General features: G+C 32.8%; 4 protein-coding genes and 3 long non-coding RNA genes across 7 annotated transcripts in view; 2 read left to right on the top strand and 5 right to left on the bottom strand.

Moving 5' to 3' along the window:
• LOC105323511 (uncharacterized) overlaps positions 1-2,334 on the top strand; it is a 6,939-nt gene extending 4,605 nt beyond the window's left edge. The window contains exons 2-3 of the mRNA XM_034474310.2: positions 189-503; positions 1,606-2,334. Of these exons, the coding sequence (XP_034330201.1) occupies positions 189-503; positions 1,606-1,617 (327 nt within the window). The 3' untranslated portion in view covers positions 1,618-2,334. The remainder of the gene's footprint in view (positions 1-188; positions 504-1,605) is intronic.
• Positions 2,335-15,278: 12,944 nt separating this feature from the next.
• On the bottom strand, positions 15,279-18,579 carry LOC117690336 (uncharacterized). The gene is made up of 3 exons (XM_034474311.2): positions 18,332-18,579; positions 16,903-17,199; positions 15,279-15,452 (listed from the first exon to the last, which is right to left on the bottom strand). Exons 1-3 carry the CDS (start codon positions 18,443-18,445, stop codon positions 15,441-15,443), a joined length of 423 nt encoding a protein of 140 aa, XP_034330202.1. The 5' UTR covers positions 18,446-18,579; the 3' UTR covers positions 15,279-15,440.
• Positions 18,580-25,069: 6,490 nt separating this feature from the next.
• On the bottom strand, positions 25,070-32,557 carry LOC105320969 (uncharacterized). Its single transcript, XM_034474313.2, has 4 exons — positions 32,486-32,557; positions 30,404-30,459; positions 28,475-28,617; positions 25,070-25,825 (listed from the first exon to the last, which is right to left on the bottom strand). Coding segments are annotated over exons 1-4 (864 nt in total). The 5' UTR covers positions 32,488-32,557; the 3' UTR covers positions 25,070-25,162.
• A 4,971-nt stretch (positions 32,558-37,528) lies between these two features.
• LOC105320951 (small integral membrane protein 8) lies at positions 37,529-43,519 on the bottom strand. The gene is made up of 2 exons (XM_020064387.3): positions 43,269-43,519; positions 37,529-37,925 (listed from the first exon to the last, which is right to left on the bottom strand). The coding sequence occupies exons 1-2, from the start codon at positions 43,416-43,418 to the stop codon at positions 37,773-37,775; spliced, it is 303 nt and encodes a 100-aa protein (XP_019919946.2). The 5' UTR covers positions 43,419-43,519; the 3' UTR covers positions 37,529-37,772.
• A 15,702-nt stretch (positions 43,520-59,221) lies between these two features.
• Positions 59,222-60,265, top strand: LOC136270638 (uncharacterized). Its single transcript, XR_010708492.1, has 3 exons — positions 59,222-59,450; positions 59,625-59,750; positions 60,167-60,265. It is a non-coding gene; the product is annotated as an uncharacterized lncRNA (long non-coding RNA).
• A 3,358-nt stretch (positions 60,266-63,623) lies between these two features.
• Positions 63,624-65,740, bottom strand: LOC109617773 (uncharacterized). Its single transcript, XR_002198793.3, has 2 exons — positions 64,855-65,740; positions 63,624-64,187 (listed from the first exon to the last, which is right to left on the bottom strand). It is a non-coding gene; the product is annotated as an uncharacterized lncRNA (long non-coding RNA).
• A 938-nt stretch (positions 65,741-66,678) lies between these two features.
• LOC136270699 (uncharacterized) lies at positions 66,679-69,605 on the bottom strand. The gene is made up of 3 exons (XR_010708526.1): positions 69,360-69,605; positions 67,629-67,917; positions 66,679-66,852 (listed from the first exon to the last, which is right to left on the bottom strand). It is a non-coding gene; the product is annotated as an uncharacterized lncRNA (long non-coding RNA).
• Positions 69,606-72,089: the final 2,484 nt, after the last annotated feature.

Here is a 72,089-nt window from a genome sequence, read left to right as displayed (position 1 = left end):
AGACGTTGTTGCATAATAAACAAAAAGTAATTCTGGCCGACAAAAGGCATATATTTCCAGCAGAGAGAGAGAGAGAGAGAGAGAGAGAGAGAGAGAGAGAGAGAGAGAGAGAGAGAGAGAGAGAGAGAGAGATTTTGTACTTGTTTGGGGAATTAATTGACAATTTATGTTTATAATTTATTTTACAGAATGAAAATTCCAAATTAGGCGTGAAAAAACTGGCTGCTTTACTCGCAAATGAGCTGCTATCGGAAGAAAAAGACATAACACAGAAAGACAAACGAGTATTCTGCAATGGTTTCTTTGGTTGTTCTAACGGTAAAAAGAGATCCAACTCCATGAACCTCAATCCTTTAGATTATCCAGTTGATGCTCCAGAACCGGAAACTAAGACTGACTTCCGGAAACGACTCTTCTGTAACACAGGAGGCTGTTTTGGAAGAAGAAAGCGATCAACATCCCAAACTCTTGAACGACGTCTCAACAACCGAGGATCTAAGGATGTATGAACATTTTCTTGCGTTTGTTATCTCTGAAACAAAATTCAAAATAAAGAGACTGTAGATTTCTAAATTATAATCACTAAGTCATATTCTTACTTTCTTTTATCCCAGCTTTTTTTATTAAATGCATATATTTGTTTGCAGTTTTACATTTACGCGCGACATGCTTGAACATTCTCCAGATTTGTTTGTATCAGTGTTTAGTTTGTCCAAAGTCATGGCTGCCTTATTACACTGTCATGTCAGGTTTTGGAAGCATTAGTTAAGGATAAATAGCGAACAAAGGCAACAGATGAAGTATAATGTTCATGATACATAATATTATTTTTTATTGATTATGAACAGACCAAAAACGAAGAGAAATTCCCCATGTAACTTGTCTAAGACGTTACACGCAGACAGCACGTAACGTATATCAATGCCCCCGCTGTTCGTAAAGGTTAAAATCGTGATCAAAACAAGTTGTTTTGGAGGTTTTTTTTAGGTAAAAAAAACAACATGATTTATCATGTGATCTTGAGTCAACATATTAACATCGAAAAAAACATGGTCTCGATATCAGTAAACACCGATATTCCATATTTATTAAAAAGGTATCATTTATCCTTACGGAAATGACTAGTTTGTTTCCATCATGATGACTTACACGTATTATGCGGATATAATGAGAAATATATAAGTATTCCAGCATTTGTTTAAGCTAGTTTTGGCCATGAAAACAGTACACAATTTCGAAAGAAAAATGATGCTGACTGAGATACATTGTACTAATGACGATTTAGATAAGATACCAGGATAACCATTCACACATTTGCTTTTTCAGTTTTTTTCTTACTTCTCTACACTTGCTCATATTTATCATAATTATTTTTTTATTATTAATTATCATAAATCGGAAGAGTTTGTGTGAAGGGGGTTGTTTACTCAAACATGTTAACAAGCAAAAAATGGGGAGAGGGAGCTTATGTGTGGATATTTTATGTGATTAAAAGAAAAAAATAGAGGAAACTGAGGTTCCCTTCTTCGTTGCTACGTGCCATGAAATGACAAGTTCTCGAAAGGACATCACAACAAAATTTAATGGTATTTTTTTTATTAACAGGGAAATCAATAGACGCCTGAATCCTCGTAGAAATGACGTCATCTTCGTCCGTCATCGTATGTTTCAATATTTTCAGGACACAAGCGTCATCAATAACAAAAAAACTAGACTGAACTTGAAGAAAGAGACAATGTGTTTCTATTTGATTCCTTTTTAGATTTGCGTGTGTGCTCCGTTTTTCATACAAAGTTGCTTTTAATTTTTAATGAATTAAGCATAAGACACTAAACAGTTAATGAAAAAATTTCCTCTGTGTAACGGGTGCGTCTTATTTATTTCATTTTCTTAATTGTGCAATTTAAAATATGTACACCCGAATCTTATTCTTGAAATAATAGTTTTGAGATAGAAATAGAATATGAAACTCAGCAGTCAAACGTATCTGCGTAAATTCGATGCATCAGTTAAAGTACAATCATGTTGCAAATACGTAAATATACCCGAACATAGCTTCTGTTTTTTTTCAATCTATTTGGAGTGTACGACTTGTACGAAATTTTATGAAAACGCGCTCGACTCGACTAGTTTTTTTCTGCAATATTAGAGACTTAGTGCTATTTGTTATCTGACTTTGATATTTGTTATCTAATGTTGACCTATTTTATGGCATGAATGTGGATTTTTTCTCATATTAACATATTATCTGTTAAATATCTTTATTTTTCATACGTCTATCTATGAATTAGCTCATATCTGCTTAGAACAATAAAATAAAAGTATTTTATCTTACCTCTGCCTCTTCTTTTTTTTTCCAACAAAACCTAACCCATGGTCATTGGATCATGAAATATCTTAAATTATTATTCCATCGTGTATTTCTTTTTTCTATATGAAATTACGGCGAAAAAAATGCAAATTTTGATCTGGAAAACGTTAACCGTAAAATAGTTATCCTGTTTAATTTGCCCGTAGTAAATAATCACCGACAACAGCAATTTCTCGGGTTTTTCCAATAAGCGGAGTGGAGAAACACCTATTTCTGCTGGAAAGGCACGATAAGTTACGATTGTATTCACGACAGCAATATCATACGCTTTAAGGTGGTATGGGACACCCCCATATTGTGACGTAATTCCTGTTGTAATAAACAATAAGCAAGTATAATTTATAAATGCTTTCTTTCCTATGTAAGTCATATGTAAGTTGGAATCTCGCTGGGGTTTTAATGATTTTTACTTTTTGAAAAATGTTTTAAAACAATTTCATGTTTTTGGTCAAATTATTATGAATTTTTAAAATTCCAAAAAGGTGAAAGTATTTTGGTGATAGTTAACTTTTATCACCATTATTATCGTCAGGTGTCCCATACCACCTTCATCTCGAAACTCCTCTTGTATTATTCAACTAGCAATTAAATGCAAAGTTCGATAACTCTTAACTCGTATATTATCAACTTTGCATCGCTGACAAATACAGTTTTTCTTTAGTATTAAAAAAATACTAATTTACTGACTACTGGGGCAATAGCAGTTATTGATGTCCTCCTCAACAGCAATTATCTCCCTTGGCTACGACTCAGGAAATTAGTTGCTGTCTCGGGTGGGCATGGAAGTATAAACATGCTCTTTTCTCATAGTACCTTATATCTCATAGTAAATAAATGGGTATGTATACTTGAGTTATACTTCGTAAGTTCAATCTTTTGAGAAGGATCATAAATGATCTTCTATACAGTAACAATTAAACAAATTAAAGACTTGTAGATAATCAAATTTCATAAAGTGAGACATATCGAAACTATCTAAAATATTTTTTTTTATTTTATGGTGTGTATCGTTTTCTTGAAAGGCAAAACTCGGAGATAAATAAAATCATGCCTCCTTACTTACAATATCGGGAAAAACATGCAAATATTTATTCAAAGTATCTTTCCTCTTGTGCTAACGTGGGAAATAGGTGGTGTTCAATGTTCAAAAACAGACGTTAAACCATATCAGGGCATATGAGCACTAACAAACGTCATCACACGGAATTAAAGATATATTTTTGTTAGATATAATAAAACGTTTAAAATAGCTTAAGCAATTCGAGATGTGCAATTGAAAAGTAGTCGTTGAATCAAATTTATTCTACAGGTGTGTCTCAAAAAGGAGCTTTCCCGGCAAAGTTTCTGGCACCATGCGTGGGTCTAAAACATTTTTCCAGGGGCAAAGGGGGGGGGGGCATCAGAGGGATATTTCCGTTTTCCGATGGGAGGGGTCGAGGTCTGAGACTTATTTTCGATAATCTAAGAAATTCAAGTTTTCAAGACCCCTGCCTCTCACACTTACACCCTCTAGATCCGCGCATGGCCATTGTAAATTTGATATGCGCGGATCTAGAGGATAATGGATTTAGAGGACGATACGAACATTGTACAGATAACATCAATTTAAAATAGATATAAACATTGCGGTGTTGAATATCCAAAATTAAGCATATTCAATTCATTCTTACATAGTGATCAGCATAGTTATATAATAACACCATACATGTATATTAATGTCATTAAACTGTAGGGAGCTACTTTTTAACTATTAATACATTTAATGAAAGAAATTAATATCAACTTTATGTAAGAATCAATGATTTATAAAAGGGTCTCGCTACGCATAGTCACCAAATTTCTTTATATTTCAAACATGTTTCAAATTGTTCCATGGTTATCTGCACACATCAATATGTATAAAATCGGGAAGACTACTGATTCAAAGTCTTCTACTAGTTATGTGATCCAGGCCCCGGGGCCATAAAAGTTAGACAAGCTCACTTTTGATCTCAGTCTCACTTTTACAAAAGGAATATATAGTGGAAAAGTGAGACTGCGATCAAAAGTGAGCTCGTCTAAGTTTTATGGCCCCGGGGCCAGAATTAAGGATTTGCGATAATAGCTACAAGAGATGCAAAAAGCCGATGTACTTAAATTATTAATCACATGAGAAAGAATTAGAAAGAAGTGTCTGCTATAAGCTGATCTCTATTAGTCTCAGGTCAAACTGCCTAAGTTGGTATCACTCTATGTTTGTTACATTATATCCCTTTTATCTAATTTATGGATTCCATCTCCTGAACGTATATCATGAAAGTAAAAAAACACCGATCTGCTACATAAGTTGGAGTGTTTGTAATCGTTAAATAAACTTATAAACCAAAAAAAAAAAAATGTTGATACATTAAGAACAAAACTATGAAAAAATGCATGTATTTGACAGTTTCGCATATTTTTGGAGAAATGGGTGATTTTATTACCACTATTTTACCACTATACCACTCATTCACCCATTAGCAACAATTTCGTTTTTAATCTGAAATGATCTTATATTTTCCAACATAATGTTTTAAAAATTTGTTTTTACAACTTTGAAATGACATGATACCCTGATTACCCCGTTAAGTATCTGATCTGAAAAAAAAACCCCGTATGCTGTAGGGATTTCAGATAATTAATTTATTGCTGTTGTAGGTAATTCGCTCATAATGCTAATATAGCTAATTAAATTTACTTCAACATCCTATATAAATGCATTTCCCATCTTGTTTTTCTAATATGGTTAAGAAAGTACAAATACGTTTAAAAGGATAAGACATTTGAAAATGCAGATCTTTTTTACAATTGCCATTTTGAAATAGTTGCAAAGTCAGTGACATTATTCTACAAAATGATCATCAACTTTAATCCTCTAAAGCTAAAAAAGTATGTGATGATCATGTATCTTTTACAGTACCGTTGTTTAACATCATGAATCCTCCATTTTTCCATACCGAAAAGATTATATAGTCCTTCAAACAAGTCTTTTAAATGATAAGACATAAATATACAGTGAAATACCTTTTAAAGTAGTGGTATCAGCCACAGACCTAATCTACAGGACTACGTTTTTAAAATCATTTCATTTTTGTATTGCGTTTGTTGAAGAAACATTCACCCCAAAAATACATGCTTGTTCTACAAAATCTACATACGAAATACAACAACATTGATATTCAATTGCCTTCTTATATGGAGATATAATTGTTTGTAATCGATGTCGTACTTTCAGCTTATTTAAACTGTCCATTGTGGAGGCAAGGAATCTTCTCTAAAGTTTTGAGAGCGTGAAGAGCGTGTCACACTCCATTTATGATTAAAGACTCTATGCTATTTTTTTCGGACCTTGATAGCCTGAAACTAAACGCTATTGGACGCATTTTATTACACAGTATATGTCAATTTATATGTCAGCCAATTTTACATTTTCTTTAAACTTATTTGATACTATTTCCTATCATTGTATTGTAACATTGGACAAAACTTAACTGCGAAATCGTTAAAGGTACATTGTTCAATGGTTATCTGCACACATCAATATTTATAAACTTAGAGAGGCTTTAGATTCAAACTCGTCCACTAATTATGTATTCCAGCATTAAGGTTACAGGAAGAGCAAAAAGCCGATGTACCTTAATTATTAATCACAGGAGAAAGAATTGGAAGTGACTGCTCAAATCTGATCTTTTTAGGCTAAGGTCAGTTTATCTAAGTCGGCGTCATTCATTGTTTCTTACATCATAGACCTTTCCACTATTTCATGCAATTCATTCCTGAACGATTGTTTATACCATTACAGCCCAAAACAACGGACTGCTACGTAAAATATATTAATTATTATTAATTACGTGTAAACCATAGTTTATAATGAATACAACGTACAACATATACACAACAATACATAATCAAACAAGAATTCGAACAGAAGTAAAAACTTAAATTAATATGTTTGTTTCGATACGATTTACAGATTTTAAGTTATTAATGTACTCAGGTTGGAATGTCTTTGTAAGCACGTTTATGAAATATTAAAGGCTGACAGTGTGTACAAGAAATGCATAATGGACGAAAATGAGATACACGGTGAGTAAAGTAACAGAGAGGATCTAGGGATGTGTGGTAAATTGCTATGTTTGAAAACTTTTGATGTCATTATTAAATTCGAGAAAAGTGAAAGGTCCCGATATAGATCATTGGGGTACATTAGAATTTTTGAAACCCCAGTCTGGCTTTTCTTGGTTAGAAACTACTATACTCTGTCCCGCGTTTTTGCTTCCACCACTTTTTGCTTGATATTTCGATAATCATAAATACCTTTGTGCTCAAGCTACGTTTATCCACTTATGTGAAAAATGTCCAGATTATCTGTTTTGAAACGCCCCTTCTACCGCTTCAGGTTTCAATACAGATCCGAAAATAAAAAAAAGTATATGTGAATTTTGCATTACATTAGCCATTAATAAGCCCGGATGATAACGTTGAACAATTGCGCGAAGTATCCCGAGTACTTCCGAATGGAGAAAAGATGTAAACAATTCCCATTATAAATCTACGTTAGAAATTTGTTTCGTTCCTGTGAACTTTTATGAGTGAAAACTAATAATTGTTCAATGAAGATATCTTGAATATATTCCCTTTCATCGATTTCAACTGTGTTTCTTTCACAGGTATGTGTATTTTTATTAAAAGTCATCAAAAATTGATGGAAGCAATAACTTGGGACAGACTATAGCTGTTTTTCTGCTTTCGTATAACTTTTCTGATATCGTTTAACCGATTAACTGTTAAAAGTCTAATTAATTTTCAGAAATGATATTGTATTTCTGAAAGTATTCATAAATGAAATTGTAGGCACACCGTTTAAAAAAATTGCCAGTAATAGAGAAAACCGAGACTAGACGATAGGTGGTCAAGTCCTTTGTGTTACTTTTTTCTATGGATAGGAATGAAGTTGGCCATTTTCTATGGGTCTGGAAAACAAGACGTACTATGAGATATGTTAAAGACCTTACATGAAGGATAGCATAAAATAGATGCAGATTATTTGAGAAGCCTTGGGTTTTTGTGATCAGGACCGCAAGCTTTACTTGCGTAAAGTTGAAGCAGTATCTTGCTTATTTCTTCATCGATATCGGTTAGGATAAAAGAAGAGAGGTAACACCGCCGAAGTCAGGTAGAGAATTTTCAAAAGAAAGAGTTGAATAGTTGTCCTTGTCAGTGTCATATACATATACTTGCTCATTGTCGTTGATAGGAGGTATTCTAGTTCTAGTTTGTTACTTAGTTAATCTTCTTCGATTATTGATGTCTGCTGATAATTTTTTTTTCAATAATCGTTCCCTGTGACATTAATAGAATACTTTCTTATTGCTTTAAATCTGGCCAAATTTAAGTGTTTGCGATCTTGGAATATTTTTTAAATACTGAACAAAATTGTTTACGCATAAAAAACAATAAAAGAGAAAATACATGTATTTGACAATTTCGCATATTTTTTCTTTGCTTGATCTTATTACCAATAATTTATAAAAAGGTGTAGTCTGTATGTTTTTTTAATTGAAGTTTTAGGTAATTTTATTTTACATACGTGTGTGAAAAGCTATATTGTTGTTTAATTTTACAACTTGTTGAGTCTTTAAGTAAATTTATTAAACATGTTGTGAACATATGCATCATTTTTCTAATAACTATCTTGTTCCAAGTGTACTCAAATATTTTTTTTTTTAACATTGTTCCAAGTTAATATGAATCGATGTATTGTATCAATACATATAATATGTGACGTTCATGTTAGTCTTTGTTATTTACATTACGTGTTCAACCGCTAGTTATATTTACTGTCATCATAACCAAAAAATTAGTTATCAAGCACGTCAAATCGTTCCTTTTTTTCATGAACTTAATGCTTGTTTTTACGATATACAATGAGCACGTCTTACATGTTAGTGTGTAATACATTCATAGCAATGGTCTACTATCCCCTATACTTATGTTTAACTTTCACCTACATAAATGTTCAACTAGTACCCATATAATTGTTCAACTTTCACCCATCTCAAAGTTGAACTATATCCCAAATAAATGTTGAACCATCACCCATTACAATGATGAACTATTATCCATGTCAATCTGTTATCAGTGGTTTTAAGAAATCAAACCAGCTGTCATCTAAAGGAAATCCCCTTTATTTGTATTACTCTAACCTAACTTGAGAGTGCACTTGATCTAGTTTATTTAATTTAGTCAATTGATCTGATGAATAGTCCCGGTTGTATTTATATACATACATGTATAGAACTCACGCATGTTTTATACCCAACCTTCATAAAAAAGTTAACGTTTTATAGTTCGCATTTTCATTCTCAGATATTACGATATAAATGAGTTAGTTAAGTATTACTTAAAATTTTCTATCTATAAAGAGATATCCCAACATTTTGAATTTTATTTTGCATTTTATAAATTATATATTTTATATAAAAGAATCTTTTTTTATTTTTTAATACGATATCTTTAGTTGTTCCCATATGTTCCTGTATGACATAATTCTTTTATAGGGAAGTTCATCAGTAAAGTGAATTTCCCTGTGCTTTTATACAATCTAAGTCTATCTTTAAAACGTATTCGATGGTACTTTTTTACGGATGTTTTTAGAGTTATCCATCTTTGGTTCTTCTCTTTATTTAAAACATACTTCGTACATCAACTGCCAAGTCAAGTTTTTAACAGCTACACAATTTTTATTAATATTTTTAAGTTTTGTTAAGTAATTGATTCAATAGAACATAGTTTGTTCGTGTAAAAGCACAGAAAAGATAAAATCCATCTTATAATTGTTTTTTGTCAACACACAATACTGGAAGGTACTCCTCAAAAATATCTCTTGTTTCAATGTGTCTGGCTAAAGAATTGTTTAAATAGAGAGTCAAGTTAGCTGTGATATTTTGTACCGCATTTGGAATTGCTGTCAATAGGATGTTGTTGCATGTATAGTTGTCATTAAAAGTCATGATAAAAGTATTCTTTTTAACTTCCGTCTTTTGATTTTTTTCCATTTTTTTTCTTTTATCAATACATATATAAAATATTATGATAGTACATGTATTGCATGGCATTTTTTTCCATCTTACAAAAAACCGCAAAACAAACATGTGAATGTCTAGGTAATTTTGCATGAAAAATAATGTAAAACTACAGAAAAGCTACAGCAGATAATTATTTACACATCAAATCATTATTTTTTAAAACATATTGTATCATAACTGCAGCAGTGTGTGCATGCAAATCAATAACGAGCGTTATCGCCTTATATAGATTTGATTGCTTATATCATTGCAATTATGATACTATGTCTTTTAAAAAATTATGATGCAATGCTTATACATGTAAATACATCTTTTAAAAAGATTTTGGCTTGTTTCAAATGTAATTAATGCGTAAAAAATACTGAAGTATCCTAAAGGTAAGTTCAAATTATTCGAAAGGCCACTGTAACAGTCTCAAGCGTGAATTTTGATTTGTCGTTCACGTTGCACAGTAACAGCTTCCAACGTTTGTGTCGTCAAAATAAAGTCATAATTTAACAATTCAGTACCCTGTATATGCTATGGTGATACATCTACAGTAGCTGACCACACATTTTACATGCAAAAAATTTTTAGAAAGTAAAAAAAATTGGAATACGTCTACTTATTTTTCACTACGTACGAGTAATTCGATGTATCTCGCTTATTCCCTGAAAGTCACCGTTAATATACTGATTTCCTCCAAAACAGACAGATTCCCTTTAAAATGTTTCTAAAAGTTGCGAGATTTTGCTTACATGGTCAACTTTCAATGCCTGTAATCTTTTTTATGATAACGGTAAACCCGCAAGTTATCACCTTAAGTTACCTGGACAATTCCCACTTCGTTGTTGAGTGTAACAGACACATCTACATTGCATGTAAAATATTGATGTTATAATTATTATCTGTCTCTAACTCCCGCGTAACTGTTCCATTGGGACATCATTGTTTAATTTTCTGTACCTCTACTCATTTTTCACAACTGTGAAATCATCATTGTTCGTGGGATACCAATGTTCGTGGCTTTCGTGGGTAGCCATTGCCTACGAATATTCCCAAAAAAGTATAAAAAGCATTTGTTTAATATTTATTTATCTTATCCCGAACTTGCTTCCAACGAAATTACGTACCTGCAACCAGGCAAAGTTTGGCTTCCCACGAACATTGACCCCTGCCAATAAAAATGATTCAACAGTATTTATTAGGTGTAATTCGATACATTTTGTAGATTCCCTGAAAAAAGTCGATCGCTTTAAACAAGCTAATTCTCTGCAAAATGGTGCGTTATAAACACTTATTCAGAACACTTAATAATTTCTTTTAAGCAAAGGAAAAGTTCCCAATCTTCCCGAAATATTTCAAATAAAATCATGAATATTTATCATCATATTATTTGATTTTAGTTGAAGCGTCCTTTTTAATTAGCTATTCTTATTCATCTTAATCGTATAATATGACTTGCCTACGTCACAATACGACGTTCGTGCAATAACTCTTCCTGATTAATTGTTTGTATCGGTATAATAAAACAGTTTAAGTATACTATTGAGGGACTCGGAAAGATTCCTGTTCCCGGTGAGCAACTCTATTTCTCAAGGTAAAGCCGGGGAAAATAGACTTGTCGGAGAGGAGCAGGAATCTTGCTGAATCCCCAAATGGTATATTTTAACTATATATTAGTAAGCCTCCATTTATTTTTCATTATAAAAGAATGATTCGATATATTTTGCTGATTTCCCGGAAATTATCGTTGAAAGGTTGAATCACTGCCAAACAGACTGATTCCCTGCCAAACAGACCGATTCCATGCAAAACGGTTTGTCAGTTTGAGTAACTGATACCAACTTAGTCAAACTACTTAGTAATTTCTATTAACCAAAGGGAAATATTCGTAATAAAATCATAGATATTCATAATCAAATAATTTAAGTTACAACGACTCATCTACGTATCGTATAACATAACTTAACTGCGTCACAATAAGACGCGTGTGCAATTTATTATTTTTTTTATTCGTTGGGTACATAAAGAATTAAAATTACATTAATTAACACTTTTTTTAATTAATTAAATGGTTTATATTTGCATAAAAAAAGTTAGCACTGAGATAGTCAGCAAGATTCTTTCATTGTATAATCATTATGACAGGGTACTCAAACGGTTTAGTGTTGAATTTTATTATGACGTCATAAACGTTAAACAGCGTTAACGTGCTATGTCACAAATCGTGTGTGTGGCTTTTTACAGCGGTTCATCCATTTGAACTTACCGTTTGGATAATACAGTAATTGTGAGACATAAATCATATTTGCTGACAAGTCAAGAAGCTCAAAATATGTAAATGTGAACATTTATTCATTCTTTTTTGAAAGATATAGTGTCATAGCTGCAACAGTGTGCGCATACAAATTGTGCGTGAGTGCATTTTAAAATTTTGTTTGCTCATACCATTTCAAAAATTAGGCTCTATCTTTCAAAAAAATGATCCAATGCTTATATAGATCCATATCTCTGTTAAACAAATAAAACCACAATTTTTATTTACATCATTATGCTAAAACATAAATGTTTTAACAACAAAAAAACCCATAAATAATAAAAAAGCGGATACCGGAGCCGACCAATTTCATAGATGCATTTACTTATTCAATTATATGTATGTTAATGTCAAAATAACTCCGCTTAAAAAGCAATTTTCATCATTACTCGATGATTCCAAAAATACGCCACTTTATGAAAGGAAATACAATACAGATGCACTGGTAATGTTATACAGAGTGCTAAGGACGTAACAAATCCTCAATGTTTCAAAATGGTTCATATTATGACTCTTAGTTTTATTGAGAAAATCCTTTTACTTTACTGGTTTATTTCAAAAATGAAATTCTGAATACAGATTTATAATTGATTTCTGTGTTTACGGAACACATATCAAACAAGATATAATTTTGTTTACAAGATGCAAACATGTTTCAGTTTTGTTCCAGTTTTCTTTTTCTCAAAAAAGGAGAAGTTGGTTTAGTGACCAAATAAATAGTTACTTTTGAAATAATTTTAAATTTTATTAGTTATTAGAGACTATAAGCCAAAATAAAACCCAACAGGTCGGATCAAGTAATATCATACAATGTATTTGTTACAGTACATGTACCTATCTTGACGGTCGGATCAAGTAATATCATACAATGTATTTGTTACAGTACATGTACCTGTCTTGACGGTCGGATCAAGTAATATCATACAATGTATTTGTTACAGTACATGTACCTGTCTTGACGGTCGGATCAAGTAATATCATACAATGTATTTGTTACAGTTCATGTACCTGTCTTGACGGTCGGATCAAGTAATATCATACAATGTATTTGTTACAGTACATGTACCTGTCTTGACGGTAATATTTTCTGTTGGTATGCTCTAATGACCCACATAATAAAACACATAAACAGGTGAAAACCTTGTACATGTTCCCATGTACAAGTACTTAAAGTCATGGAGAAAAGAGTATTGATTTGAGTCGTAAGGCTTGTATGTTCATGCAATCAGTCTTTTCCCTTTATTTTCAACAATCAGATTCATTCATTAATAACACTTGGATGTAACAAGGTACATTTAGAGCTACGAAACGAAAGTTTAGTTCTCTAACCAAATGTTTGCACAAGCTGACATTTCTGTATCTGTAAACCAACGCCTAAAGATAACTGATCTATCATTTATTCATTTAATTGGCACGAACAAATAATACAAGGGTGTGGGTTGTGGTGTTCAGAAAGTTACATTTGATTGGAAAGCAATCATATTTGGAATTTGTCAAATCAAGATACATGTGAAAATGACTGCATTTTCTTTATATAAAAAATCAGCAAGAATAAAAGAAACAGCAGCAAGGTATTCTGGAAAACAAAGTCATTGTTCAATGACAATTGAATTCTTTTTAAACATAATTTTCGATGAGAAAAACAGATTTTGTTTCTGTGGAGCATGAACCCCTGCTTAGCAAATACTTGTTTTTGATCTTGAAATAATAAAAATTACATCTTATGTAACTTAGAGCCCCCCCCCCCCTCTAAAAATAGAAGGAAAAAACCTGTTTAAATGGTTATTTTTCTGACAAGAATGTCACCCTTTTGAATTACTCTTGAAATCGCTGTTTAACCGAAGGAATCTGGACTGCTCACCGCTATGGGGAGTGGCGTCCTACCCGCTCTGGGGTGTAAATTCTTGGCCCAAGCTCTGAATATAGAACAACGCAGACAAGACTTCGGTTTACCACTCATTTATTAAATATTATTAACCTTTTATTTTTATAATTTATAAAACATTCCAATTTTAACCATTTTACAACTCAATATAATACATAATAATTATAAAATATTGAAATCCTCTGAACAACTAATAATATGATCTTACCTGAATATAGAACAACGCAGACAAGACTTCGGTTTACCACTAATCCAAAAGTTCTATCTCCGCCGTCTATATGCCCTAACCTACGTCACCTCAACCTCCATACCCTTATTTGTTTATCTCACAACGCGTTCACTTACTCCGACGCGCCGTGGTCAGTTTATATCGTACTTTATATTTAACACTTAGCCACTAACTCGGTTCCGTGTTTCTTATCATATATCAGCACTACAATCCCCCTAATGATGTACACATGACCCCTGTTTCATCTATTAAGAATTCTCTATCTACTGACCAGCGGAAAATAATCTTATGAATGAATCTGTACACGTGTTTCTAATCATTGCCGCGGTATATTTAGCCTATATTTACTCCCATGTACTTTAAGCGAATTTAATGTAAAACATCATTATGATATAAATAACGAGTACCACATAAAAAATGGACTTATCCTTTACATTTTTGTACTTTTTGGTAAACTAACAATTGTTTGTATTTAGAATTTTAGATTTATATCTGATGTTCTTTTAAGGTATAAAATACCAAAAACAATCAGAACTAAATACATCCTAACTTTCAAAATATGTTATCGGTGTAAAAAACCGAATGCTCTCCTATTTGTTGTTTTTGTTCATTATAATTTTCTTAAACCTATTCTTTACATCATAATAGGTGAGATTATCAATTACATAGGATCGATTCGACTCGACTCGACTGGTGAAGTTTAACTCCTTCCTTCTCTCATAAGTGTTTGGTGATTGTCCCACTTTTACATTGATAGACCAATCACAGATCACAGCTCTAGCTAAATCAATCGCAACCTCTGCTGACCTTATATATTATATATTTGTGAATCATCTCTCATACTAAAGAATGGAAGTTCAATAGAACTAAGATTTCAGTGTTAGAGTTCCTGTGTTCCAGGCGTTCTATCATAGATTACAGATGTATTAGTCATTTCTCCTTTCTGTCTAATCTATGGTGTTTTATTGTTTACATTAATTTAATTTAAACACTATTTTATAATGCACCACTTTAACGGATGAGATAACAGGCATTGACTATCAAAAACATCAATATCAACTGCACGTACAACGAATTGCGAGAATTTTTTTATTTCATTTAGGGTGATATATATTTTTTATACTGTGATTATACTTCATAAAATTGTAACATTTAGGCTGAGAGATACTAGCCAAAATGAAGTTTTATTTTATATTCCTTCGGCTAAAGTGTCTATATACTTGTATTTAGTATTTTAGTTTAATAAAACTTAAAAAAGCGATAATGCCGAGAACAAGTTGCAATGTCAAATAATTGTGGTTGGATATTCCCTAAAGTCAAAATAACTGTGGTATTGACAGTCAGCAGTATCTGTAGTATTATGTTGAACATATATCAGAACAATGATATTTTGGTTACGTTTTATTACGAACAAAAGGTAATGTAAAAATACAACTAGAACAAGCACTCTAATAGATGATAATGAAGCATGTCCTTGATGATAGATGAGACAAGGTTGAGCTTTCATCGAATCGCTGCTGAAAAGTTTTGTTCTCTTTATGCACTCATGTTCAACGGACAAACTGTAAAGAAAACGGGAAAACAATTTAGCATTTTACAATTCGAGTCTACATCTTACAGTTTCTTTTTTAAACAACTTTGATTTATGTACAATTACGATTAACTTGTCAAGCAGATTAAATAGACAAGATTATGAAAGCTAAAGGAATGAATTTTAAAACCCCCTCCCGATAAACATTAACTCTTAAAATATGAATGCATTCATTGTGTGTATTGTTACACAACTAATTGAGGATATATATAAAGTTCAACAAATTTTCATTTCTAAAGCATAGTATAGACAAAACAGCGTATCGTGTCCCCTATGCATTTAATGACTGGGCTCCAATTTTTTTCTTTCTATTTTTCCACCATATTTTTTAAATCAATCGCTGAGAATTGTTTGAATTTATCAATAAAATCAAGCTTTTCATATTTTGTTTTTCAGAACTCTCAAGAAATGTTTCCATAAGCGATGATTTCATTGGTTTAATCTAAATGGGTGTTCCTTTATCGCAATAGCTCCATTTTGGGGGAGTGTAATATAATTTCATTATCTTTTCTAGATCGTGCACATTTGAAATGTTCTATGATAAGCTAAACAGCATTATCAATAATGTAGCTACATTAGCTACTAGATATCAATCAATATGCGACACTATTAGATAGAAACTAAATTCAAACATGTATATAGCAGTCATTTTATCCTTCATTTAAATACCATTAATCGATAGTTTTACAGTTTATATTATATTATTTGTAATTATGATTTTTTCATGGGGTGCTTGCAAACATTTAAATAATTAGAACAATATAGCCAATGCATTTGATGTAATAGTAAATATCATATAACCAAACTGTTAAAATATTTGTCAGGGATACTAAATACTTTAAAAGCGCTCGTCATACAAATATTGATAACAAAATAATTGAGAGAGAGAGAGAGAGAGAGAGAGAGAGAGAGAGAGAGGGATTCTACAGATGTGTTAACTATGTTTCCATAACTTAGAGACTGATTGTGCTAACAAATTAATATTTAAAGTTTTATAATTGTAAATAATTTCAAAACACTACAAACATGAATTTTGCTTTGATACTTGTATTTTATTATTACTTTTTCTGTAGCAAATTTCCATTACTATAATAATGCATTTTTTTCTGTACAAAATTTTAAGCGTTTATAATGCTATCAAAACCGTTTAATATCACGATAATAATAACAGGTACCTAAGTAAACGACCCCCTCTACTACAGCCCCCCCCCCCATCCCGCCATTTCCCCGAGCTAGTTGACTCTCATATATATATATATATATATATATATATATATATATATATATATATATATATATATATATATAGCAACTATCCCAGAAGTCAAAACTGCCAATGGGGGATGGGGGTTCTCTCCCAAATCCCCTGTAGAAAATTTCAGGTAAACATGTTGTACTCTTTATTAGAAGTATTTACTTACGAGAAAATTGGGTTCTGATGGTACGCTGCGCTTTCCGTTAAAACACCCACCAAAATTACAAAATAGTCGTTTATTTAGTGGGTTTCTCCTAAACTGACGTTTTCCTGGTCGTGTAAAACGTCCAAGGAAACGTTTTCTCTGCGCAAGTTTCAATCCGTATCCAGTAAAACGCTTTTGTACGGCACTTTCGTTGTCCTCTGGAGGACCGTCTGGCAGCCAATCGCCGGACTCAGTGTCTTCCTTGTCATTAGTGAGTTGATCTAACTCACTGAGTAAGTCTACATCTTCCTGAAGGATCTAGACAAAATAAAAACAATGATTTCTTACATACCTTTAATTACAGCATTACTAAGATTTATTCATTTGCCTGAACTTTATACGTCTTTAATGACGTAAACGTAATACTATAATTTTAGTATATTAACTTTTTGAGAGATTGATTTTCCTATCAATTAAAGTCTTGTACGTTTTGTATTTGAAACAAAATCCAACTTTGAATGATAAAAGATAATATATTCATTTAAATCGAGTATTCACTATAGACTCGGCAAAATGTTTCCTTTCTTAATTATGATAACATATACGTTTGCTCTTAAAACCTTGGGAAGATATATAATTATATTCTCTCTGGTGCTAAAATCACGTTGTATTGTGACGGGTTTTATAGGTTTTGTAATCCTTGAGAAAGCATATTTCATTTTGATGTTTAGGAACCAGGTTCCAAATTTCGAACCATTACAATTTAAAAAGAAACACATTAAATTATCCTACACTAACATTTACAATTTAATCTAAGCAAAATGTACAACTGTAATCAAAATGAACTTTTCTGAATTTCTCAATCTCGAAACCAGATGTTTTTTTGCTAAAATCCTTAAAAAATGTAGACGGCACAAAGACATCAAAACGGGATATTGACTGTTTTCTTTTTATTTCCTAAAAAGCACATGTGAACGTTTTTATGGAATAAAAATTAAGTGTTCAATGATCAATGACTTTCATATTTTATATCTTGTCGCATACGGACAAGTGGCATTTTAAGCCTACTTTCGACGCACATGAGGTCAATTTTGAAAAACAAAAATCATGCAGCAAAAATGTCATCACGAAAAAGTTAAGGTGACAAATAAATATCCCATTCAACAGAAGTAACAGATATCAAAAGTTTCAATATATAGTTATTGATTCTTTAATTCATTATATGGATTGTATTTTAAAACTCCTCGAGGGTCAGGCCATGATCGAAGAAACTGTGATTGAAATTAAAGGTTCTTTGGTGAGTATAATTATATTATGTATGAAAAGAAAAAAATTAAAACGTTTTAGAATTGGCAATTTTGAATACTTTTCCGTAAAAATATAAGGTGTGGTATCTTATTGTTCTCCAGTATCTAAAATCTTATATGAACAGGTAAGAAGAAACCTTTACCTGTCTTAGAAGGTTGGTGTTTACTTCAGGTTCATTCTGGCCGTAGGTATAGACTGCAAACGAACACAGAGCCACAAGGAGGCTAACAGTTACACCAGTTGCGTGGCCAAACATTCTTCAGATGACTTCAAGCTGCTTTCAAGGTTAAGTTCAAATTCTCTTCACGTTCTCTTCAAGTCCCCGTTTTGCTAGAGACGGTTCTTGTTAGCGTCCTTTATACCGGTTAGAGTGATGTGCTATATGGTGTCATCGGATTTATAAAAATTTATAAGCGCACTGCCTCCGTACGATACACTGGCAATCAATTAAAATTCATTAATTATTGATGATTTTTTTCTTGTTACATTTCATTTATTGATATTACTAGCGTAAACGATACAAATATGACTCGTTTATCGTAAAATGTTTGGTTTTATTCGTCATACAGAATTTAACATGAAATGATGATTCTTTACTCAGGTTTTCTAAAATGGAATACACATTACTTTGGGTGTGGAAGACTCCTACATGAGTACTCCATTGCGTGTGTCCATTCCAAAGCTGAAAAAGTAGAACTTTAGTAACGTCTCAGTCTTCATTTGCTGCTAATATGTTGTAAAGTTTCCATTTCAACTTAATAGAATATATACAACTATGTACATTAAATAGTGACCGTGTACTGTGCGAATATCCATTAGAAGTTAACAAAAGTAACAAAACGTTGTAGATGTAGGAAAAAAAGAAAGAATTCTTTGGTATAACCTCTTCAGGTTTGTAGTTCTAAAGCCTTAAAATAAAATTTTACTAAGGCCATGTACCTGTAATCTCCATCATCACAACAGCCTCCATATGTTTCTTATTATGAGGTGCATCAAAACATTTTCATAATGGTTATCTTTTTTTTACTTTGGTGAGTCTATGGATTTGGTTACTCTCAAGACAGTATGTTCAAAATTGATTTGATTTTTAAGTTCAAAACTGATTTGATGCTTTTATATTGTGAAATACTATTAAATAACCATTATTTCTATTCCAGTGTCTGATCATACAAATATCTTTAGTTTTTCATGTAGAGAAAGTAATAATTAATTTAACATTTTTCTTCACTACATTTTTTGGGGGACAATATAAATGATTTTTTTTATATTTTGGTATTTTGATTACAGTAGCTGAAAATTGTTTAAATCATTTACTCTGCTGAAAGTTTATCTCTATCATTAGGAAAGATGAGAAATCATGTAAATATAGTGAACTTTTTCAATATTATTAATAATAGTAATGATTTCATTTGTAGCTTTTGATTGCAATTGAAATGGAACCCATATCCGCAAGGGTATAGCACTACATGTAGTATTGTGCGTTTCTGAAATGATATTAGTATATGTATACATGTATGTCCTACATCTATCTGTAGCCTTGCTGTCTTTCTTCCAGAGTCTACCATTTTTATCAAAGACACTTTAGCAAAAAGGAAAACTGAGAGCATAGTTACACTTGTATGTCAGAGATAAAGAAATTCAACCAGAAGGGATATGAATAGACTGCCTCAGCCTTCAGCCCATTGGTTTACAGACATAGATGTATTTGGGGGTAAGGTCAGAGGACGCAATAGTTATGTTCTGTCCGACTTTCAGTGGGTTGATGAAACAAAAAGGCAGCCTATCCTCATCAGAGGGAGGAGAACCACATAATCTCTTTAATTTGATGTTTGGGAGATCAACTGAAAATTAGCTATACCTATGAGTTTGTCTCATACTGGTTCTGTTTGTTTCTGGTTGATATTATAAATACATCTTGTTAACGAATATAACGCAAAAAAGAAAGATTAAAAAATAGCACACAATCAAATGTAGCCCTTGATACTGTAAATAATTAAAACACGAAGAATTATTTTGGATTTGGTGTCAAAAAGGCATTTTATTTTCTAGGAAAATCAATATATTCACAATTTTTCTTCTTTTTTCTATTTTAATATTTCCTCTCAGCGGACGTAAGCTGGAGAGGGTTCTATGCATAATTTACATCAGAACAATCACTCATACAAGTGATCGGTGAACTCTCGGGGGAATCAACACATTTCTGTCCTATCAAAATACCTTTAATTTTGTATGCCGGCCACCATGTTAAGTTTGCTATGAAACTCCAACTTCCTTAATATTGACTAAATTTCTGTATATGTACAAATATTTATTGGAGCTAATATTGACATGTCACAGCATGTAACTTGTAAATTTCAAGCAGTTGTGGAAATCGTAAAATGTCGTTAATAAATACTTGGTTTAAACTTTAAAAAAAGGTCATATGATTTAGATTTTAATAACAGTTTTCGATTTGATAATTGATTAATTATTATAATTTGTTATGAAACTTTGATAATTTGAACAATTTACAAATAACACAGATTGCTTAACTAAAATATATAAGAAACTTGCAATTTAGATAATATTTTACAATTTGGTATATAAATACGCTGCATTATTTCAGGGTGTTCAATTATCTTTGATAAACGTGCCTTCCTTTAAATAAGTACTTTCTATATAAAGCGCCTGAAGTCGTTCATGATTCCATGCCTAAAAATAATATTTCAGCCAATATGTTTGGCCTTAAAACATTATCTATTAAAAGTAGTTGTGAATTTTATCCCAGAATAGGATTTCCTTAATATTCATTTACCTTTTTAGGCGCGAGTGAGTGGGTAATACGAATTGGTCCATGTTCATTTTATCAGACTGTCAGTTTGGCGATTTTTAACCACGTTACAGAGAAAGAACTCCTATAAAAACCGATAGATTCTGTAAAACTACTGACCCTCTAGTGACACAATAGAGCAAAGATAATCTATTATGTATAGGGAACTGTTTGTTGTTTCCATAAATGGTGTGTTATCGTACTTATCAAGCAGGTCTGCTTATGTAATTCAAAGATTTTTTTTATCTCAATTTAGACAAACGGTTTCATGAAATTTGGGATCTGTAAATGTGATGTAATCATTCATCTCGCGTGTCATATTATCATCTCGTTTTAAACACGAGCCCATTTTTCATTGGTCCTTTGAGGAAGAATCTTTCATCGTTAAACTCATAACACTCTGCGTTTTGTTTTTTAAAAAAATGGCACTGTATCATAAAAACAATTTGATATTCACTAACATAAATTCACCAAACAGATTAATTGAACCTTAGCGACTATCACATTTTTATGTTTTATAGGTGCTGTCAAAGAATTAACGACTGTAATTTCTGCATATCTAGCAGCCAATATCCTGCGTTCAGTTGGACACACATGAAAAAGTGTCATATATATATATATATATATATATATATATATATATATATATATATATATATATATATATGACCTTATTAATCGTTGTATTTTATACGCTGCATTTTGTATTTTGTAATGCTAAACTAATGTTAAACTGTTAATCCATTAGAAAATGTGACAAATATCTCAACATTCATATTTTCACTTTTTTCTGTACTATGATAAATGTATCAATATGGCAAATCACTTTTTATGTGTTGATGAACGGGCAATACGGCACATGTACATGAAATTAATTTTTTTCGACGTATAAATACACCTAGCCAAAATAGATTAATTTACCTAAATATGGATCTTGCATTTCTCTTTCAGATAGATTTTCAACTAATTAACTGAAATCGTCACCTCATCAGTAACATAGGTTTTAGAACTCGTCTTCTTGAATTCAAAGGCACATGGATATACATTAATGGAGTATTTTTCAGGACCAAAATTAAATATTTCATTTTTTTTTAAAATATGATGTACTTTTAATAGAAAAATAAACAGGACGTTTCAGCGAAATCGCATCATATCTCGTTTAAAAAACAAGAAAACACATTTTGTAGTTACAGAGCTACGTTAGCATAAAATGAAGCTCTGTCATTCCGCCAACCGAGCTGAATGGTTACAAAATTTGGACTGAATTGCTTATCTCTGTTAATCCTGTGTAAACTCCACACGGCGAATAGTCTAACTATGAAGAAAACAATTGCTTTAACTCTGATTTTAATAAATTGTTAATAGCCCATATGTCATCGATACATTAACGTTTGAACATTATTTGTTTGACGAATAAAGGTTATGACTAAATTGGTCTACAAAATCGAAATTTTAATTGACATCGCATAACCTTTCTACCATCCCAACCAACCCCTACGTTGTTTGAAAATAACTTGAATTGAGATCAAGATATATCAACTTCCATCAATGACATCGTTATATGATAACAATTTAAATATATAGATTATACACTGGGTGCTATGTCACTCGGCGATTCAGCGTAACGATCTACGCTTCTATGATATTAAAGTGAGTAAACCAGACTCCATTTCAAATTTCCATAACACTGAAATTATCTTCACTTTTGATCACATGTTCTTGCTATAAATCTATTGTACAGTAGCTGCACTTAGATTATATAGTCTAAATATCAGTTCTTTTATATAAGTTGATGATAATCTCATCAAGATAGCCTCATCACCATTTAAGTTTTTAAACTTTTATTTAGTAAGCAATATTTACCATTAACGCATCTACCAAGCACATTTTATCAATAAACGATATTTGTACAATAACGTGTCCATTTCACGAGGTAAGCACGTCATAATGCTATTTCCTGGTTATCTCTGGAAACTCTTTCCAGCAATATTGACGAAATATGAATGTTTAACGCTGGTTTAGCGAATGTAGACAATCCTTTATCATTTAGACATATTATACCGGAAATATTATATTAAAACTGTGACACATGATATCGCGTAAATATGAGCCCCTCTTTACAATCCCTTTTCATGTGTAGATTGTCTGCTGTTATTTGGATATCGTGCGTATTGTGATACATATTTCATAATACTATGATCATATCATGAGCAACTTATTTGTTTAAACTTTATTTGAAATAAGATCATACACAAAAGAGAAAAAAACACCACCAACAACGAAACATTAATCCATCCTAGCCTTGTATCTCCTTTGTACTTAATAACAATGGTCTAAATCATTTATCATTTTTCACTCCTAATGGTTGCCCCCATCCCAAGTAATCCTTCTCTACTTTTGATCGGCATATGTCTCTCTCTTATTGGCCCAAGTAATGTTCCAGGCATTTAACCATTTAAAAAAATAATTTTTGGTGCTTTTGATTTAGATACATTGTCCCACACACCTGAAAGAAAAACTGAATTCATGATTTTGTAGACCAGGGCTGCATTTTACAAAAGAACTTACGACAAAGTCGTAAATATTATCCGTATCATGGATTGATCTTAGACGGAAAAAAATATAAACTCATTTATTTACAACTATTTTGACTGCTATAATCATATTTCACAGCCATTAGAATGAAACATTGGTTAGTTCGTGATTAAACATCATTCATTAATTTGGTTGTAAGTCGTAAGTTCTTTTGTAAAACGCAGCCCAGATCTTTAATTTTTTTTGCCAAAATTATAGGTTTCATAGTTCTTTTTGAAAGACTTCAGGCAGAGAGGTGGTCGCCATTACAAATTTATAATTTTTCTACTCCAGAATGAAACCCAATTAAATGAATATATGAGATACCTCGACAAGTTTATGTATGGGTTATATGCTACTCAGATGACCGTTAAGGCCTATTGGCCTCTTGTTATCATTGAAATTCAATATAGAAATGAAAAGTTTAGTTTTGTGGAAAATAGCAAAAAACGGATGGAATATGTAAACGCACTTTGAAAAAATTACGAACTTTGAAAAAAAAATACGAAATGTTAACGCACTATGCGCGTAATTTTTCAAAGTCAGTTGTAACAGTGGGACGCAGATGCAGGGGGCTGGGGCGTTTTGATAAGTACTGAAGTTAGAAATGATAAAGCTTATACGATTTAGAATATCGTACGGTGCATATTGATCCCCACTAAATATTAAGGTGGCTCGACACACCAGTGGATTGATAAAGAATCAATTACAAAAATGGTTGCTCAAAATTGAGACAGATATCGGTCTTCAATTATTTTATATGATTTTTTTTAATACAAACCGGAAACATTGCATCGTAACAATCTCTATACAATCATATTTTCAGAAATATGTTTTAAAAAAATTAAAAACTTGACCAAACCATCTTTGACAAGTGTTTACTTAAAACAATAAAAAAATCAATTGAGACCAAGTTTTAAGCTTTACAATACTCTGTTTGCAGTCAAAACATATTTTTCCTATTTCACTGAAAAATACCAAAAAAATTCATACGGAATAATTGAAAGCCGAAATGGGTCTCCGTTTTGTAAAATCATATTTCATAAAAGATTCTTTATCAATCAACCAAAATAAATGTTGGTGTGCTGTGGAACCTTAAAGAGCATGTATTTAGTTAGGTAATGTGCCTGTATGATGAGCTAGTCTATTCTAGCTGTCCAAGATGAAATACATGTAGAAAATGATTTTAGTGAGAAGTTAGCTTGAGTTTGAAATGTATGATGTACATGTATAATTATATTTAACTTTGACCACTGACACAATAATCGAAAATAAAAATACAGACATCCGTGTTCTGTACATATAAATAACTGATAATAAATCAAAAATCTTTTTTCTTTGAATTTTAACACTCAACAGTACTTAAACCATGCGGTATACAGACCTACACAGCAGTATTATGATTGTTTGTGTTGAAAAAAAAGTCAGACTGTCATGTTCGATTATCTTTAAAAGTATGGGTTTTTTTATATCCTTCAATAATGATAAAATTCTAAGTGGGCGTTTTCTCTTTATTTGATATATCTTTAACATAAAAGATCACTTATGTAACAAACAACTGAATATTGAAATTCGTGCATTCGTCTTTGATTAATGATGGCCGACAGAGATTTGGAAGTTTTTGTACAGGGTGTACGTGTCATGCGCAGACGCCCAGCTGTCGTCATGACCGCCAAAAAAAGTTGAAAAGAAAATTCCATCAATTTTGACGTCATCGTACTTTCGTAGAACAGCGTCTTGGATCGTCATGATGGGAGCCGACTCGTGGTTCACAAACACCTTGATCCAGCCGTCAGCATTTCCGTGACCGCTACTGTGGACCGAGTTCAGGTGGATCTGCTGTTTAAGGTTGATCCACTTGTTGTGCGTGAAAACAAACCTCGATGAACGGATAGAGACCCCGTAGTTGTCGTTGGTGACGATTTCTGCTTGCTGATGTTTGGCCCAAGTATCGAAGTTTGGCTGGTCCCCTTTTGGAAAGTACAAGTATAGTTCCCCCGCCCCGTTTGCCCGCCACATAAATCGAGTGGAAATACAGTGGTTGGAATCTCGACCCCCGGAACAGTGTGTGCTGTGTCCATAAGCTCCAGGGAGCTTTCCCCCTTTGACCCACGAAAAAGAACTCGGAAAATATACGTCATAGCTCAGGGTGACGTCAGTAGCACCATGCGGGAAACCTGATGGCGTCACAAAAAATTGCGCTCCTCTTGGTCTGTCGTGTGTATGTGAGTGACTTCCCTTTGCGTAATTTGCCTGCATACAAAAAAAGTGTACACTAACACAAACGTTTGCGAATGTTGATATTTGTAATGACTTAAACCGTAGTATACAGTTATTCAATAGCTGTGGTTGGGATTATAGTTCTTTAATTTATCAAGCCCGAGACAGAGACTATATTCCCAAGAATTTGCACGAGGAGAGTCAAAAAATTGTTGAAAAAGCTACCCCACTCAAAGCCATGGGATAAGTGTTTTAATTCTATGGATGGAAATATATTTATTTTGCCCTAAATGTTACCCCGGTAGCTGTTTTTCTATGATGCATATATATTCTGCAGAGTTGTAATTTACTGGAAAAAGCAACATTTAAGACGTTTAATTGACACAGTAATTAATTATGCAGTATTCCTGTCAACTGCTGTCAATTGCTAACGTCGTTGTTGTGAAACGTTTCAGTGTTAGAGAAAGTCAGCCAATCAAATTAGAGGGGAACAAAGGGCGCCGAAATTAGAGTGGTAGCACTTCGGATGGTGGATAGCACACTTTCTTTTCCGGGGTTTAATTTAGCTATAGGTGAGCAATTAACTTTGAAAGGCTATCATAATAGTTTTACCTTCTGAACTAATAGGAAACGTTTAAGGTACTTCACTACACCGAGACTTATTACTTTTTAAGACACTACGTCACAAGATGGCGAAATAAATGTTTTGTTAAACTGATTGTATCAATCGATTCAGATTTATATCGCAATAGCTCAGTGGTTTAAGTATTAGGCTTGTGAAGCGCAGGTCATGAGTTCAAACCCGCCTTGGGCTTTTGATAATGTTTACTGAATGAAATTTTTGAAAACATCATTTTTCATCTAAAATTCCACATTTTTTCGCAAATTTGACACATAACGTTACCTCTTATCAATCATGCTATCTATCATAATCAAGCAATTTTCTGCTGATTTGAGACACTTTTTTAAGGTGTATTGAGGCACCTTAAAGCTATACACGCTATAATTTGCGTCAATTTTTAATAAAGGGGAAAATGTATGTGTTTGATTACTGATAAAAGTTACCTTTATGCTGTTAATTATAATGCTCAATTCGATCACGTAACAAATATATCAAATATTAAACAATAAAAAATATTTATTTTCCTGCCAGGAAAGTAATGCCTCCTCGTGAATATCAATCTATCACGTGATATCGACAGCTAAATTTAGTCTATCATACCAAAACTGGTGAAGGGTCAACATCTTCATAATTGTGATAGTTTCACAAAGGAAAGGATATTTTCAGTAAAGCATAAATTTGTCCGATATACGAGTACAAACAAAAGAAAAAAAATACAAGCATGTGAGTAGATATGAATACTTCCTTTAAAAAAATGACGTAGACCTGTGTTTTCCCCTATGTGCTATTTATAGATCCTATAAGTGTTAATGCGAAGTAAGGGTATCGTGAATGACAAACGTATTTTACTCATTATACATGTATGTATTTCAAATTAACAACTGTTAAGCATATTAAAAATCAAGTTGGATATTTAATTAGGCAAACAATAACGACCACCTAGTTCTCCGCGGACATGCGCAATGAGGTTGGTTTGCTCTTCCTTCATCAATATTCATGAAAAGGTATATTTTCCTGGCAGGAAAATGAACAATTAATAATCTATATCTTTGTAACGAGATGGAATTCACCATTGTAATTTACAGATTAAGGATAACTTTTATAAGTAGACAAACACATGCGTTTTCACTGCCATTCAAAATTGACGTAAATTATAGCGTGTATAGCTTTAAAGAAAAGTATATAATATTTAGTTTATACTATCGGTTAAGTTAGGCTTTACAGCACTAGTCTTTACAATGAATCTAAAAAAAAACCTTTAATGGAATCTTCATGAACAAAAATAAAACAACCATTAGTTTATAATTATTCCTGCAAGATTGCATATTGGTACTTTAATTGTAAACTGTTACATAAGATATTTTTTAACTGAATGAGCATGAAAACAAGCAGCAAGCAATTATAGATACAATTTAATTTAAAAATATATATATACATGTATATGTCAAAATTCATTTACTAACAACTTTTTAAAGAAAAAGAAAATACCAGCAAATAATGACAGAAACCAAACAATTTACATATATGAATACAGTTATAGTTATGTAATGTTACGGTAACAGATTTTATTTGATGCATAACTTCTTATAATAACTTAATTCACTGCTGCTCTGTAATATTGGAGAGAGAAAAAATAAAGGGAAGAAAAGAAAAAATATAGGGAGGGGGAGGGTTACATTTCACATCTACCACAAAAGAGTGTGTAGTAAAAAGACTTATGAAAATTAAAAAGAATGAAGAAAAAAAATGATATATTATATGAAAAAATCATCAATTTAAAGTATAAGAGATCTGCCAGAAAATATTAAATTATTTTTGTTCTGTCATTGGGATTGAAATTAAGAATTTTAAGGTAAGAACTGAATATTTTTTAGGAAACCTTTAATAGATGGGCAGATATTTTGACAACGAGCTTTATGGTTGTATTTTTTTTATCAATATCAGCTAGATATTGAATTGCTCTAAGAAATCATTCTTAGAGCTTAGTCCAAAAAATAAAAGTAAAGTTATTGATTTATTCTAATTCATACATATTTATTGTATTTCATTAATAACAGTACCTTTAGAACAGTACAGGACGAACTCTTTGGGTCATGTGTTACATCTAGGTCACTGATTCCAAAGGTCCCGGATGTGTGAACGTTGACTCCGATATGACTCAGGAATGATGAGACCGAGGAATAGTGGGGACAGCTATGGATATCTAAAAGAAACATGTCAAGATGCACCCAGTGATTCATGAAGCTGTACCTTCAGGGGTTTACATATTAACTCAGTGAATCATGAAGCTGTACCTTCAGGGGTTAACATATTATCTCAGTGATTCATGAAGCTGTACCTTCAGGGGTTTATATATTATCTCAGTGATTCATGCAGCTGTACCTTCAGGGGTTTACATATTATCTCAGTGATTCATAAAGCTCTACCCTCAGGGGTTTACATATTATCTCAGTGATTCATGAAGCTGTACCTTCAGGGGTTTACATATTATCTCAGTGATTCGTGAATCTGTACCTTCAGGGGTTTACATCTTATGTCAGTGATTCGTGAAGCTGTACCTTCAGTGGTTTACATATTATCTCAGTGATTCGTGACGCTGTACCTTCAGGGGTTACATATTATCTCAGTGATTCATGAAGCTGTACCTTCAGGGGTTTACATATTATCTCAGTAAGATGTCTTCAAAAATGATGAGGCCGGTTTATTCACTTATCAGTTATTTCATAATTAATGGTGCGATATATGTATGTGTTTTGCTTTATTATCTAGTTACGTATCATTGTGTGACATCATTATGCTTATTGCGTGTTATTTTGGTTACGTTTCTAGAATGAATTGTGTTATGTCGGTCAATTTTTTGTCCTATTATCTCAGTGAAATATCAAGAAATCTATGTGGCACATTTTATCTGTCTGTATCAAAAATCTTACGTACATGTTCGAGAATTGACCCAAAAGTAATGTTACAAATGCGATAAAATCACGAAACGCGGAGTTACAAGCTACGAAAACGCGCATTTTGAAATATCTACATTTTTATTCAGATTTTAAAATTGCGATGCAAAACACAATTGCTGCATGCACAGATACATGTAAAATGTTTTAAGAATCTTGAGGTAAGGGTTGTCGTTGCATGCCTGTGACGTCATTTCTGGGATTAAGGACGTTTCGTGTAAAACTCATAATTCCCACTTTTATAATATGCTTGATGCTTAACTCACACTTAATTATAAAAAAATAATAAATCATTGTTCTCTTCGTATATGATGTGTAATCTATGAGGTTAAATTCTGATCAATCAAATCGAGGGATCATGAGCGTAGCCAGATAGCAATGACAATGATAACGATTTTAGACGCTTGCTCAATCCTTTCTTCTGGTGTTTTTCGAAAATGTACTTTGTTTTTAATCAAAGCTTATGCCTTCACAAAACATTGGAACCATCTTTAAGGCATCTCTCTCTCTCTCTCTCTCTCTCTCTCTCTCTCTCTCTTTCTCACTCCTTCTCTCTCTCTCTCTCTCTCTCTCTCTCTCTCTCTCTCTCTCTCTCGTGTGTTTCAATATTTTCATTCGAATTTATATCATGATTGGGCAAATTTTTGTATACCTGTTTCTATGATACAGCCCACGTTAAAAGCACTATGCTTTGTTGGACATTACTCTTAGATCAATCCTTGTGTTCAGTCCATCTGTCTATCTCTTTCTTTGGTTCTTCAGTAATATTTGAATATTTAGTTTGCATTGCATGGTTTCTGTCTATGTATATTTCAAATTTCACAATTGTATTTTGAATAAATATTACAGCTATAGTATATTTGTTTGGTCGCGATGTATCACTGTTTACTAAATGTCTGCATCTATGATATTGCTCCATAAAATGAGTTACATTTACATTGTAATTATCATATAAAAAATGGATGCCGTGGTAGTACGAGTGGATAGTAAAGTGATATTAAGATGACCGTGACTAAATGATTTTACAAAACTCACCATTAAGTATAAAAGATGTAACAGTGTGACACTGAAAGACAATCCACAACCAAATCCTGCAGAAACAAAAAAAAGACCCTCAAATAATTTTTGATGTCATGATCACTAAATGTGTTATTTGTTGTAAGTAAACTTGAGTAAAATGGGGTCTGTACTGTCGGTTCTTAGCTTTGGTAGTTGATTACAGGTGGACAAGAGAAACACAGTTTTCTAATTCCTCTCTAGATCTAATGAGGTTGTGACTAATGTATTACTGGAAATAAGTTAACTAAACGTACAGTGTGCATAAAACAGTGTAAGCCTGCTGATTATGGTGAATCCAATTACCTCCCTAATACTAGACGTAAACTCTAAGATGCTATTAGTTTGTTCTCTTCCTAAAATTCATGTAAATATCGGGATAATTGCGTAATCAAATAAAAATACTTAATATTGGTGTTTTTGTCTGGTCAAGAAAATAGGTCTTGAAATAACTTTCCTTTGAAAGCAATCAAAAATTCGTTCAGTTTAGATTTAAAGAAAAACAAACAAAAAAAAACAAACACCTGTACATGTACATGCATGTATGTTTTCATGAAAAAAACTTAATAACATATATCTCAATTGTTTTATAGATGCCATCCAACGAACGTGAATTTTTGTTCCACAACTCGTCTCACAATGACATTGAAAATTGACTCTAATTTTAAAAAAATTGACACCCTACTATTAACTGAATAGAACATTCAATAGATAGATTAGTTTTTGGACCAGCAACAGATGGCAGATGGACATGCACAAAAGGAGCGCAAAAGGGGGGTGGGGATTGCTAAAATATCCCACGGTGGTTTTTTTTTAAAGTTTTTGTCACATCTTTTGAGGCATTTTTTTTTTTACTTGGTTGTGTGTTTTTTCTCTTTTTGTTCGTTAGGTTCTTTTGTTTTTTGGAGGGACTTTTTTTCTTTTGTTTTTATTTTATTTAATTGGTTATCTGCTTTTTTTTTGTGGTGTCGGTAGGGTTGGGGTTGACGGATAGAGGGGGCGTCATTTCGTTGTTTTATTCGTATTTTAGTTATTAAGTATTTTTTATTTTTATCAGATACAATCAGTAAGTTTTATCATAAACTACACCAGCAGAATTATCGGAAACTTTACATAAAGATTAAATCAATACGTGATTCATTAATTTTAAATTTGTCCCACCAATAAGTGCGCTACACCTGTTATAAATTTGTGTGTTGATTTCCGCAACTAAGTTGATTAAGCTATAATTTTGGAAGTGAATCAGTCACTTTGTATAATGTTTCTTCAGCTATATACAGAGTTTGGAGCTAGACACGGACAGCGCCGAATATTAAAAACACACTGGACATGTCCATGATTTTGTACTGAAAACATTTGATAATTTCCAGAGTCATAGCCGAACATCTCTTCCTATCGCGAAAAACAATTAAGCAAACTAGCTCGGGCCTGAAATCAAAATTTACATTTCTTTAGTAGATTTTCTATAGAATTTCCTTACGTGAAAAAACATTTGGGTAGTATGTGTGTATTTGTAATGGGGACCTCAAAATATATTTTTGTATATTCATATTTAGGATTTTAAATATCAGAAAAAAATGGTTCATTAAATCGATAGAAATATACGCCCAATTTCATTTTGATTTTATGGGGGGCTTTAAAATTACAAAAGCGAGATATTTTATCCATATTTTATTTTAAAGAACAAAACACATTTAATTGATATGTCATTTTCACATAAAACATTCATAATTAGAGGTCCATAGGGGTAAAAATGCTGATAAATTACATTCATTTTTTAAAAGTATTTGGAATACTTTGGAGTTTAATTCATTTTTTAAATAAAAATCAGTCAATGATATATTATACAAGCGCGTGGTAATATTTCAACCACAGGGGCATCGTATCCGCTCTACACTCTATTATATATGATAGAGTGTAGAGTGGATACGATGCCCCTGTGTTTAATTATGTATCTTTTAAAAACTAGTGTGTATAGACTTATGCGGATCTCTCTCTCTCTCTCTCTCTCTCTCTCTCTCTCTCTCTCTCTCTCTCTCTCTCTCTCTGATTGCTACTCACATGTTAATCCTACAATGTGATGTACGTCGCCCTGCTGTTATCAGTATATTTATGTATATATATAGTGTTCTAACAATTAACCATATGTTCCTTCCCAACAAGATTATGTCAGCTCTAAAGACATGTATCCCTCCCTCCTTTTTGATACTTCTTTCTTTTCTGCAGTAATTTTTTTTATCTAACTTATGCTTAGTCTGTTGGGACGAACCGAACTAGAGAATGGTCTTTATATTCAGTCTTACATCATCCGTCAATGTATAAAAACCGCACACACATGTACATGTTTTTATCTCCCCCTCCTTTTGTGGGTCGTTCCGTCTCGGCTAGGAAAAATATCGGTTTGTTTTACAAAACATCTGTTACATTAAAGTTTTTGAAATTTATGAAATTTGAAACCATCTAAAACAGTAACTGCATCTTCGCAAGCCAAGGGTTTTCGGTCCACTTTGCTCCCCATGTTTCTGGGGAGCAAAGTGGACCGAAAACCATTGGCTAGCGAAGATGCAGTAACTGTTGCTCAAGTAAAATCTAGAAATCTTTGATTCTAAACGTTGAATGTAATACGTCTCAATCCATTTAAATAAAATGGAGACAATTTTCCATTCTGAGAAATCACTTCTACTAAAGAACATGGGCGCCTCAATAATGACTCTCTCGGGGGATCGACATGCATGCTTCTATAAAATTAACTGTTCAGTAATTGCTTGTCTCGTCATAAATTTGTGTCATAAATTTTAAGGTGTCATCATACAATCAGCTTTGTAAATCATCCATGGCCATTACATTGATTTATTATATGATGTTGAGTTATTCTCTCAAGCTCAGGCACGTAGCTTCGTTTTTGAAGGTGGGGTACTAGACTCATCCAAAAAAATCTTGTCAAGCAAAAAAAAAGAAAAACACCAAAACAAACTAGAACCGAGTTCGTTGCAAGCAACGAGGACGTCTTCCGTTACAGCTTCAAGTCAAGAAAGGATTGTCAATCAGTCTTTATAAAACCATCACCCTTCTCCTTACACTTGTCAGGGTCTGACATAAATTGATAGGAGGTCATTTTCACATTTCCTGAACTTCTGACCAATCAGGGCTTAAGAAAATAAATTTGAACTCTTTAAAATTAGTTAATGCCTATTTTCAATTTATTAAATAAATGTAACCCCCAGACTACAGAGTATTTAAGAGTAATATCTCTCTAAAACAGATAAAGGCATGTCTGTGATAAGTTGGGGATATATTTAGACAAGAAAAGTATTGACTGCGACTTTAAAACACTATTACGCACAGGGAGCTATTCCCTATCAACAAAGTCAAAGTGGGTATGCATGTCTTCATGTGAAGCTTGAACTCTCATATTACGCAATATCCAAACAATACTATATTACAATTTGATTGATAAGATAATGGAGAACAACTTTTTCAGCGACATAAATATCGTAGCATGTATCGTTTTTAGTTATACAGCAATGACTTTCCGGGCGCCTAGATCACTTATTTAAGGGGCCAGCCCCTTTTTTGGTCTCTAATAAAAGCCCTTTAATTTATGCACAAGTTTTTTTTATATGCATTTAGAAAATATTTCAAACTAAAAAAATACGAAGCAAAAACATGACTAAAAATTAGCAATTTTTAGAACATAAACTTTGATTCAAGCGGTACAGTTAGAAAAATCTAAAATAAAAAAATCAGAGGACAACATTCAAAGTGTCAATTTTAAAGATTTCTAACTTTGGATTATTTGCTATGGACCATTTCAGAGCCTTTGGCCGGAAACGAATGCCCCTAAAAATTTTAAATAAGGGAAATACTTCAAACCCAGAAGTTACGATTTTTTAATTTTTTTTTTTAATAACCAAATGTAACTTACAATACACCCTGAAAATTTGAATGAAATCGTATGTCAAACAAAAAAGTTATAAAGATTTAAAAAATGTATGGAAGAAGAATAACAATAATGAAGAATTACCATCAGAATCAGTACAAGGTCTTCAAAATCGTCAAAATCCTAATCCGTGGGGAGGGGGGTAAAATAAATCTAACTTCAATTTCACTCTTCATTTCCTTATTTTCATTCAAATTTCTTACATACTCCCAAAAAAGTGTTTGGGGGGAGGGGGGGGGGGGGGGGGGGTTGGGGGCAGCTCCATGCTAATTCAATTTTTTATATGTAAATTTAAGACATATTGTTGCTGCGAAAAATAGTGCCCCCCCCCCCCCCACACACACACACACACGATGCAACGTGCCTGCAGCTGCTCTAAATTTCAATCATTGTCCTTACATGTACCTCGTATATTGCAATTGCTTTAATCTTCGCAAACCAAGAGTTTTCGGTCCACTTCGCTCCCCATTTATGGAGAGCGAAGTGGACCGAAAACCCTTGGCTAGGGCTAGCAAAGATGGGAGTGTCTATTGGCCATTTGCTCGGCTGTGTAAATTTTACCTTCTCTGGCCTTTCCGGGCGGCAGTTATTTTATCAATCTCCACCGGAAAGGCCCGATAAGTTGCGATTGGTTTGAAGTTTGTTTGTTTGTTTGTTTTTTTGTATCACTTTCCCAATTTAAAGGGGCATGGTCACGATTTTGGTCAAACATTATTTTGTATAAATAATGTTTACAATGCTTCAGTAAGTCATTTTTAATAAGCAACCAAAATTTGAGTTATAAGCGAGTTACAGAACTTACAATTCTTCGCTATGTAAACAAAGCGTTTATTTACATTTTGAATGTTGAAGTGAAAATTCCAGTTTTATACCTAAAATGAATGTAATAATCGTTAGGAACTGTTTATTTATGCTTAAAAAAGAATAATAAGATAGACAAACAAGCTTGAATTTTTATTTACCGGTATATTGAACCTATGTAAACAAAAACAGGGCACGAGCTTTGTTTACATGACGAAGAATTGTGAGCCCTGTATCTTGCTTAAAACTCAACGACTGGCACCCAAATTTCATTTGATCATTAGAAATGCATTCCTAAAGCATTGCAAATAATAAAATCAGAAAAATAAAATTTGACCAAAATTGTGACCATGCCCCTTTAAAAAAAAAAGAGGCGACGATCTACGTGTACAATAAGCTGCGACCATAACAATTTCACAAAGCGTTGTACATCGCGCCCTTTCAGTCCCATTATACTGGTCAAGTGGTCGGGGTTTGAACAATTCACAATCTACGTGTCAAAAACTGAAGCATTGAAGTTCTCTTACAATAATTTTTATAACGTTTTCTCTTAGTTCGTATTCCGTGTTATTTCCGAGACATATTTTATATTATTGTACATGTATATTGTAAATATTGATATCGATATCAATTCACCATCCTCACACACTAAAATGGAAATAAAAGTATATGTCTATCTTTCTATCATCTATCAATATATAACCATATATATATATATATATATATATATATATATATATATATATATATATATATATATATATATATATATATATATATATATATATATTGCATATAGGTGTTATGAGACACTTCTATATATTGTGACGTACTTCCTATCGAAATAAATAATAAAATCAAGTATAATTATATATTTTTTTTCTTAGCAGCAATGTTGAGGTGTCCCAGAGCTAATTAAATCAACAAAAATCTACTTTGACCCGGAGTATTCCTTAAAACCTGAATAACATGTATTGATAACAATGTTAAACATTATATTTGATGCATTTTTGTGACATCATATATACTTCGTTGTCACGTGACAAGCGAATCCTAACATTGGAATTTATCTAGTTAAATCGCACCGGCGCAGGTGATTAAAGATATTAAATCATAATATGTTTTCACTTTACGTCGATATCGTATCAATATTTACGTCGATATCGTATCAATGTTTACGTCGATATCGTATCAATATTTACGTCGATATCGTATCAATATTTACGTCGATATCGTGTCAATATTTACGTCGATATCGTATCAATGTTTGCGCGTTCACCAATGTCAGCAACCTATATTGTGTGTCAATTGTCGACAATATTATTTCACCATCGTGAACACGATTTTCATTCAGACAATCATATTATGTCCTTTTTTTCGCCTAAAAGATGACGTCTTTATTTGATGCGATAGAGACGATACCGACTGACGATATAGTATCAAATTGTGTATGTCAAATAGGCAATCTGATTAAAATCAGCCGTTCTGATACGCTACCGCTTCGAGAGCGGTAGCGTATTAGAAATAAAGCACAATATCGTCACACTATATAGAGCACAATATCGTCATCATAAATGTAATGCAAATTTCAAAATAGCAAACTTTGTAGATTTGAAAAATTACTTATCTCCAATACACTTACTCTCTAAAAAATTACATAATTCTAGACACACATCATGACAAAGAGCACATGGCGGATGGGACCGGTCAGCAGAGGATGCTCACTCCTCCTAGGCACCTGATCCTACCTCTATCTTTTTGGAATGTAATGTAATGGAGGTCCGTGTTGGCTCAGTGATTGTATTTTGACCATCAAAAAACAAATCATCAACGTTTCGTTTTCTCTCTAATGACATTTTCCCGATTTTGACATTTACATCGATTATGACATGCCCAAATGTGACAGGGAGCACACGGCGGGTGCGACTGGTCGGCAGAGGATGCTTACTCCTCCTAGGCACCTGATCCTACCTCTATCTACATGTATATGGAGGTCTGTGTTGCTCTGCTTTAAATTTGTATTTCGTTTTAAGGATATCTGAGATGGTTGACGGTTTGTTATTGTCATTTTTTTTCACTATATCTATATGGCTCTTTCACCTCTCTCTACTCATCTATCTGTCTCTCTCTGTCTCTCTCTGTCTCTCTCTCTCTCTCTCTGATTGACTTATAAAGTACCATCCAAAGTTTTGCATAAACAAATTACAGCCTAAAAGAACAATATCGAATAATTCATTGCCAAAGTAAATGGATAGGATGTATAATCCAAATATCTTCTTGTTGGTATGTTCTAAACGCAAGTGCACAATAAGGGATTACATCGTATATAACACCAAGTAAATTACAACCCCATACTAAAGTCATCAATTTTTTGCTTTTATAATATTATCATCATAAACTATTATATACACATATTCAATTACATATAAATAACAGTTATCATATTAAACACAAGTAATGTTACATAACATTCATCACATCACAGTTTTAAAACTTCCTGTCTTCTAAGTCACAACTTAACAGTAACCCAAGCATTAGGTTACTAGGAGTTAACAGCATTAAATACACAATTATAACAAAACACTTTACATGAACAAAGAGAGGAAGTCAGTCCCAGCGCGAAGTTTTCTCTCGTCTCGTCAAGGTCCCATCTGCATTCATGGCGGTGTAGCTATTTTTATCTTCGTTCATCCTCATGTAGATTATGTAGCCTATACATCCCAGAAACAGCACTGTTCCTGGACCCATGACCATGATATTCTGAAAAAATCAACAAAAACAACGTATTTCTCAGTGCCTTTGAAATAGATAAATATGATAGGTATTCTAACATAGACTTCCATGTTTACAGTGTGGTAAGAGTACTGGAGATTCATAAGTATTTGATTTTAGTCAAAAACAAGCTGAAACTTTTGTGGAAGCATCCTCAGATAGCACAGATTCAAGTTTGTTCAGATCATGATCCCCTTGGTAGGGTGGGGCCACAATGTGTGGTTGAATTTTTACACAGGATTAAATCATGTTGCATGCACCAAGTCAGTAGTCAGGTGTATAGGTATAGAATATAGTTAAATGATAACCAAACAAACAGGTGGACAAAACTTTTTTTTCCATCAATACCCAACTTCTGAAAAAATGATTTTGTACTTGATTTCAGAAAATCACCAGAAATGTTTACATTTGTAACAAGTCTGGTAAATATTCCAAACTCATTGACTTGTCATTCACTATACATATTTCTTTTTTTTCCTATATTAAAATCTAATGCAATATATTTACCATTTTAACAGTATTAAATACATTTACCATGGTCTGGCGTACACATATTAACAGGATTAATACAATATCAGGTGTATCCATTTCATTGCATAACAATTTTTCTAATTTGTTTTTTACAATCTCACCAAGGATCCAGAAAATGATCGAAACACATCAGATAAAAAATGTATCACAAAATTTTCTAATCATTAAATTGATAATACAAGAGATAAAAGAAATCTTTCAAAGGTTTCTGTCTCCATTATATTTTGCTTTTGAATCATAATATTCCAATACTCATAAACACTTTTGTATCAGGGCAACATAGGTTTAGTTAAAAAAAGGGCAATAAATCTGTTTCGAAACACCTCCTATATTAATAAATGCTATTAAAAAAAAGTCTACAAGAATTTTACATTGTGAAGGAGAGGAAAGTATGGGAATGATAATGATGATGAAAAATTTAGTTGGGTGTACAGTGGTGTACCAAATTTTTTTTAATGGGAACTAGATGTGTTTTAAGCCACAAATGCCCCAAAACGCCACAAATGCTCCCAAACGCCACAAATGCCCCCATGGATGACCAAAATTCCAAATGCCAAATTTAGTATAACATTTGTTTGATTGCAGAATAAGTCATAAATCCCTAAAAATTACTCATTTTCTTTTAAGTTCAAGAGGCATAACTCTGTTAAAAATCATCAGACTGGAATCAAGGTCAAGCTTGACTAAATTTTCTACTAAATTAACATTATATGAAATATAAACTTTACGTATGCATTACTTCAGCGGAAACTATGAATTTCCCATTTTTTCTTAAGTTCAAGAGCATAACTTTGTTAAAAATCATTGGTCACCAGGATTGGAAGTAAAATCTAACTTGATCTGCTTTTTCTTGTAAATAACCTACATATGAAATATCAGCTTTTTATATGCATCCCTTCAAAAGTACATGTAAGAGAGTGGAAACAGAGAATTTTTCATTTTTTTCACAGTTCAAGAGGCACAACTCTGTAAAAAATCATCAGACTAAAACCAAATTCAAACTAAACTGTATATTATTATGATACATCCATATATCAAATTTTAGTTGAATGTGTGCAATGGTTTTGAGATAATGATCGGAAAGTAAATGATGATGGAATGACAGAAGGACAGAATGACAAAACGGGGGTAACAATATATGCCCCTGCTATTTCATGGTGGGGCATAACAGAAGTAAAAGTTTCCCATTACAAATTCTTGTTTCTTCATGATCATAATTTTGTTTCCATCCTTGTTAATTTCTCTGGGTAAAAAGAGGACACATATCAAAGAGGAAATCTAACTTTCTTTTTTTTCATTCAAAACCGATTGTCCTAGTGGGATATGCTGGTAAAAATTAGTTCAGAATAAATCATTAAATTATCATAAATGGGAAAATATGTAGATCTACAAATGTATGAATTTTGCTTGGCAAAAAATACTGTTAAATTACATCAAATTACATAAAAATTATTAACTTTGACAAACATTTATTTTTTAAAAACTTATCTGTTTGGGGAATTGATCCAGTCAGACAAACTAATCTTTAAATTGACTCATTCCAAATGACAAACAATTAGAGATAATACTTTACAACTGATGCAGAGAATAAAATGTCACTGATGGATATGTTTATGCTTATTCACCCATCAAGAGTCTTCTTGGGGCATGCATAATTTAAATATTGATCATTTTTAACCTGAACATGCTGAAGAATGACAAATGTCTATAATTTTCATAATGGTCTTCAATTGTCTGATGGAATAAAATTGAACAATTATACATGGGACGCAATACAAAATACTAGATTTAAGAGCATAGAAAGAGTTTGATATACTGCAGTATAAAGAAGGTGAATACAGAGAAACAGTGCCTGTGCAAAGTCAATCAGACTAGTGTACCTCACAGTTCTTGCATGTAATTAAAGAAGTAATGTGCCTATGTGATGCGACGCTCAAATTTGTAGAAATTTATCAAGGGTTGTAAAGAAGCTGATCCAGAATTCAGAGCTGATTTTAAATCCTTGGTAGGCGATGATGCTATGACAGAGGACAGACTCTAAACAATAGTTTTCCTATGAAACCTGGGTTTTTCCTGATCAGATTAAAAATACAGCACTTATAATTCTAACAGGCACGTAGCATCAGGGGGGGCTTTTTCTCGCAGCAACAAATTTTTTAAAATTTACATATAAAAAAATGAATTATAATGGAGTTGGCCCCCCCACTTGTTTGTAAGTTAGTAAAAAATTGATATGAAAATAAGGAAATGAGTAGTCAAATTGAAGTTACCCACCCCCCACGGATTAGGAATTTCATGATTTGGAGGAAAAAAAATTTTGGTAGGGAAGAAGTATTTTGGAAGCATAGTTGAGTCTACCCCCCCCCCCCCCCCCCCCCCCCCCACGGATTAGGATTTTGAAGATTTTTGGAAACCTTAAATTTCCCTTTTTTTTCTTCTGCTTGTCAAGATTTTTTGGATGGGTCTGGCCCCCCCACTTTCAAAAACGATGCTACGTGCCTGTCTAAAAAGACTATATTTGATATGGTCAAATATCTGCCCCCAATTTTAACCAAATTCTAAATACAAATCAGAGTGGGGGGGGGGGGGGGGGGCTAGACTAATCCTCAGAATTCTTGACAAGCAAAAAAAAACTAATTCCCAAAATCATGAAAATCCTAATCAGCGTGGGGGGGGGGGGGGGGGGGGGGGGGTTTATAGGTAAATTGTAAACTTAGGAACAATTATGTTTGCTTCGAGAAAAAGTGGGGGGGGGGCTGAACTCTCTATGATGCTATGTGCTTAATGGTTAGGTTCCGACGCCTATGGTGCAGAGGATGCCTATCACTTTAATCTTGATTTTAGTCATCATTGCTTATTCGCTGTTAAATGTTTATCTATGATGTCACCTAAATGACCCCAATTCCTGCAATTCCAAAACAAATGAAAATATTGTCATTTTCATTTTGCATTCAGAAGTATAGAGCACTCAAGTACAATTTTTCTTCATACAATTATACACACGGTACTTGAGCAAGCCTGCGCTCAATGTTTCCAAGTCAAAAAACCATCAGAAAACACCCATAATTTGCAACAAAATATCAATTTATCAAAATAAGACAATCTTCATGACATCATTTCTACATAACGACGTCACTGTGGTGATAACCTTTTACACACTTATTTTCAATATGATTTCACTATGATTTTAACTATCTGCCACCTTATTTTTAAGGCTCTTTAAAAAAACTTTATTTTGGGGGGGGGGGGGGGCGAAAAATGCATAATACTGCACATAGTCCTTTCTTTAAACATGTTAAAAGATTGTTAAAAAGATTAATTAATTATGCCTTTTGCCTGCAGCTGGTCGTTTTTTTCAATCAGCTCTGAAAATTGCAAATGTTTAAAGCTTTGCCACTTTTACTATTTTGCCACTTTTACTATAACATATAAAATCATGTATTTGTATCATTATCATATTACTTGTGACTTATTTGGTCTTTACTTGTTGAAATATACTAATCTGCGGTACATAGAATTACCGAAATACCCGTGATTTACCGAAATACCCGTTGAAAACACCGAAATACCCTTCAAAAACACCAAAATGCCCATTATTACGCCATAAAGAGTGTATGTCTAGTATTTTATATAGATAGTTATTGTATATTAAGTTAATTTTTTGAATGAAAATACTGTACTTGAACTTGTGTTATATACATGTGCAAGAGAAAGGAGCAATAGGATAGGAATTACGTCTAAAAATAGTTGCTATTTTTATAGTTGCTTTCACTATATATGGATTTTTGATGATTATTATATGACATTAAAAAAATAAAGCTGATAAACTGTTATTTTTAATTCTTAGTTATTTTATTCTGGGAATAAAATTTCACACCTCTATTCGATAGTGATGTTCCAATCATCGATTATAATCGATTGTTATTGCATTCTAAGCGCTCGATCATAAAAGGTTTCATTACGATTAATCGGTTGATGGTTTTTTTCCCTTTCAACGAGTGCATATCATTAACAGAATATTCTAGACGCGAACTATCTAACCCCTTAAAAGGCGCACGGTCTGAAAATGGCTGACGAGCTCAATATTCTTACTCGGGAAATATAGCACATTCCCGAATTTGGACGCGTTTTGGTTTCAAGAAAATTAATGTTGGACTGCCTACTAAAGAAAATCTTTTGAATATAATTTTTTTATAGCTAGAACATGTAGAAATACTAAGTAAATCAAATTACGAAAGTCTAGTAATAAGTCTGTTCATTGTAACTTGTTTATTTACATTTATTTAGCACTACACTATAAAATATAAAAATCTCCGATTATAATCGATAATTAGTTAGTTGCGGGAAACCGATTATCGATTATGAAAATCTCACCGATTCCCATCACTACTATTCGAGTGAAAAGCGATTCATGCAAGAGTTATCGTTCTTAACCCAATGTCTACACATGTTAAAAATCGCTATTTATGTCAAAATACTTACATTATCAAACTGAAAATTGGGGAAATACATTTAAACACTTAGATTTAAACTATGATGTTAAATATTTGTGCTCAAATGAGGCATTTCGGTGTTTTTGAAGAGCAGGGATACGAGACAGAGGAATCTCAGATATGGTTAATGTTTGTTTGCATAACTCCGCTAATCTCTAACCATCATGACCAACCTTATCTTCTATTGACAGAAATAGTGTTTGACCGTATTTCATCATCATCAGAGAGAGAGAGAGAGAGAGAGAGAGAGAGAGAGAGAGAGAGAGAGACAGAGACAGACAGACAGACAGACAGAGATGTCAGTTACCGGTTTGGCATATAATTCAAAATTGATCGCCCGGAAAGCTGATGTACTTGGTAACGTTCTCCATCCTGGAGTCTTAAATTTTTCATTCTGTTTGTCTATTTTGTCTTTCAAATCTGGTTTGGTATCACCAGCGTCCTTTTTAGGATCCATCACAACGTATGACAACTTTAAATTAACGTTTAAAAGTTATTCTATTCACACATTCGATTTCTTCAAGGGCGCATCCATTTTGAAGAACCCGTATGCAAGTTGGGAGACCGAACCCGATGTAATTATAGCAATACAGAGGGTCTATCATTCCGACTATGAGATCTTTAAAAAGAAATCGACGGATACCAAATTTTACCGTTTCATAATTCTAGATATCTGGATTTCTTTTTTTTCCCTTTATATATCTAAAGACACACCCCCCCCTAAAAAGGACTAAATAGTCGATGCCAGTGCTTATAAATACATGTATCATCAATAGCTGTCAGTAAGTAAGTGGAAGCTGACTGTTGATTCTCGTGTATGGAATTCCATAATTGATAGAATAGGCATAGACAACATCTATAACACATTCATGTACATCACTTTTTAAAAATGTAAATAACTTTCCAAAATATCTTGTAAGCCTTGACAAGTTTTTGAAACCCCGTTTAATTCCACTGGAATATATTGCTTTTTATTCATTCAGTTTTTTCTCTTGTAAGTGTTGATTGCTTTTGAAATTTTGATCATATGATGATTAAACAAATATTAATCTTGAAAATGTCACTTAGTTTATAACTGCTGATTACATGTATACATTGTATATATTATGACATTGTATTTCCCCCTTCTTCATGTGATATCTATAAATTGCACCCCTCCTGTCGGATAAAAAATCTAAAGATAAACTGGATTCAGAAACATACCTATAACATAAATTATCAAATTAAACAAAGATAAACTGGATTCAGAAACATACAGTTATTACCTTAAAATTGAATTATCAAATAAAACATTTAGAGATACATGCACAATCAAGAGATTTTTCCGATGGGATTATTAATTACTGTATTTGCGGAGGTGGGTAGAGGGTCCGAAACCTATTTTGGTAAAGGAAGTGGGCGCTTAAGATGTAGATTCGACAGGAATCTGGACGCACAAGGAGAGTGGAAATTTCATCATTAAGTTTGCACATTTTTCGGATTGTAACCGTTCTTTGGTTTCTGTAGGACGTGGAATGGGTAGAAAAATGTTTGTATTGCAAAAGATTTTATTATAAAATGGTTCTAAATATAGAAACACGATGTAATTCATTTAAAATTGTACTTATTTATATAGCTGTTTTTCAGTGATTTTATTGTCTTTGCTCTTCTCCCGACGAAATTGAAAATTGCAAATATGACATAAATGTATTTCAAAATTAAAAATGTTGCTTTTTTAAAACAAAAGACGGAGAGATGCCCCAGAGATGTCTTGTGCACCCAGTTTCTTTACTTTGTGAATTTATAAACGCATTTCGTTATTATTTATAAATTTAAACTTAGTTTTATTCTTTTTACCTTACAATGAATACAAATAAATACAATGTAGAACGAGCGATAATCGCAAAAAATCAGCAGCTGAATATAAAAACCCTGCTACTAGCATTTGATTAAAACCTTATGAAGGACAAATAACAGTTTGTGTTGGGAAGATACATCGTCGCAAACCCTAGGCTTACTCAAATACATTTAAGAGTTATATTATTAAAGTTCACATTTCTATGTTAATAATAATCGTGGGAATCGTGCAAAACAAAAAATCTTTTCTTATGAAATTCCAAATGCAGTCATTTAAAATATGTCAATAAATTCTACTATACTTATTAAGAATAACCATCGTTAAAGCTGCTTGGTCCGATTTTATATCAAATTTTATGCACGCTTTTAAACGACGGCTATGCTTAGTATATGTATAATAATAGACATTGCAGTAGTTTTACCCGTCAATTATGCCAAATTTAAATGAAGAAAAATACGTACAAAATTTGCTAACAAAACAAACGACATTAAAAGGTACCTCGTTATTTCGCCTCATATTAAATTTCACCCCTGACGACGAGACGGGTACATATAAGTTGTTATACGAATTTGACATCGCTTTAAATAAAGGTCGAAATGATCAGACAAATTACAAATAAACATATGTACGTTTTGTTCGCTAATATTTCTAAAGTCTGCTTTCTTTACAATCGACGCATAGCATGCGGATTGAATAACCTTAATCATTCGGGGGACGAAACCAAGCGGTTTCCTTTTCTAAACATTCCCGTGATGCATTTTGGTTTGTTTTTTCGTTTGCCCAAAGAGAAATTATTTTTATTTACTTTGAATATTTCTAACTTTGAAAGGAGACTGATTCTGCAGGTGTAAATAGGAGAAAGTCCATAACTTTCTAAGATAAATGATTTGTATGGAAAAAAATTTGATACTGTAATTACAAAAAAATCGGACTAAGCAGCTTTAAACAAAGACAAAAATAGTCGAAGTCTATATCTAATTCATCTTAAACGTAACCAGTGTGGGAATCGTGGAAAGATGTTTGAAAAGTTTATCGTCGCATTTGGACATTTAATAAAAATGTAGACTTATAGATCAAATCTACTTCATAATTGCGGGCATAATAAAATGTTTTATCTAAAAAAGAAATCACGTGCGACACTCATGGACGCAATCTGTATTCGAAATATCAAGAAACCATGCACTTTTGTGTATATCTACATTTTAATTAGTTATAGATTTAACATATACCCTTTCTAAATGAAAATCATTTTTCACACTTTGATATCAGTAGTATAAGGCCTCTAGCAGGGCGGTTCAACTGAGTGCACTTTTTATGCAAATGAGGTAAAAAAAAAGGGGGGGGGGGGGGTTATAGGTTAAAATGAGTTTTATTGAACCATCGTCGAAAACCCACGGTCGGTCTCGCTTCTCTGGAGAGAAGCGAGACCGACCGTGGGTTTCCGACGATGTTTTGAACAAGAACATCAAAAACATGAAAAAAGTGAAGAAATAAGCACAAAAAATTAGAAAACATAGTATGACAAATTCTCTGGAAATTACATTGTTCATAAATTCGCGTGAAAATGTTGTCAGATATATAGAGTTCATACGAGTGGGAGAATCCACGAACCAATTGTCATTGCTGACTCTTATCATACGGCCTGGTTTTTTCTGCTCCTTTTTCATTTCCTCGTCTCAATCTTCCTTGGGTTTCTTGGTTTTTGCTTTTTTCTTGTCTTTGACTCCTTTCCCTTTGCTGGTTGAAGGGTGATTTTCTTTTTCTGGGCAGTCCTGAGCCTCATGTTCTTGGTCTGACCAGTATTTGTTGGTTTTTTTTTTTAGATTTTCTGGGCAATCTTTCATCCATAGGCCAGTGACCTTCCTTTTTGCAGATAAAACAATTGGTGTTTGAAGGTCTACTGTAGTTATTACTCTGATTGGAAGTCGAGCCCCGGTTGTTTTCCTTTGTAGGGCAATCCGGCGAATAGTGACCTGGTTCTCCACAGTGTAGCATGAGCCGAGTTTTTTCCCCTGCGTAGTTTTTGGCTGCGTAGTTTTGTTCATTTCGCCTAGTTTGATTAAGATCAAGCTAGTATGTTTTCCTATTTCGTCACTCATCATATGGAGACTGTTGAGAATTCCTTCCTGGGTCGTGGTAATGATCCCAAAGTCTTCCTTACTGATCACTGAGTTGTAAGCAGCCATCTCTTAGTTGACTGGGTCCTGGGTCTCTGTCACTAGTGATGGATCGTAATAGCCCATTCCAATAGAGAGAGAATCTTGGCTAATATGGAGGACGTTTTTAAACGTCATGGTTTGCAATGTGACCTGCCCAAGTCCGAGGGGCCCTGTTTTATAGTCTTTGGGGCGGTGATTTCCAGGTGTAAAATTCATATAGCTGGTTTTTTCCAGTTTAATTTTCACGCGAGGGGGAAAACAATGTCACGCGCTGAGTCTGACCTTGGGTTATGTTGAAACTGTTTTTTCTTGTTTCTCACGTGCCCCAGAAGGTATTGGTGGGGCAAGAAATATGGGTATATAATAAACTGCTCTTTAAATATTTTTTATAATTCTGTCAAGCAAACAATTGATGATGAGCAAAATATTGAGTCTTACCTTTGAGGGTTATCAATTAGTAACCAAATAGAATGCAGATATGAATGAGGAAAAACAGAGAACAATATTGAGGGTGTTAGCATTGGCTCGGAACATCACCAGTTTGAATTTTCTTGCCCACATACTGTTGACATTAGCAGTAGAAAATCCTTTTCCCGGAAGACTAGCCACATTTTTTTTGGATTTGCGAAGGAGCCAAGATTCAACTAGATGCTGTCATTAGACAGTAATACCCGCACCATGTGTTTGCCCCTAAATAACACTGTTTTGTACCAGTTTAATTAAAAATGAAGGCTATATGCAAGCTCCGGTAATACAATTAAAATTTATAATTTTCATAACTGAAGGATGAGATCCCTTCCCATATGATAATACACATCGTGACATGAGCAGCACTTTATGTGCAATTTGGGGTAGAACTGTTTGCAGTGAATTTTCAGTTAATCAATAATCTTAACATTTTATGTCATAGAAAGTACTAGTATAATGGTCTATATAATTAATACAAACAAAATTAAATATTTAAATTATGCCCCCTCCCCGTGGCGGTTGCCGGTTTTAGATTTGCTTCTGTGTGCCTACATGAACATCATCGTGTGCACAGATTTAGAGAAGGGGTCCAGACCCCCCCCCCCCTCCCCATGAAAATTTATTTATATCAATTGTAAAATTACCAAAAATACACCTTGGACCCCAATGCTCTTACAGACATGTAAACGCTCAAACCCATTGCGATTCAATGTTAGGTAACATTATTTGGGGGGTAAATATTTAATCAATATTTAATATACTTTATTGTTTATCTCAATAGAAAGTATACATATACATTACAATATGCAGGTGTCCTGCACCACCTTAAAGCTGTTATTTACCTAATAAAATAGTGCAAGTGGATTTGAAGAATATGTCATAAAAAGACATGCATGTTACAAACGAATGATCTTTGTCTGAAGTTACGTACACAACACAGGTCTGCATGTCTCATTAGCGGGTACTAGTTTTACCCAGCTCTTCGATTAGATGGGTTCACGTGTATACATACATGGGCGTTGCTAAAACGCGGAACGGAAAACGGAACGGAAAGCGGAACGGAAGGGAAAACGGAAAATCTTATCTAATGTTATTTACCTCATAGATTTGTTAATCATGCTAAAACGATATACTTTATGTACCTTTTTTTTTTTGAAAGATTAGCAATATTAGATTATTTATTCAAGAATATTTATTTCCTCAAAATTAACAGTACATGCATTGACCACTATGTTCTGTCCCAAAATATCCTCGATTCACTTTTTGCTGTATATTTATATATACCTCAGGGTTCAAGCGATTCTCTTTTAGAAGCATTACACATTCTCATTATTCTTTCTTTAAAACGTCCTCTCTAGCTTATCAGCTGGTATAAATATACGGCTAAAAACAAAGAAGTCTACGGGGGTTTGCATTTCAACAGACCCGGATTATAGTGTTGAAAAATTGTGCAAGGTCTTCTGAGTGACTTCCAAATGGAGAAAAGATGTCAACATTTTCCATTATAAATCGTCCAAATGTGCTGCATGAATATTTTGGGATCGACAGACTATAGTCCCAATATATAATCGGAAATATAATATCATAAAAACCATCCCCACCTTAATCCAAAGATATTATTCCTCCTTAGGTCATGCAGGCGCATCAGATCATTATGGCATGTAAGTCATGACCCTAAGGGGTCATCCTGACCCCATTAGAATCAGAAATTGTCAATTATCTTTAAATTATTGATGTTTGATGATCCTATCTCTATTTAATCTTTATTATTAAGTCTCCCGAATGAAATTTGGAGACTTATTGTTTTTGTACGGTTCTTAATACATGTATTATTATTCTTCATCTTCTTTTTCTTCTTTCCTGCTCTGAACTTGTTTCTCAGAGATGGTTGAACAGAATTGTACAAAACTCTAGGATATGATAGGCCTGCATATCTAGTTGTGCACCCTGGTTTGATTTTTTTCATTTTGGGTTAGACAGCCACTTTTCGGGGGAGGGGGGTGTCAAAAGGGTGTGGGGTCTAACATTGAACCTTGTAGGAAGAATCGTAGACTCTATTGTAAATGGTAACTTGAAAACGGACAAAGATAATGATATAGGGTTTTCATAATCTTATATTGGCTGTTACTGGCAATATATAGGGTTTATTAGATCTGACCCCTGGGGTCATCCCCACCCCCCCGGGAATTTGAAATTACTATATATCTCAGAAACTGTTATAATCATGACCCCTGAACCAAATATATTCATGTTTCTGATGTCAAGTGGCATCAAATGCTATGTAGGTCATGGGCCCTGTGGGTGGTCCTGACCCCCTCAAACCGCAAGTCCCTTAATATCTTCAAAACAGTTGAGATCCCCACCCTTAAACCATATATATTCTTGTTCCTTGTGTCAAGGGGCATCAAACGGTATGTAGGTCATGGGCCCCGGGGGTGGTCATGACCCCCCTTGAACGGGAAGTGCACGAATATCTCGAAAACGGTTGAGATCCCCACCCCTTAACCATATATACTCTTGATCCTTAAAGGGCATCAAAGGGTATGTACCGGTAGGTAATGGGCCTCAGGGTTAAATTTAATTTTTCAAAACCGTAATGCACATCTATGGAACAGTTCCTATCATATCCCAAGATATGGTGTGTCTATCCATTAAATCATAAAAAGGAGTTATAGGATCTATGTTTTTTTGAAGTGATAAACGTCAATTTTCTGCTACTTTTTGACTCCCTGGATGAAATTTAAATTTTTAAAACCTTACTGCACATCTATATAACAGTCCCTATCATATCCCAAGATATGATTGTCTATCCATTAAATCATAAGAGGAGCTCTTGGATCAATGTTTTGTTTTTAAGTGATAAACGTCAATTTTCTGCTACTATTTGACTCCCTGGATGAAATTTAAATTTTTAAAACCTTATTGCACATCTATAGGACAGCCCCAATTTTTTGTTGCCCACTGATCCCATTAATAAAAAAAAATTCTGGAACCTGATCACGCCTCAATATGACACCCCCAATCATATTATAGAAGATCATTTGGCTAATGCCAAAAAAAAATGACGTTTTTGAAACCAGTTTTTTTGTAAAAAAAAAAAAAACCGTCATTTTTCAGTCATTAAATGACCCCCAGGACAAAATTGAAAATTCCGAAACCTTTTTGTGCATCTATAGGATACCCTAAAACATATTCCAAAAGATAATTTGTCTACTGTTGAAAATGTAGGAGGAGTTCGAGGAAGAATGTTTTTTGTGAAAAAACGTCATTTTTTACCAATTATTTGACCCCCAGGACTAACAGAGAATTTTTGAAACCTTTTTACAAAACAACATGATACCCCAAATCAAACTCCAAGAGTTCTGTTTGCTGGTTTATAAGATGTAAGAGCAGTTTGAGAAAGTAAAACGTGACAGACGGACGGACGGACGGACGGACGGAACAGGGTAACAACAATATACCCGAACTTTCTTTAGAAAGTGCGGGTATAATTACTCGAGCAATTAACAGGCGTTTTCTACAAGGATAATCAGAACTTCGGGTATCTGAGATGCATGTTCACCCATCAGGGGAGAGCTTGTCGTCGAGTGATTTCACAGATAGACAATATGAAGATGGTGACTTTGGAATTTCTTTACCTAAAATTGAAAACTCAAGCCATAGACGAAGAAAACGGAGTGTAAAGTTTAATATGGATATTCAAGTGTTGGAAATACCATATGAAGACTACAAGATTCTGACGTCATAACTGAAAATGACGTCATATCTAGCTGCCGAAACTAGGCAACGGCAGCCATTTTGGTACTGAGGTGCATAAATAGCAGCGCGTTTCCGCCCAGCTCTCATTCATCAGCTAGATCTCTTAAGAGTCGCCCCAAGATGAATTTTTATGGAGTTTTACACTGATGTACCTAATATTAGAGGAGTGTTGGAGGTTGTTACTTACGAGTGGGACGGGAAGAGTTATGTAAGATCTCCTCAGAGCCGGTGGCCAATATTCAGGCCCGAGATGCCCCCTTGTCTCCCCTGGAGAGGATAGGGAGAGAGGAGGACTTGGGGAGAGTGGGCTCATAGGAGGATGTTGTGGCCATGGTGGAGAGGAGGAGACGGCAGCAGCAGCAACAGCCACAATCACCGGAGGTGTTGTCAATCCCCTCCACGCCCCCCGGCCCCACCACCAACACCAGCGCCCAGAGTGAGGGGACCTGCTGCGCTCTTCCGGCGAATGAGGAACGTAAAAAGTAGGGCCATGCCCTATAGGAGAGGTTGCCAGAGGATCCGGTTTTCTTTGCCCCCCCCCCCCCCCAGACCTGAGGCTCCAGGGCCCTTTCAGAGCCCCCCCCCCTCCCCCCCCGGAGGATCAGGGAGTATAAACTTCCTCTTTTCTCATAGTAACTAAATATTTCATAGTAAATAAATGGGTATAAATCCTTGAGTTATACTTCGTTATTCCAATTGTTTTGGAATTAAGAAATGAAGATAATAATTTTTCTATTGATCGACGTATCAAAGAAAAAATTGACCGGAAAACTTCATCAATGCGCGTAGCGCATTGATGAAAAAGTTTTCCGGTCAATTTTTTCTTTGATACGTCGATCAATAGAAAAATTATTATCTTCATTTCTTATCATTTAATAAAACATTTTCAAATAAAAAAATGTGAAGTGTCATTGATCAAAAATGTAAATAATGTAAATGAAGCGGCGCGTATGAATAAAAAACAACAACAGCAACGGTATTCAAAATGGATGCGCCTTCAGCTGATGCAGAGCTATTGAGCTGAATTTAATGGATTAAACACAAATAGTGAGTTAAAATCTGAACCGGATGAATTGAAAACGAAAGGAAAATACATGCGATAGCTTGTGATATTATTCACTGTGCAGAAAAACTCGTATTAAAACTAGTTTTCATGTGAGATCGCTGGAATATGCAACTGGACATAACCATCCAAGGAAAGGCGATCGTGGACGAAAATAGCTGATATGTCGACAAAGAATAGTATGTATAAGCGACTTTTGTAAACGTTGTGGTAACTAGATAGCTAGTGATGTACTTAAATGGTATATCTGCCGCTTGGAATGCGCCGAAGGAGTTGATGCATTACTCATAGCTTTTCTTTACGACGCTTATTCTGATGACAGATGGTGTACGTGTGTAAATTCAAAAATCATCGTTACCAAATTTGAACAGAAGTGTTACCGTGAAAGTTTATAGGCCTATATGTTCGTTATAATATTCCTGGAAAAGGAACAGCCAGCCTCGCTGTAAATGTTGATTGATCTCAAGCAGACGAAATCGTGAGAAGACGCTTAATTCTCTATTTCGTGAATCAAATAATGTGTTTTGTTTATTTTTGAAGGTTAAACTTTCATTTTTTTTATATTCTCAAGGTTGCATTTTGTTTGCTGACAATAAAACAGACACAACTTTACATTTTGTTGACAGTGTTTATCTTGGAAATTCCCGTTCTATAAATAGTGTTAGATCAGAACAGTTGAGAAAAGTAGATCCGGCTAAAATTTTATTGATGCAGGTATCAAAGAAATTTTTCGACCAATCAGAAGCGCCGATATCTCATCAAACGAATAAATATTAAATGATATGATCATTACGCGGCTATGTTAAGGCTTCCAGATTAATTTCACAGCGATATGTAGAAAGTCACTTCATAAGATATGACGTCATAGTTAACCTTGACGTCACGATATGCATTCCTTTCGATCGTTCTTAGGGAATGTATCGTAACGTAATAATTGATATTCATTGTGCATTATAAAACCGCTTCATTCCTTTACATAGACACTGCTGTAAATACTAGTGATACTGAATTTAATAATATTCGCGATAATACCTACAAGAGGTGCAAAAAGCCGATGTACCTTAATTTTTCATCACATGAGAAAGAATTAGAAAGAAGTGTCTGCTCAGAGCTGATCTCTGTTAGTCGTAGGTCAAATTGTCTAATCTGGCATCATTTTTTGCTTGTTACATTATAGCCCATTTTTTTCCAATTCATGGATTCCATCTCCTGAACGTTTGCTTAATCATTAAAGTAAAAAACACCGAACTGCTACATATACTTGAGTGTTTGTAATCGTTTAACAAACTTATATACCGAAAAAGAACTGTCGATGCAATTGCCATTTTGAAATAGTTGCAGAGCCAGTGATCTTATTGTATAAAACGATTATCAACTTTACTACTCTGAGGCTAAAAAAATATGTGATGAAAATGTATCTTTTAGCGTACCGTTTTTTATCATTATGGATCCTAAATTGTTCCATACCGTAAACGATTATATGTTCTAGCATTATCACCGGTGTGACATCGGTTTGTCCGGTGTGAGACAGCAGTGTGAGATTTTTCTGTCTTACACTGTGTATTACTACGCCGTTTAAAAACGTAAGCAAACGTTGTCTGCTGTAGGGAAATGCAAAATAGTGCATTGAGATTAACTATTAAGTAATTGTGTTGCTTAATTAATTACAATTTTTCATATTTTGATTGAAAAAAACTGTCGTATTCTTTCATTTAACTTGCACTATTTGAAGCACGCGGAGGGATAAACCGAAAGTAATCTTTTGAACGTCATAACAGAAAGTTGTCAAACATCATTTTTTAAACTAATATAATGCGAGAAAAATAATCATTCATTATATACTCGTGTGGGATAGTGAAATTCCCCCTCGGGACCAAAATTCACGGTGTAGGACTCGGCAAAGCCTCGTCCTAGACCGTGAATCTTGTCCGCTCGGTGGAACTTCACTATCCCACACTCGTAATAATGAATGATTCTATTAGTCCCCTAAAGAAGTGTTTGCACATTACAGTTTGCATAAATAGCCGTTACGTTTTGAACGATAAGACATTAGATTCAAACTCGTCCACTAATTATATACTCCAGAGTTAAGGATTCACAATAATGGTTACAGGAAGTGCAAAAAGCCAGTGTACCTTAATTATTAATCACAGGAGAAAAAATTAGAAGTGACTGCTCAAATTAATCTGATCTCTATTAGGCTAAGGTCAATTTATATAAGTCAGCTTCATTGTTTCTTATAGACTTCTCCACTATACAATTCTTTCCTGAACGATTGCTTATATAATTACAGCCAACAATGGACTGCTATATACAATATATTAATTATTATTGATTACGTGCTTAGTGTAAACCATAGTTGATAATGACTACAACGTAGAACATATAAACTTTAACTCATTATCAAACAAGCATTCGGAAACCAGAAAACAACTTATATTAATATTTTTGTTAAGATACGATGTACAAATATTAAGTTATTAATGTACCCAGGTTGGAATGTCCTTGTAAGCACGTTTATGAATAATTAAAGGCAGAACTAACAGTGTGTACAAGAAGTGCGTAATGGACGAAAATAAGATAAGTAACAGGTGAGTAAAGTAACAGAGAGGATATAGGGATGTGAGATAAATTGCTATGTTTGAAAACTTTTGATGTCGTTGATATATTCAAGAAATGTAAACGGTGCTTATAGAGATCCTTGTGGTACATTAGATTTGTTGAAATCCCAGTCTGGCTCTTCTTAGTTTGAAACTACTAGCTGTTTTCTGTTGTTCGTATAACTTTTGTTAGATCGTTTAACTGATTAACTGTTAAAAGTCTGATTAATTTTTAGAAATGATATTGAATTTCTGAAAGTATTCATAAATGAAATTGTAGGCACAACGTTAAAAAAATATTTGCCAGTAATAGAGAGAAGCGAGATTAGACGATAAGTTGTTAATTCGTTTGTGTTCCTTTTTTTTTTTTTTGGTTAGGAATGAAGTTCTCCATTTTCTATGGGTCTGGAAAACAAGAAGTACTGAGAGATTTGTTAAAGACTTTATATAGAGAATAACATGGATTAGATGCAGATTCCTTGAAAAGCCTTGGGTTTTTGCGATCAGGATCGCGAACTTTACTTGTGTCAAGCTAAAGCAGTATCTTGCTTCTTTCTTCATTGGTTAGGACAAAAGAAGAGAGGTAACACAGCTGAAGAATCATCTACGGTAGACTGTAGAAGGAGTTGAATATATTATCCTTGTCAGTGTCATATACATATACTTGCTCATTGTCAATGATAAGAAGTACATGCTTTCCAGTTCTAGTTTGTGACTTAGTTAATCTTCCACCATGACTGTGATCTCTTACGATTACTGATGTCTGCTGATAATGATTTTTTAATAATCGTTTCCTAGGCCTGTGATATTAATGAAACAATTTCTTATTGCTTTAAAGCTGGCCCAATTTCATTGTTTGCGATCTTGGAATATTTTTAAATACTGAACAAAATTGCTTACGAGTAAAAAATAAAAATAAAAAATATATGCTTTTGAAAAGTTTGCATATTTTTTCTATGGTTGATCTTGTTACCACTATTTAGAAAAAAGGTGTATGGTTTTTTTTGACGTTTAAGGTAATTTATTTCACACAGGTGTGTGAAAAGCTAAATTGTTGTTTAATTTTTTAACTTCTTCATTCTTTATGTAAATTTATCAAATATGCTAGTTTTACGTGTATTCAAATATTACATTTGTTTTTAACATTATATTGTTCCGAGTTGATATGAATCAATGTATTGTGTTTTTACATGCAATATGTAACGATTTTGTTAGTCTTTGTTATTTACATTACGTGTTCAACCGTATCATTCATATCATTTTGTTATCAGATGGTTTAAGAAATCAAAGCGACTGCCATCTTCATGGAATCACCTTTACTTGTATTTCTCTGACTTAGTTAATAATGCGATTGATCTAGTACGATTAATTTAGTGACTGGTATAATATTTAGTCCCAGTTGTATATATAGAACCTATGCATGTTTAATACTCAACTTTCATGAAAAAGACACATTTAACCGTTCGACTTTTCATTCTTAGGTATCACCATATAAATGGCATAATTCGTATTTCTAACCAGGTATTCAAATTTTATTCATATAGATATTCCAACATTTTAAATTTTGCTTTTTGTAAATTAGAAAGCTTATTTAAAAGATTTGTTTTTCATTTGTTTAAAATACGATGTCTACAGCTGTTCCCCCATGTTTCTATATGACACTTTTTTTTTAATTTATTAGATCTAAATCAGTTAATATGATTTGGAGTCCCAAAATTAAAACCATAGTTATTTGTTGGAAAATATTGACAAACATAAAATCTCGGATTGATTTATCAAAAATGAACCTATTTTAGCGAAATTTAGGCTTCACAAAAATAAAATAATAAAACCTTATAAAACATCTGAAAGACAATACCCCTTTTTAAAGGTTAACGTTGCCTTAAACATCTGAAAAAAGTTGACTGGCAAAGTTCAATTTCTATGGTATGTAGAAAAAAAGATCATTTACTTCTTTTGGTCGTGTGGTCAGCGCGGTGGCTGGTCTCTGCTAGAAATGTGGATTCCATAGAAGAGTAATTTCAAACCCCAACCAGGGCAGAGGTGGAGCTTCAATACAGTGAATTTCTCTGTGCTTTTTATACAATCTAGATCTTTCTAAAAAAATGCATGATGATACTTCTTTTGGAGAGGATGTTGTTAGAGTTATCTATCTTTTGTTCTTCTCTTTATTTATAGCATCGATACTTTGTAAATCCACTACCAAGTCAAGTTTTTTTAATAGCTACACACATTTTTTTTTAAATATTTTGAAGTTTTGTTAATTGATTTGTTTGGCAAAACATAGCTTGTTCGTGTAAAAGTACAAAAGGTTCTGAAAAGATTAAATCAATCTAATAATTGTTATTTGTCAACACAAAATATTGGAAATTACTACTCAAAAATATCTCTTGTTCCAATGTGTTTGGATAAAGAATAATCATAAACAAATTATCACAGTTCATATATTGCGTTGCATTTTTTCCATCTTAAACACTGCAAATTCTTTGTTTTAAAAATGAATATGTTTTGGCAGAAAATAATCACAGATATATGCTTAAATATTTACACTCTCCATTTTTGCAAGTAAAATGTTTGTTAAGCTGCAACAGATTATTATTTAAGCATTGACTCATACTTTTTTTTAAAGAAAAAGTATCATTACAGCAGAAATGTGTGCAGAAATGTATGCAAACAAACTAAGTAGCGTGCGTTAGCGCCTTTATAAATTTGTTTGCTCATATCCTTTCAATAACGAAAATTTTGAAAATAAAATATGATTTAATGTTTATACATGTATATAAATCTTTTAAATATTGTTTGCCTTGTATCAGATGTGTGATATTATTATATTTAAAAATTAATGTAGTATCCTAAGGGTTAGTTGAAATTATTGGCAAATCCACTGTAACAGCCACAAGCGTCCCTGGAGACATTGCACATTAACAGCGTTAGTGAAGGAGAAACTTCAAGAATACTGTATAACAATACGCTCCAGAAGTGGTGTGAATCAGATGTGGATACGAAAAAAACTCTAAAAAATTATTAGAAACTTTGAGGTCACAAAATCAAACTTAATAACATCAAAACGTAGGATTTTTCAACGCTTTATACAACCATTTCTCATGACAAATTATAATCTAAGCTTTTTGATATCATCGACAGTTGTTTCTTGAAAGGAAATGGATGTCATAAAAATGCTTACCTTGTCATTGGAAATCAAAAAAAATATTTTGTTTAAAAACCATTCTGATTGCATATACATGTGCTATGAAGTTGACATTAAAAAGATGCTTGAGTTTCTGATAGACAATATCTATGTAGATTTTTGAAATCAAGTCTTCAAACAATCTGTTGGAGTTATCATGGGTACAATTGTGTCCCATTGTTAGCAGACCTACTTTTGTATTTTTATGAAGCAGAATTTATTCTAAAACTTATACGTGATAAAATAAAAACACTTGCTGTGGCCTTCAACTCAATATTTAGGTATATCAACGACGTATTATAAATTAACTATTCTTATTTTCATACTTGTCTTCTCGATATATCCCATTGAACTTGAATAAACGATATCAAAGAGTCTGTGTCATCTGTTTCACATTTGGATACGTTACTGGAAATGGACATTGATGGTAACCTAACAACAAAACCTTATGATAAACGCGATGACTTCAATTTTTCTCTAGTCAACTATTCTTACTATTGTAGCAATATACCTTCATCATCTGCATATGGTGTTTATATCTCTCAGTTAATTCGATAAACAAGGGCATGCTCTTCGTACGAACAGTTTCTAAGGCCAGGAAAGCTACTGACAAGTTGATAAAACAGGACTATCAACAGTCTCGTTTGAAGTTATCTTTTCGTGAGTTCTATGGTCAATACAACGACTTTGTCAGCAAATACAATCTTCCACTGGGTCTCATACTGACTGACGTTTTTATACTTATTGATAGATCATAATTAATAACCTAATGGTCAACGGACTTTTCCTTTTTTCCCGATTACGACAAAGAGCACAAGGCGGTTGCGAAGGGTCAGCAGAGGATGCTTACTCCTCCTAGGCACCTGATCCTACCTCTATCTTTTTAGAGGTCCATGTTACTCTGCTATGAATTTTTATTTCGTTTTATGGATATTTGAGATGGCTGACAGTTTGTTATTGTCATTTTTCATTGGGTACAAAAGAATTAAAATTACACTAGACTCTGACCCATGCATGCGCAAGTTGACTTTGCATATTATTATAATAATTGTATAATAAATGTCTTGTTAAGGTGGAAGGCTACATCGTCACAAACATGTCTGACTTCCGTTCGAAACGCCATTGTGTTCCGGATTGATAACATTATGTCGTGGTACAAAACAGCTATACACCGTTTAATTGAACTCTTCTAACTAAGGAGACGAGATAGGACTGAAATCACCAAAACGCTTAGAAAATATGTCAATTTTCTTCCTGTTTAAAGCTTTTAACTAACATTGATTATCAGCTGTTTTGTACGGAAAACGTGGACTCTAAATAATATACCGTTTCCCTGCTCTGCTGCTATTGGCAATACATTTTTGTCATGTCATCTGCAACAGACGATCATACATATGTGGCGGATTATCGATATAGGTAAGCAGATGTCAAATTTTCATTTAAACTATATATGTATGATGAATATAAAACGAAAGTACCGTAGTACGATCTCTTGAATTGATCCTAAATTCCCAAATTAAAAAACAAAATTACAGTAAAAGACTTTCACTGAAACTTTGACATTAAACTCATGTATTTTGATTTAAATAGATACAGCTAGGTAGCAATAGCAGTGGAAGCCCGGATTTGCAAGCAAAATGAGGGAAAGACAGGATTCTGAAAAGGAGCATGTTTTTCATTTCCACACATGCATGTGTATCACTATGGACATCTAATGTATGTATTAATATGCGTATGGTTGTTGTTTATAATTGCTATTGTATATAAAAAAGTAAAAGGCAATTTATAATATAATTAACTACTAATATTTTGTTCTGAAGAGTTAAATATATATAATGCATTCATCAATAAAATAATTTTTCAGCTTCAAACATTATCATAAGCACTACTTATCTTATATCTACATATTTAGCATAGACTTGTTCCTTTTTTAATTTTTCTTCGTGATTTTTGTTAATTAAAAAATTGATCCCAAGATATTTGAGACCATGTAAAATAAAGAAAGACAACTCTTAAACAGGATCTTTCAAACCAAGATTTTTGCAATAATTAAGTATTTCCTTTAATTTTTCAATTTCATTCAATTTCTTTTCTTCATCCCATTCACCAACGAATATTGTTTATATTTTCAGGTTTTTGTGGGATTTTGTCCAGCAGTTTGCCTTAACAGAATTTTTTTATATTTTAGTTTCAAATTTATGTGGATTCCAATAAAAATCATACAAACTTCATTCATGATTTTTTTGTTTTTCATTTCTAAACTTAATAACATTTCACTTTCATAAGAATTTTAAAACAGAAATGTTAAAAAATTTGATAAATAAGGGGTTATCTGGAACCAGACTGATATTTTAAAAATTCTCTAGAAAATAGTGTATTGTATTTTGAGGTATATTATTGTTGAATACTGTGCCTAGTATTGGTAACAAATGCATGCAACAAAAATCTCCTACACTTATTTGGTGAAGAGATCCACCTTAATAAGGAAAATTAAAGCTGGGTTCTTACGTCAGTGGCAATATCATAAAACTACGTTCATGACTTCTTGAAAATACCTTGACAAACTGATCGCACATTGAATAATCCAATATACTTCTTCATCGATTACAAAAAGATTAATTAGTTATATATTAATTAGTTATATAATAGACTTTATAAATAAAAATTATCAAAAAATGTAAAATAGTACTAAATTACGAAATTCTACCAGAACCTCAAAGATCTAGAAAAGACGTCGCTAGCGTGCGGCGACTATCGTTACCTCATGTTCTACAAAATATATTATCTTCAGAAATAATAATCACAATGCATTAACAATTTCAGGTCTGAATTGAATTAGGTAGATATTTGAAAGCACGATTTGTTGCCACTTCACGCGGTTTTTCCACGATTATATCACATCTTTGAGATTACTTTCGGATTAACCTTTGAACAATGACATCTTATGTAATTGCAAAGTCCCCTCTCTCTTGAAATTGAAAAATAATAATAGGCATACTCTGGTTATTTTTTTACTAGTATCTCACCATTTTAAATTAATCTTTTTCAGCTTATTTCAGTTTTTTCCTTGTTAAAAAACGCATACCAATTGTCTTTTTATGTATAAACTGGATGAAAGCCATTTCGTTAGAGACGTTGTCGACATAAAAATGAACTTATCCTTTAAATTTTAACTTTACATTTTTTGTAATTTCTGGGTAAACTAGCAATTGTTTCTGTTTAAAATTTTAGATTTATATTTGATGTACTTTTAAAGAATAAAATACCAAATTAAGAGGCTGTCCAAGCAAAATTCAGGCAGGGCTTTGCACATGCTATGTCTTGGATTTCAATAAATTTTTGTGTATCACTTCATTTTAACATGATTGTTATACATGTGAAAGAAAAAGTTCATTGTATGCCTAACTAGCCAGAAAAATGTCTATTTTTGAATTTCGAACATGTTAAGTACAAAAAGGTCACAGAAGTTGTAAAAATATTGGGAAGTTTGATAAGCTGTAAAACTACTTAATTCCATTAAACCTTTTTAAAAATTATATTATTTAGTTTAAACACACTTAACTCTTTAACTTAGACTGCTTTTAAAGTATAAATATATTTCAAACAAAAATATATGCCTTATCATAGTTGATGCATATTTTGTAAACAAAAATTCTGGTATTTTAATGTTAATTTGAAATTTCAATAAAATCCAATACATTTTCATGAAAGGAAAAAATGAGGCATCTTTATAAACCTGAGAAATGTTATTTTGAGAAACAAAAATAAATTCAGTGGGAACAGCATCGGTCTCATAGAAGCAGTTGCACAAAATTACCCATTTTTAACATTGAAAATGAAGTTTTTCCATGCATAACGTGTTATTATTATTGTTAAAAGACAGTGAATGACAGAGTTCATGTCACAAATATTGACTATAATTTAATACATGCTTATATCTTTATAATAGGAAATGTTTTATGACGAAAGAAATAATGTTCACTCATCAAAAACCAACATTTTTCATAATTTTAAGTGCAAAAAGGTCATTTTGACAAAAATGTTGAAAACTGAGTTTAAGTCTGCTAAAACTATTCACAACTGAAGAATATTACCTGAACATTTCACTATTTGGATGGTCTAATATACAATCAAATTATTTTAAGGGTTTTCAGTATTTCATTAGGTACATAAATTTGAGAATAAGGATTCAAAATGTGTTAATCACTGATTAAGAAATAATAATTAAATTTTTCAAATTCAATGTATTTGTGTGTTTTCAATAAGTATTAACTAAAATTTTCTTCTTGAACTGGTAATAAACTTGATGGGATAATAATATTGAAGCGGTATTGGCTTAAATAAAGAAGTTTTTTTTATCAATTTGTGCGAAAAGGTCAAATCCAATTTATCATTGGTACTGCTGAATTTGAGGGATTTTTGTTTTGTTTTTTAAAGAAAACAATTATAACAATTCCATAATGTACAAATACACATAAATATATCAAATCATTTCTTTTTGGTAGTAACATTTGAATTCGTTATTATCTCAATATTAGTGCCATTAGCAATTTGTTCAATCCAAAGTTTCAAAATGAATGCATACAACTGTTTTGGAATGAGAACTAAGAAATGTGACCTCTACTTTCAGTCAGGTAGCTTTTGGAAATTCTAGGCAGGTGTTTAACTTTTGGGTAAAAATTAACATAAACAGACTGGTATACAACAATTATTTAGTCCACAATGAATCTAGCAGAAACGTCAGACATCAGAACCCCCCCCCCCCCCCCACCCATTTTTGGATCCCCCATACTAATCCATTTTATAATCCATGTATGATGAGCTGCTAAAATATACATGGGACAGTATGCTTTGATACCCCCCCCCCCCCCATTTAAACCTTATTCCCAAAACAAATCCATGGTCATATAAGAATCAGTGTGCCTCTTTAAAACTGTATATATTTTCCTCTTTTTAAAAATGTATTTCTAAATTACCCAGCTGACTAACTTTCAAGCATGTTGTACATATTTGAATAAATAAGCAGTGCATAAGAGTGAAAGAATACATTTCATTTTCATGTATCGATGCTATGTTTGGACAATTTACTTGGGCAGTGTTATTTTATAATATTGCTAATGCTAAGTGATGTCAGTACATGTATTTGCATGTTAACAGTGGATACTGTTGTACTAATTAATATATTTAATTATATTTAGTTATTTACTCAAGATATTGAAATCTCTTAACATACAAATTAACTAGGCTAGTATAAGTTACTTTCATAGTATGACAAACAACCATAATAGATGAAGATATCAAACTAATAATAACATTAAAATTAAATTAGTTATCTAAGAAAGTGTGCAGTAGCAATTTGGAATAAATAAACAGAGAATAAACTCATGCAAGGCAAGATAACAATTTAACAATTTATTGAGCATTAAAATGCTCAATGATAACTTGTACATACAGTGCATGATGCATGAAGACAAGTTCATTCAACTTCTCTCTCTCTCTCTCTCTCTCTCTCTCTCTCTCTATCTGATATTAAATAATATAAATGTAAGAATGCTCTCTCTCTCTCTCTCTCTCTCTCTCTCTCCTCTCTCTCTCTCTCTCTCTCTCTCTCTCTCTCTCTCTCTCTCTCTCTCTCTCTCTCTCTCTCTCTCTCTCTCTCTCTCTCATGTGGTCAATCCGACAAACTTCAAAGCATCTTATTTTAGTCTCGTTTGCATCCTTTATTCATTGAAGAAAAATGTGCAAATGATTAAATTGAGAAAAACAAATTCCAAGCGATATCTTCTGGAAATTCAACCACTCCTTAGGAAAACATTGGTTAATTTAAATGAATGTGGCCATTTATATAATGACTTGCAAATCTAGTTAGTTTCTCTGCCATCTAAATATATCCTTTCAAATTACTGCTTCACATAATCCCTGAACCCCCTTCTTGATCTTCTTTCTTATTCGGCACACTTTCACTGTTTCATATGCAGGAATATCATTTTTACCCATGATATTAGATGCTGTAAAAGTCATCCAGATCCATCATGCCAAGCAACTTAATGGGGTTTTTTTTTCAGCAATCTTGTAGGTTTTTTTTTTATGTTTTATCCAAGTTTAAATATAGAAGGACAGTATTTTCCAGAAGAATATTTCATTTACACTTCTCTAAAAAAAAATAATAGAGAAACACATAATAAAACAAATTCATGTACCTTTAAGTGATAATAAATATTGTGGAACACATACAGAGATTCCATTTCATATTCTGATTATCTTTAGCAAAACTAATATCATACTGTTGTGTGAAATTGTTTATTTACATTTTTTGTGTGATATGTACTCTGACCAATTGCCAAGTCAATAGCTGCTGTGTTGAATAATATTGCTGTGCTAACAAAAAAAACCCTACCCCATATTTTCTGCTGTGTATGTTAAAAAAACTTGTCATTTCATAACATTTTTTTTTCAATTTTTAACAAAGCAATATTTTTCAATTATGAAAATTAAAGAGATGAAGATTGAAGACTAAATTGACCTATCAAAGGAAAAAAAGAATACTCCAAATCTCAACACAAACCTAACTAAAAATTTTGTAGGATATTTTCCCAATATTAACCACATAAAACACTCTATGATTATTGTTGTACTTTCCTTTTACAAAGATTTATTCATGGTATGTGAATGCAATTAATACAAATTAAATGTGCAAGTAAACATCTGATATTACCGGTAAATAACATAAATGTAAGAATGCGCTCTCTCTCTCTCTCTCTCTCTCTCTCTCTCTCTCTCTCTCTCTCTCTCTCTCTCTCTCAAAATGCATATTATTTACCTGACCCCTCTGGAACTACCCATTTGTCAAGAAATAACATTCCTCTGTCGTCATCAGGTGAACACCTCTTGCTTTTTTCTTTGAGGAGTGGATGTGTACATCAATGTACCCATAGCTGCATAATTTGTTGGCTGACTTGTTGAAATTCGTCCGCTAACAGTAATTAATCTCAGTTTCCATAAAAGGTTCGGGATGCTTACTATTGTTGGCGACCTGATTTAACTTCCACTGGTTTTTGAGATCGAGACAACATCACCAAATCACCGAAAAACAATCAACTCTGGCAGCATGCTGTGCACAGACGTTAGCGTCGGCCATCTTTGTTTACACTGGTTTTGAAAATAAACCCGCACTGAATATTTTTTTTAAATATATTTCAGCGTTAAAAAAAATTATGTCTATCATAAACAATTAAGCTGATTTTATATGAATTATTTATAGTTGAAAATTTATTGCTTTTATTTTTTTCTTCAGTTTTTAAGCCTCCAAATATTCATTTGGCAAGGGAGGTAACTGAAATTATCAAACATTACCAAAATATACTTGTCTACAATTTTTCAACGCAAGCTTTTCCTACTCATTTTATTTTATCAATAAAAAGTCTAAATATTTTTCTCATTTATAAAAAATACAAACCCTCATCAATAACAATGTATTGGATTTAAAAGCTCACAGTTTGGTACATGGTTTCAATGATTTATATAAGAGAATGAAATATATATCTTCCCGTCCGAATAACCACTTAAATTATTTTTTCAAGCAAATCATCATTATTGTTGGTTAAAAGAGAATACAAGGATACTATTTCAGAGGGAAAACAAAAAATTCGTGAAAATCGAAGTGCGACGCTTTCTTATATATAAGCCTGATGTTTGCTTGGACAGCCTCTTAATCAGAAATAAATGAATCCAAACTTTTTAGGATTATGTTATCAGTGTAAAAACTGAACGCTCTTCTATTTGTAGGTTTTGTTCACTATAATTTACTAAAACTTCTTCTTTAAATCATCATAAGCGAGATGATCTATTACATCATAGGTGAGATGATCTATTTCATGGGGTTGACTCTACTCGACTGGTGGCGTTTATCTCTTTCCGTCTCTCTCAGGTCTTTATATAATGGTCCCACTTTTACATACAAGATGAACTGTCTATACATTTACGATTAGTAGAGATTCATAGACCAATGACAGATCGTAGCTCTAGCAAGATCTATCGCGACCTCTCCTGACCTAATATATTATATATTTGTGAATCATCTCTCGTACTATAGAATGGAACTCCAATAGAATTAAGATTTCAGTGTTCGAGTTCCTGTGTTTCAGACATTCTAATTGTTCACTAGAAGACAGATAATAGATGTATTAGTCATAGCTCTTGCCTGTATCATCAAAACTGTTTTGTTTAATTGATGGAAACAATCATTTAATTTAAACGATATTTTATTACAAATCACATAAACGGATGAGATAACACGGATTGCTTATTAAAAATATCATTTATAGAAAATATCAATTGCACGTACAACGAATTAAGAGAAAGTTTTTATTTCCTTTAGGGTGATATATAATTTTGATACTGTGATTATACTTCATAAAATTGTAACATTTAGAGATACTCGCCATATGAAGTTTTATTTCATATTCTTTTTGCTAAAGTGTCTATATACTTGCATGAATAAAACTTTAAAAAAAACCATTATGCCGAAAACAAGTTGCAATGTCAAATAAATTTAATTAGATATCCCCTAATGTCAAAACAACTGTGGTCTAGACAGTGAGCGGTATCTGTAGTGTTATGTTGAACATTTATCAGAACAATGGTATTTTGGTGACGTTTTATTATGAACCAAAGGTAATGTAAAAACACAATTAGATCAAGCACTCTAATAGATGAAAATGAAGCATGTCCCTGATGATAAATAGGACAAGGTTAAGCTTTCATCGAATCACTGCTGAAACTTTTTGTTCTCTTGATGCACTCATGTTCAACAGACAAACTGTAAAGAAAAACGGGAAAACAATTGAGCATTTTACAATTAAAGTCTACATCTTACAGATTTTTTTTTAAACAAGTTTGATTTATGTACAATTACGATTAACTTGTCAAGCAGATTAAATAGATAAGATTGTGAAAGCTTATAAAAGAATTTAAAAACCTTCTCGCAATGAACATTGACTTATAAACATGAATGCATTCAATGTGTGTATTGTTACACAACTAATTGAGGATATACAATGTATAAGGTTCAACAAATTTTCATTTTCTAAAGTTTCTATATATTTTTCCACCATATTTTTTAAATCAATCGCTGAGAATTGTTTGAATTTATCAATGCAATGAAGCTTTTCATATTTTGTTCCGCAGAACTCTTACGAAATATTTCTATAAGCGATGATTTAATTGGTTTAATCTAAATGGATGTTCCTTTATCGCAATAGCTCCATTTTTTTGGGTGGGAGGTTGGGGGCACATGTGAGATTTCTATGATAAACTAGACAGTATTATCAATAATGTAGCTACATTAGCTACTAGATATCAAGCAATATGCGACACTTTCAGATAGAAACTAAAATCATACTTGTATATAGCAGTCATTTTATCCTTCATTTAAATATCATTAATCTATCGTTTTAACAGATAATAAATTAATATTATTTGTAATTTTAATTTTTTCATGTGGTGCTTGCAAACATTTGAATTATTAGAACAATATCGCCAATGTAGTAAATTGAGGTAAAAATGCAGTGCTCTTTATCAGAGGTATTTACTTACGAGAAAACGGGGTTCTGATGGTACGCTACTAACACCCATAAAAATTACAAAATGGTCGTTTATTTTGTGGAGGTCTCCTAAACTGTAATCGTTTAGGTTTAGGAGTACGAATTCCAAGGAAACGTTTTCTCTGCGCAGGTTTCGTTCCGTGTCCAAAAAGACGCTTTTGTACGGTGCTTACGCTGTCCTCTAGAGGTCCGTCTGGCAGCCAATCGTGGGACTCGGTGTCTTTCTTGTCATCAGTGAGTTGATCTAACTCGTTGAGTAAGTCCACATCTTCCTGAAGGATCTAGATAAAATAAAAACAATTATTTCTTACATATCTTTGATTACAGCAACACTAAGCTTTATTTATGTGCCTGAACTTTATAGTCTATAATGACGTAAACGTACAATTTTATTATGTCGAGAACTAAAATTAACTTTTTAAGAGATTGGTTTTCCTATCAATAAAAGTCTTGTACGTTTTTTTAAAATATAATCCTACTTTGAATAATAAAAGAGAATATATTCATTTAAATCGAGTATTCACTATAGACTAGGCAAAATGCTTCTTTTCTAAGGTATGGTAATATATATGATGGTTCTAAAGACCTTGGGAAGATATATAATCTCTCTGGTGCTAGCTGCTAATTTTAAAATCACGTTGTACTGGGACGGATTCTATAGGTTTTGTACTCCTTGAAAAAGCATATTTCATGTTTAGAAAACAGGTTCCAGATTTGGAACTATTACAATTCAAAAAGGAACCCTAGAAACTAATATCCCACACTAACTCTTACAATTTAATTTAAGCAAAATGTACAACTGTAATCAAATGAGCTTTCTTGAATTTCTTAATCTCGAAACCAGATGTTTTCTAGCTAAAATCCTTCAAAAAATGTAGACGGCACAAAGGCATAAAAACGGGAAAATTGACTGTTTTCTTCTAATTTCCTAAAAAGAACATGTTAACGTTTTAAGGAATAAAAATTGAGTGTTCAATGATCAATGACTTTCATGATTGAAAAAAAAATCATGCAGCAAAAGTGTCATCGCGAAAAAGGTAAGGTCACAAATAAATATCGCATTCAATAGAAGCAACAAATATCAAAAGTTTCAGTATATAGTTATTGATTCTGGAAATCATTACAGAGATTGTTTTCTAAAATTACCCGAAAGTCAGGCCATGATCGAAGAAACTGTGATTGAAATTAAAGGTTCTCTGGTGAGTATAATTATTTCATGCATGAAAAGATTAACTTTCAAACGTTTTAAAATTGGCAATTTTGAATTATTTTCCTTAAAAAATATGAAGTGTGGTATCTTATTTTTTCTGAAAAAAATTCTGGAAAAACAAAATCATAAAAAGGTGTATGTGATATGTTCAATCTAAACGTTCAAAAAAAAATCGCGTGTACTGATAATCAAGAAATAATTTTGATTGATATATATATATATATATATATATATATATATATATATATATATATATATATATATATATATATATATATATATATATATATATATATATAACATGTCCTTCAAATAAATTTGAATTTGACTTGTATACAGGTTCTGTTTTTCTAATTCATCTTTTTTTGACTATACACAATCTTACACTTCAGCATTGGTTTACTCGGGGGGAAATGGACAATTAATTTTACTTAAACTTTGCGTAATTAGTTTGAGCAAAAGTTATAAACTAAATCCAAAATCTGATATAAACAGCGAAGAAGAAACCTTTACCTGTCTCAGAAGATTGGTGTTTACTTCAGGCTCATTCTGGCCGTAGGTATGGACTGCAAACGAACACAGAGCCACAAGGAGGCTAACAGTTACACCAGTAGTGTGGCCAAACATTCTTCAGATGACTTCAAGCTGCTTTTAAGGTTAAGTTCAAATTCTCTTCACGTTCTCTTCAAGTCCCCGTTTTACTAGAGACGGTTCAGGTTAGTGTCCTTTATACCGGTTAGAGTGATGTACTATATGATGTCATTGGATTTATAAAAATTTATAAGCGCACTGCCTCCGTACGATAGACAGGCAATCAATCAAAATTAATTAATTATTGATGAATTTGTTCTTGTTATATTTCATTGTTATTACCAGCGAAAACGATACAAACATGACTCGTATATCGTAAAATGTTTGGTTTTATTCGTCATCCAGAATTAAACATGAACTGATGATTCTGTACTTAGGTTTTCTAAAATGAATACACATTACTTTGGGCGTGGAAGACTCCTACATGAGTACTCAATTGAGCGTGTTCCTTCCAAAATCTCTGACTTTAGTGCCAAGTTTTTGCACAACATGACGTGACTTTTATGATTACCTGAAAAAGTTTTTTGACTTAGAACTTTAGTAAAGTCTTAGCCTGCATTTGCTGCCAATATGTTGTAAAGTTTTCATTTCAACTTAACAGAATATATACACACATGTACATTAAATAGTGATCACCGTGTACTTTGCGAATATCCATCAAAATAAAATTTTACTAAGTTATAATTAATTTTACATTTTTTCTTCAGTACATTTTTGGGGGGATAATATAGATCATTTCTTTTTATATTTTTGTATTTTGGTAACAGTTGCTGAAAATTGTTAAAATCAGTTACTCTGCTGAAGGTCTATCTCAATCATTAGGAAATATGAGGACAATTGTAAATATGGTGAACTATTTCAGTATTATTAACAATAGTAATGATTTCATTTGTAACTTTTGTTTGCAATTGAAATGAATTCCATATCTGCGCGAACAAATATGGTATAAGCGGAGAAAGGCGTAGAGTACTACATGTAGTATTGTGCGTTTCTGAGATGATGTTAGTACATGTATCTGTCCTACATCTATCTGTGGCCTTGCTTGTCTTTCTTCCTTAGTCTACAGTACCATTTTTATCAAAAACACGTTAGCAAAAAAGAAAACTGAGAGCATACACTTTTGTGTCAGAGATAAAAAAATTGAACCAGAGGGGATATGAATAGACTGCCTCAGCCTTCAGTTCATTACATCCTATAATATTGGAAAGAAAAAAATAAAGGAAAGGAAAGAAAAAAATATAGGGGGGTTATATTTTTTTTTTTTACACATCTACCACATAAGAGTTTATATGAAAAAAAAATCATCAAATTAAAGTATGAGATCATTTCTGCCAGAAAATATTAAATTATTTTTGTACTGTCATTGGGATTGAAATTAAGAATTTTAAGTTAAGAACTGAATATTTTTAGGAAAGATTTAATAGATGGGCAGATATTTTGACAACGAACTTTATGGTTATATTGTTTCATCAATATCAACATGATAATGAAATGTTCAAAGAATTCATTCTTAGAGCTTAGTCCAAAAAATAGAAGTAAAGTTATCAATTTATTCTAATTCATACTTATTTATTGTATATCATTAATAACAGTACCTTTTGAACAGTACAGAACGAACTCTTTTGGGTCATGTGTTATATCTAGGCCACTAATTCCAAAGGTATCAGATGTGTGAACGTTGACCCCGATATGACTCAGGAATGATGAGACCGATGAATAGAAGGGGCAGCTATGGAGATCAAAAAGAAACATGTCAAGATCTACTATTCATAAAGCTGTACTTTCAGGGGTTTAAATATTATCTCAGTGATTCATTAAGCTGTACCTTCCGGGGTTTATATATTATCTCGGTATTTCATGTCGCTGTACTTTAGGGGTTTACATATTATCTCTGTGATTCATGACGCTATACCTACAGGGGTTTACATATTATCTCACTGATTCACGAAGCTGTACTTTCTGGAATGTACATATTATCTCAGTGATTCATGAAGCTGTATCTTCAGGGGTTTACAGATTAGCTTAGTGATTCATGATGCTTTACCTTCAGGGGATTCATATTATCTCAGTGATTCATGATGCTGTACCTTCAGGGGAATTCATATTTTCTTAGTGATTCATGACGCTGTACCTCCTGGGGTTTACATATTATCTCAGTGATTCATGACGCTGTACATTCAGATGCTTACATATTATCTCAGTGAGATGGCTTCAAAAATGATAAAATCACAAAACGCGGAGTTATAAGTGCATTTTGAAATATCTACATTTTGATTAAGATTATAAAAATCCAATGCAAAAACAATTGCTGCATTCACAGATACATATAGAATGTTTTAAGAATCTTGGGGTAAGGTAAGGGTTGCCGTTGCATGCCTGTGACGTCATTTTCGGGATTAAAGACGTTTCGTCTGAAATTCATAATTCCCTCCTTTATAAGAAAAAAAATAGTCTTGATGCTTAACTCACACTTAATTATAAAAATAAATCATTATTCTCTTCGTGCATGATGTGAAATCTATGAGGTTAAATTCTAATCATTCAAATCGAGGGATCATGAGCGTAGCCAGATAGCAATGACAATGATAACGATCTTAGACGCTTGCTCAATCTTTTCTTCTGGTATTCTGTGTTTTTTGAAAATGTACTTTG

This window comes from Magallana gigas, chromosome 8 (genome assembly GCF_963853765.1).
Source record: "Magallana gigas chromosome 8, xbMagGiga1.1, whole genome shotgun sequence".
NCBI lineage: Eukaryota > Metazoa > Mollusca > Bivalvia > Ostreida > Ostreidae > Magallana > Magallana gigas.
The sequence above is the reverse complement of the archived record's forward strand: the minus strand, read 5'-3'. Positions and strand labels throughout refer to the sequence as shown.

Bases quoted from the DNA above. Each gene is read 5' to 3' on its own strand.
- LOC105320969 (XM_034474313.2), bottom strand. The intron at 28,618-30,403 runs GTGAGTTTTGTA...TGTTTCTTTTAG, and splicing joins TACATCTTTTATACTTAATG to ATATCCATAGCTGTCCCCAC. The intron at 25,826-28,474 runs GTACTGTTATTA...TTTTGTATGCAG, and splicing joins CGTCCTGTACTGTTCTAAAG to GCAAATTACGCAAAGGGAAG.
- LOC105320951 (XM_020064387.3), bottom strand. From the start codon at position 43,418: ATGGATCCTAAAAAGGACGCTGGTGATACCAAACCAGATTTGAAAGAC. The intron at 37,926-43,268 runs GTAACTGACATC...TGATTTTTTCAG, and splicing joins TTGAATTATATGCCAAACCG to AATATCATGGTCATGGGTCC.
- LOC117690336 (XM_034474311.2), bottom strand. From the start codon at position 18,445: ATGTTTGGCCACGCAACTGGTGTAACTGTTAGCCTCCTTGTGGCTCTG. The intron at 17,200-18,331 runs GTAAAGGTTTCT...TATTTTGTCTAG, and splicing joins ACACCAACCTTCTAAGACAG to ATCCTTCAGGAAGATGTAGA.